Below are 70,779 nucleotides of genomic sequence, written 5' to 3' on the forward strand. Positions count from 1 at the left end.
AATGCTAAATGCAATAAGCCAAATGTAAGAGGATAAATCCTTTATTGTCTCACACCTGAATATGGAGGAATGAAGGACCCATGCCAGCCAAATTCAGGCAGACTGAAAGGGACATGGAGGAAGAGGTCATGAGATGTTAGTGCATTAGTGTTTAATGCCTACACAAGTTCCATTTAGAAATGAGAGACGCACAGCTGGGAGAGTGTTAGCCTGAAGAAATGAACCCACCACTCTGGAGATAAGTGGTAATGCTGGCTACACAGGAAGGTGAATGTATTTAGCAATATTCAGGTATATGCCTGAAATGATTAGCACATATATGTGTGTATATATATATATATATATATATATATATATATATATATATGTATGCATATATATATATATATGCCATATATATTTATATATTTCATGACAAAGAACAATGCCTATTTCTCACACTCAAACAAATAAATAAGAATAAATATTTTTAAAGAGTAAGTCCTTCCTTGCTTGCTTCCATCATGCATTCTGTTTAATGCAGCCGCCTTCTTTGAACACTTCTGTGGCATCCAGGCAGTCCTCTCTTTGTGCCTCCTTCTGTGTTCTGGATTATTCCTCAGCTTCTTGCGTGGGTTCTACCAACTGTCCTTTCAGGCTATCAATTGTAGTGCTCCACTTTTTGTTGCCTTGCTTTTTTTTTTTTTTTTTTTTTTTTGTCATCTATCCATTCCCCAGTGAAATCGTCTTACCCTGTGACTCGAAATTTGAAATGCTACTTTTAGGAGCTGGGGAGATGGCTCAGCAGTTAAAGGTCCTTGCTTGCAAACTTCCCTTATATCCACGTAAAGCCAGATGTACAAAATGGCACATGTGAGGCTGGAGAGATGACTTAGTGGTTAAAGCATTCGCCTGCAAAGCCAAAGGACCTTGGTTCAATTCCCCAGAACCCCACGTAAGCCAGATGCACAAGGTGGCACATGCGTCTGGAATTCGTTTGCAGTGGCTGGAAGCCCTGGTGTGTGGCGTGCCCATTCTCTCAATCTCTCTCTCTCTCTCTTTATCTCTAGCTCTCTCAAATAAACAAGTAAATAATTTTTTTAAATGGCACATGTATCTGGAGTTCATTTGCAGTAGAATGAGGCCCTGGTGTATGCATTCTCATTCTCTCTCATGTGCTGTCTCTCGTAAGTAAATGAAAGTATTAAAAAAGAGAAATACTATTTATAGATAAACAGCCAAGAGTTCCAGCCCCCAGACCTCTCCTGAGCTCCAACTGCCTATTTAGCTCCTGTATCTGTTTGTTTTTAGACCACTTAACCATGTCCAGACTGAACTCCAGATCACCTCAACCCCAGCCCAAATAGACTTCACCCTCAGGCTTCCCAGCCCTGGAGAACAGCCGCTCAACAATGACTGTAGTTCCTCTGTCTCCAAGGGCTCCCACTGTCCTGCAGAGCAAGCCGATTCTTCACAAGCCTGACTTCTCTTGGACGGCTTTGTAGGACTTGCACTTGGGCCCAGCATCCCTTCTGCAATGGCCTGTCCCTAAAGCCACACTGACCCCTCTGTTGTCCCTTAAGCGCGGCAGGAAGAAAGCTTTTCTCTCTTCCCACAGCAAAATCCTCCTTCAAATCGGATCACATCTCACTTGGTTACTGAGGCCCAAGATATCAACGTGGTGTGTGTGGCCGTTTATTTCATTAAAGACTTTTGATCAGGTTTTCAGTGTCAGACGTGAATTCCTCCAGAGGAGCAGGTCTCACATCCAATCTGAGAGCCGCTGGTTACCCCGTGCACTTTGCTGGACAGCTATGTACTCTGCCGGGTCCCCTGCTGGTTAAGACTGCCCATGGCTTTTCTCCTCCGGCAGGCTTCATGCCACTTTGCAGCGCTATGACTGCCAGCCACCAGGGAGAAGACTTCCAACTCAGCTTTAACTGGATTTGTCCCTGTCCTGCAATTGAAACATAGGGTGTCTTCAGCAATAGTGTTTTGACATCTAGTTCTTCTGGGAAACCAAGAGTATTGCAACAGCCTGCATTGTTTCGGAGGTCCCATTGGCCTTCCTGACCAGCACCTCACTGGCTAATTTTAAGTACTTTGAAGGCTGCATATCAAACATACAAGAATGTTACCATATTAATTTTCCTGCTTAAAATGTTCTGCTTTTAGCCAGGTGTGGTGGTGCACGCCTTTAATCCCAGCACTCGGGAGGCAGAGGTAGGAGGATCGCCGTGAGTTTGAGGCCACCCTGAGACTACATAGTGAATTCCAGGTCAGCCTGAGCTAGAGCGAGACCCTACCTTGAAAAACAAAACAAAACAAAACAAATCCTGCTTTGAAATCTTTATACTTTCCATTTACATGTCTTAATGTCTCAATTATTTGAGCCCATTTAGGAAACCTTAGGAAACATTAGATTTTACCTTACAACATGTCTTCAAACATTTTTTAAACTAATGAATGAACGAATGAAATTTGTGTATATTAATAACATTGTTCACTGTGATCTTTGAAGTTACCTTTTCATATTTTGGAGCCAAAATGTCTTTTCTTATAATATATTTTTGTTTTTATTTTAATTTATTTATTTGAGCATGACAGACAGACAGACAGACAGAGAAAGAGGCAGATAGATGGAGAGAGAATGGGTGCAGCAGGGCTTCCAGCCACTGCAAATGAGCTCCAGATGCATGCACCCCCTTGTGCATCTGATTTACATGGGTCCTGGGGAATCGAGCCTCCAACCGGAGTCCTTAGGCTAATTATTATAGAAAAGATGGTCTGATGCTTCTGCTGCTGCTGTCGTGGAAGAGTGAACCAGCCCACCTGCGAAGGGAACAGCCATATGACCCTGGCTCCGGGGAAGCTCTCAATCCTGAACGTCCTTGATTGGATCTCTGACTTTTCCAACCTCCGGTCTCTATGAGGTGTGGCTGGGCAGTCTTCCTCAGAAGTCAGCCTTGGGATCAAGGCTCTTGTGTTCATCTTCAGATACTGTGAACCCTGTTTTCATTTTTAAAAAATATTTTCTTTTGGGCTGGAGAGATGGCTTAGCAGTTAAGTGCTTGATTGTGAAGCCTAAGGACCCCGGTTCGAGGCTCGATTCCCCAGGACCCACGTTAGCCAGATGCACAAGGGGGTGCACACATCTGGAGTTTGTTTCAGTGGCTGGAAGCCCTCTCTCTCTCTCTCTCTCTCTCTCTCTCATTCTCTCTCTCTTTCTCCTCCTCTCTGTCTGTCACTCTCAAATAAATAAATAAAAATAAACAAAACATTTAAAAATATATTTTATTTTTATTTATTTGAGAGAAAGAGAGAGAGAAGGAGGGAGAATGGGCATGCCAAGGCCTCCAGCTACTGCAAACGAACTCCAAATGCATGCACCCTCTTGTGCATCTGGCTAACATGGGTCCTGGGGAATTGAACCTGGGTCCTTTGGCTTTGCGGACAAGTGCCTTTACCACTAAGCCACCTCCCCAGCCCAAGCCCTATTTTCTGAGGGAAGCATATGGTTCTACTCCAAGAAGTTGAAAGAAAGACTCCAGCCTCCTCCTTCCTACACCCACGGTCCTGTTTTCTCTATCATTTCACAGATGGGATTTTAGGATTCCTCATTACTTTCTGACCTGAGATGCCTAAGGGCATGAGATATATTCACAGTGGGATACATATACACACACAAAGATAGAGAGAGACCTCCTACAGTTGGTATAAGGTTCTGTCGACTCATTTGAAGGATGTTTGCGTCTCCTGGCTGTGGATAGCTTAGTATACTAACAGAGTTAAGAAATAAGGAAGATGGTTCCCCCTACCCTTGCCATGTATTCTTATACATGTCTATGATGCATGTACCCACTGAGCTCCAGAAACGCTGGCTGCCCACCAATCCCTCCACCTGCCTTTGGATTTAGGCCCTGACCTACTTCAATTTCAGAAGAGCCCAAATCATCCTGCAGCTGTTTCCTTTTTATTAGAGAGAGAGATAGAGAATGGGCACATCAGGGCCTCCAGCCACTGCAAACAAACTCCACACTCATGCACCGCCTTGTGCATCTGGCTTACGTAGGTACTGGGGAATCGAACCTAGGTCCTTAGGCTTCGCAGGCAAGTGCCTTAACCACTAAGCCATCTCTCCAGCCTAGCTGGTTCTTGAGAGTCCTCCTGGCTGAGGGAGTTCCTGTCTAAAAGATGCCACTTGTTCTGCACTTCCAGACCAGATTCGACCTGCTGTGGTCCAGCCATTTCTCAGTACCGTCCCTACCCTATGATTGATCTGTCCTTCCTCTGGCCTCCAGAAAGCCCCCATCCTATTCCCTGCCTGCCTTATTTATTTATTTTGCACCACTCTGGCCCTTAACGTTAAGGCTACACGAAACATATGGGTAAAGAGGAACACAGGCCTTGGAGATGTAGAAATCCAGGCTCCACGTGTGCCACGGGGTGTCATTTGGCATGCTGGTGTGCTCATGAGTCAAGCGAGTTCAATAGTTTTTGTTTTTGTTTTTGATTTCGAGGTAGGGTCTCACACTAGTCCAGGCTGACCTGGCATTCACTCTGTTGTCTCAGGGTGGCCTTGAACTCACGGTGATCCTCCTACCTCTGCCTCCCGAGTACTGGGGTTAAAGGCGTGCCCCACCACGCCCAGCAAGTTCAGTATCAGAGTCTGTTGGAGATAATTCACGCTGGTACCATGGACAGCGCTGGACTCACAGCAAGTGGTGCGTCTTCCCCTGCCTTGCCAGTGAGCCTTGCTGATTCTACTGTCTGTCAGCTCTGTTGTTCAGATAAATGGTCCAGGCTTCAGACTGAACTCAGGCCACCATCCGCTGCAAGGTGATTTACGTCAACTGCAGCCAGCACATCGGTTTCCTGCATCTTCTATCTTTCGCCAATGCTTCTTCGAGCTCCACCTGCTTCCTCAATGGGACAGTGTTCAAGGCCTAGGACTCACTGTACTCTGTCTGGGCCTGCTTCAAGAATATTTAAAAGAAAATTTGGGGCTGGAGAGATGGCTTAGCAGTTAAGCGCTTGCCTGTGAAGCCTAAGGACCCTGGTTTAAAGCTCAGTTCCCCAGGACCCACATTAGCCAGATGCACAAGGGGGCGCATGCGTCTGGAGCTTGTTTGCAGTGGCTGGAAGCCCTGGCGTGCCCATTCTCTCTATCTTCCCCACCCCCCACGCCTCTGTCACTCTCAAATAAATAAAGATGAAAAAAAAATTTTTAAAGAAAAATTTATCAGAGACATAGACTGAGAGACAGAGAGAGAGATAATTGGCATGCCAAGTCCTCCGGCCACTGCAATGGAACTCCAAACACATGCACCACCTAGTGGGTACGTGTGACCCTGCACACTTGTGTCTCCTTGTGTGTATGGCTCATGTGGGATCTGGAGAGTCAAACATGGGTCCTTAGGCTTTGCAGGCAAGCGCCTCAGCCGTTAAGCCACCTATCCAGCCCAAGAATCTTACTTTTAAAATTTCCTTTCTCGTGCTGGAGGGATGGCTTAGTAGTTAAGGCACTTGCCTGCAAAGCCAAAGGACTCAGGTTCGATGCCCCGGCACCCACGTAAGCCGGATGCACAAGGTGGCACATGCATCTGGAGTTCGTTTGCAGTGGCTGAAGGTCCGGGCATGCCCATTCTCTTTCTCTCTCTCTCTCTCTCTCTGCCTCTCCCTCTTTCTCTCTGTCAAATAAATAAATAAAAATAAATATTTTAAACTCCCTTTCTCCCTTCACCTTACTAGCTCTACCTTGTACTAGGGTCAGGAAAGGAAGCCGTGGAACGCTGGGTCTTCCCAAGCTGTTTGATGTGACTCCTGAGTTTTCCAGAAGCAGTGAGGTCAGAGTGCACTTACCTTCCACAATACATCTTCCTAAGGACTTAGTGGGTCTGCGTTTTAACCTCACTCAGTGAGACCCACATTCCGCCCAGGTCAGGCGCTTTGCCGCCTCCCCACCAGCCTCACCCGGGCACACATGACTGCAAAGAGCGTTCATCTCGACTCCAGGAGAGACACAATGGCTTCGACCTCCTGCTTGTTGGGTGTGAGGCTTCTTTTCCGAGAGCCAGGCGTGGTGGCGCACGCCTTTAATCCCAGCACTTGGGAGGCAGAGGCAGGAGGATCTCCGTGAGTTCGAGGCCAGCCTGGGACTACAGAGTGAATTCCAGGTCAGCCAGCCTGGACTAGAGTGAGACCCTACCTCGAAAAACAAACAAACAAACAAAAAAAGATTTCTTTCCTGAGATGACTATTTGTGGTACCACTTAGCATTTGAATATTTGGTTTCAACATCACTAAACACCTTCTCTCCTCTGTCTCTGGTCCTAACTATAAAGGCTGATGGAGGGAAGGAGTTAATCTCCAAAGACTCTGGAAGATGTTTCTCCTCCCACCATTTTGGAATGTGGGTGGCCTTGCCTGCAAGTTGGGGGAGGGATCAAAAGACATCAGTGGATTCAGCTGCTGGCTTTACAAACTTCATTAGACACAAGCTGCTCCTTTCTGTTACTGATTTTCTCCCTCTCCCTCTCTCTTTTTGTTTTATGAGGTAGGATCTCAGTCTAGTCAGGGCTGACCTGGAATTCACTATGTAGTCGCAGGGTGGCCTCGAACTCACAGCGATCCACCTACCTCAGTCTCCTCAGTGCTGGGATTAAAGGCGTGCGCCACCACATCCAGCCACTCTGGTACCGATTCTTTACAAGTCACACTAGGCTGAGGCCTCACCATGATGGGAAAAATTCCTTCCGCAGACGGTAAGGTTCCGCCAGCCTGGCAGGCTGCGTGAGGAATATCTTGACTTATTCTTCAGTTCCTGCTGGAACCAACTGAAGTCTACACCCCCAAACCCCAAGACTTGAGAGTGATCCACAGTGCCCTGTTCGGCAGGATGGGTCCAGGCCTGCAGGCTCCGGACCACTGTGCATGTCCTTTCCCTGTCCATGAAGCAAATGAAACTGAGTGGCTTCAGAAGAAAGAGATGAAGCCAAGCATGGTGGCGCACGCCTTTAATCCCAGCACTTGGGAGGCAAAGGTAGAAGGGCTGCCAAGAGTTTGAGGCCACTCTGAGACTACATAGTGAATTCCAGGTGCTCTAGAGTGAGATCTTGCCTCGAAAAACCAAAAAGAAAAAAAAAAAAAAGAGGCTGGAGAAAAGGCTTAGCAGATAAGGAATTTGCTTATGAAGCCAAAGGACTCAGGTTTGATTCCCCAGGACCCACGTAAGCCAGATGCACAAGGTGGTGCATGTGTCTGGAGCTTGTTTACAATGTCTGAAGGTCCTGGAGCACCCATCCTCTCTCTCTCTCTCTCTCTTTAATAAATAAAATTATCTTAAAAAAGATTAAGGAGTGTTGGGATTAAAGGCATGTGTCACTACTCCAGCCCAGACCTTTGAAAAACAAAAAAGGAAGAGAGGAAAACAATGCTCTAGATAAATGAAAACAAAACAGTTTCCCCTTCTGCATTAGGGACAGGGGACAAAAGGGGGGAGAGCTGTTTGGTTCCTGTGACCTAGACCCATTTGGGTCCCAGCTGGTGGAGACCCTCTGTGGGCTTTCTCAGGGACATTTTGCTTTTCATACTCCTTGGAGACAATGGTAGTGCTCCCAAGGGTTCTTTCCACCCATAAGCTCCTTTCTCTTCCAGAGGAAATAGATGTATAGTGCAAATATTTTATTTGCTTCTGGTGTTCATGGAGAAATTTTACTCCTGGAGTTGGTCTCTGTCCTTTTTTTTATTGGGGGGGGGCAGGTGTTGGCCATTGAACCGGAGGGACTTGCATAAACTCCACGCACTCTCTCTTACCACCGATCTATAGCCTTGGCCCTTTTTAAATTTTTGAGATAGGATGGCACTAAGTTGAATCTGTTTGGCGTTGAATTCACTGTGTGCTGCAGTCCAGGCAGGCCTGGAGCTCCCCACGCTATCCCCTCGGCTTTGTGAGAACCCCAGGATCACAGGCCTGCGCTACCAGGCCTGGCTTCTGCCCATTCCTTTTCCTACCTGTTTATCTTGGATGTTCCTGCCAGGAAGTCACACTGTAATCTGCAGGCACAGAGCAAGCCTGGTACAAGGGGTGGGGATGGTGTCCCACAGCAGCCAAGGAGAAAGGTCACCAACTGGACCCTACTTTTCTCTGGCAAAGGCATATGTTAACAAGAGGGGTTGCATCACTTGCAGGTTCTTTTTCTTTTTTCTTAAGGCAGGAATGGTGGCTCATGCCTTTATTTAGTTATGAGAAATGGGTGTGTGGGGGGGGGGGGTAGAGGCAGAGAGAAGGGGCACACCAGGGCCTCCAACCACTGCAAATGGACTCCAGACGCGTACACCCCCTTGTGCATCTGACTTACGTGGGTCCTGGGGAATCAAACCAGGCTCCTTAGGCTTCGCAGACAGTCGCCTCAACCACTAAGCCATCTCCCCAGCCGTCACTTGCAGATTCTTTGAGGCGCTGCCAATCCCCTGTCTTCCGAACAAGTCCACCGCCTGCTCCACGTGGAAAGTCCTTAGACTTAGTTGCCCACGAGGTGTGAAGGCTGAGCGAGGAGAGACTTGAAGGAGAAAGCGAGGCAGACCAGTGGGTGTCGCTTGCCTGGGAGGCAGCTGGGGAGGAGATATTATTCCATTTCCCGGGCTGTGCCTGTCCCATTTCAGTTCTGAACAGATGGAAATGTAGTTCAATGTTTCAACATCATTTGCCTTTCTCATGCTAAAATATTGATAAGTGCTTGCCCGGGCTGATGCCCCCACGGTTCCGAGCAGTAACTAGAGCATGATGTGTACTGAAGTGAGACACGGCGAAGCCTTTAACGAGTGTTTAAAATTCCTGGAATCATGCTCCGCACTGGCTCATTGGGCTCCACAAAAACCCCTGGGCCGCCTCCTAATCGACAGGCAGGAGGATGAGCAAGGCCCGGACCCCTGCTGGTTGCGATTAGCATGGCAGCTGCTCGTCTGCCCGACTGAACGAAGCAGTGGCTGTGTGCGTGTGGCAGGTGGGGACTGCCAGGCGGGGAGCGCGGACTGCTGGGGACCGGCGGGACACCCGGTCCCGGATCTCTGTGCTCCGGTCCCATCAAAGAGGAGCACTGCACAGAGGACACTTTAGAATGGCCACAGTTGGGCTGGAGAGATGGCTTAGCAGTTAAAGTGCTTGCTTGTGAAGCCTAAGGACCCAGGTTCGAGTCCCCAGGACCCACCTAAGCCAGATGCACAAGGTGGCGCATGCATCCGGAGTTTGTTTGCAGTGGCTGGAGGCCCTGGTGCGCCCATTCTCTCTCTCTGTCTGTCTCAAGAAATAAAATAAAATTAAAAGAAAGAGAGAGAGGTGATAGTCAATGGTTGGGGAGTGGTGGCGCACACCTTTAATCCCAGCAAACAGAAGGCAGAGGTAGGAGGATCCCGGAGAGTTCGAAGCCAACTTGAGACTGCATAGTTGTGGCAGTCAGGTTCACATTGCTGGCAGAAAACACCTGACCAAGAGCAGCTTGTGGGAGGGACGGGTTTATTTTGGCTTACAGACTGGAGGGGAAGCTCCACCATGGCAGGGGAAAACGATGGCACGAGCAGAGGGTGGACATCACCTCCTGGCCAACATCAGGTAGACAACAGCAACAGGAGAGGGTGCCAAACACTGGCAAGGGGACACTGGCTGTAAACACCCATAAGCCCGCCCACGCCCCTGCCCTCAGAAATATACTGCCTGGGCTGGAGAGATGGCTTAGCGGTTAAGCGCTTGCCTGTGAAGCCTAAGGACCCCGGTTCGAGGCTCGGTTCCCCAGGTCCCACGTTAGCCAGATGCACAAGGGGGCGCACGCGTCTGGAGTTCGTTTGCAGAGGCTGGAAGCCCTGGCGCACCCATTCTCTCTCTCTCCCTCTATCTATCTTTCTCTCTATCTCTGTCGCTCTCAAATAAAAAAAAAAAAAGAAAAAGAACAACAACAACAAAAAATACTGCCTCCGGGAGGCTTTAATTCAACAAATTGCCATCAGCTGGGAACCTAGCATTCGGAACACCAAAGTTTATGGGGGACACCTGAATCAAACCACCACCGTTGTGAGTTCCAGGTCAACCTGGGCTAGAACAAGACCCTACCTCAAAAAATTAAATAAATGAAACAAACAAATAAATAAATGCAATCATTGGACCCAAAGAGAAGAAGAATGAAGAAGAGAGACAAGGCAGGAGGGAAGAGAAGGACCCAGGACGTCTTCAGGAATAACACCTCCCCTGGGAATATTGATCGCCCCTTCTGTCTTTAGGCTCTTGGAATCTAGTTTTCTTTTGAAAACTCTAGTTTCTAGAGCTATGTAAGATTGTCCGCAGTGTTATCTAGAAGACCTGTTTGCATTGGGTCACAAAAAGATGATGCCTGTCTTCTGCAGGGGTAGCCCCGTTAAATCACCTGTATGGAAGACAGCCTAGCCGGCTCCTAAGAAACCATGGGGTTGCCCTTAGAGGGCATCTTGGACTGGGTTGTGTGGGGCTCACACATGTAGTGATTTAAGAAACAGGATACTGGGGGCTGGAGAGATGGCTTAGCAGTTAAGGCAATTGCCTACGAAGCCTAAGGAACCAGGTTCAATCCCCCAGTACCCAGGTAAGCCAGATGTGCAAGGGGGTGCATGCATCTAGAGTTTGCTTGCAGTGGCTAGAGGCCCTGGAATGCCCATTCTCTCTCTCTCTTCAAATTATATATGTGTGTGTATATATATATATATATATATATATATATATATATATATATATATATATTGTTTGTTTGTTTGTTTTGTTTTGTTTTGTTTTTCGAGGTAGGGTCTCACTCTGGTCCAGGCTGACCTGGAATTCACTATGCAGTCTCAGGGTGGCCTCGAACTCACGGTGATCCTCCTACCTCTGCCTCCCAAGTGCTGGGATTAAAGGCGTGTGCCACCACGCCTGGCAAAATAAAATATATATTTTTAAAAGTAAAACTCAGAATCACTGACCACACACGTATGCACTATGTAGATTAGATAACATTTGCTTTTTTCGAGGTGGGGTTTCACTCTAGCCCAAGTTGACCTGGATGTCATTCTTTAGCCAAGGCTGGACTCAAACTTGAGTGATCCTTCTTCCTACCTGAGCCTCCTGCCTGCTGGGATTAAAGGCGAGAGCCACCGCACCCAACTTAATATTAGCTAGAACGTGCGACCTCCAGGGAGTCGGAAAGCAAGACCTGACCAATTACGCTCTATCTGCGCCTTGCGCCAAGAAACACTCCACAGTTTCGCAAATAAAATATCTGGTTTTCTGAGACCGAGCGACCCCCTGTGACATAGGAGGGGGTACTTTGGGGAATAAACTGTGTGTACTATAAAACTGATGGGACAGGCCAGGAAGAGCTATGACATGAAGCTGTTATGTATGAATACACAGAGACAGGGACCAAAGGGCTCCTGAGAGCCTCCGGAGGCAGCTCTGCCGGGCACTCTTTTATTTGAGGAGTAACTGCATGCGACCAAGAAATGTGGGTTCGGGGCTGGAGAGATGGCTTAACAGTTAAGCGCTTGCCTGTGAAGCCTGAGGATCCCGGTTCGAGGCTCGACTCCCCAGGACCCACGTTAGCCAGATGCACAAGGGGGCGCACGCGTCTGGAGTTCGTTTGCAGTGGCTGGAAGCCCTGGCGCGCCCATTCTTTCTCTCTCTGTCTCCCTCTTTCTCTGTCTGTCGCTCTCAAATAAATAAATAAAAATAATTTTAAAAAAATATTTAAAAAAAAAAGAAAAGAAAAGAAATGTGGGTTGTGAGCAGGGCTGGCCAAAGCCCCGTGTTATTCACTGTCCACGGTCAGGCCAGTGGACCACTGAGGAAACAATACCTCCCTTCACACCCATCTGCTCCAGGTGCCTGTCTTTATCCCTGCGATGTCCCCAGCCATTTGCTCCAGTCCCATCACCCTCCATATGTGGGCCATATGTGGGCTGGTTGTAGGAAGAACTCAGTCTCCCAGGGCTGAGGTCCCGGTTGTGGGTCTGTCCGTCTGTCCTGTGATTATTCTTGCCATTGTTTGTTTTTTTTTTTTTTTCCTGCAGCAACCGTTCTCTGAGGGATGGTGTCATGTGGTTCCCACGGGTCAGAAGTAGTGGTGAGTAAGAAGGAGCTGTGGGCATTGCCAAAGCGAGAGGACCCACCAGAACATTGGTAACCACAGGCAGGAAACCAGGAGTCTTGCCTTCAGGCAGTCAGCTTGGACACTGAGGCAGAGCAGAAAGGCCAGCGCCTGTGAGAAGGCAGATGGACAGCTCTGGAGAGGTCAAAGTGAAAGATCAACGGCCGGGGGCAAAGTCCTGGTAGAAGGGCTTGCCGTCCTTCCCCAGCTTGAGAAACGGCTTCAAGTCCACCTGCACTGTGGTCCCTGCAGCCAGTGGCAGACAGTATCACACACACCTGCACATGTGGAATTTGGGCTGCGGAGATGGCTTAGCGGTTAAGGCCCTTGCCTGTGAAGCCTAAGGACCCATGTTCCAGCCCCCAGATCCCACGTAAGCCGTCTGGCACAAAGTGACCCATGTGCAAGGTTGCACATGCGCACAAGATGGTGTATGCATCTGGAGCTTGATTACGGTGGCTGGAGGCCTTGGCACACCAATTCTCCCTCTCTCTCTCTTATGCACTCTCTGGCATTAAAAAAAAAAAAAGCCAGTCTGTGGGGCTTGCTTTTAAAAAAAGCAAGAGCTGGGCGCGGTGGTGCATGCCTTTAATCCCAGCACTCGGGAGGCAGAGGTAGGAGGATCACTGTGAGTTCAAGGCCACCCTGAGACTACATAGTGAATTCTAGATCAGCCTGGGCTAGAGTGAGACCCTACATTGAAAAAAAAAATGCGAAATTCTCTAAGGTTAGAAAGCCTGAGTTCCCCTGTACCACCTTGAAGAACTGTGAACCCAGAGGCATCCATGCCCCACTCTGCTCTGGCAATCCTCACCTTCCCTGCTTTTAGTGGCTCTCTGTGGCTGCCTGGTTCTGCGTGTCAGGCGCTGCATCTGCTCATTCGCCAACTCAGCAACATGGGCCCGTCTCTGAGGCAGGTGCAGGGGGAGCATGGAAGGGCACTCGGCACAGCCCAGCTTCCCATTTAGTAGAAGACAGAAGTCACACATCCAAATCACTGTCAGGCCAAGCAGAAAGTGGTCTGGGGGCTCTGTGGGGTCCTGAGAAGCTGGGTGAGAGATCCGTCCCGTCCCATCAAGTCCCTGCAGTTGAATACTTCCTCCTTCTCCTGGAAAATCCCCGAACACAAATGTGAACAAGATACGTGATATTCACCGACATGAAAATGTCATGATGTGCTGAGCCTGACCATCCGCGCCAGGGTGAAGGAGACAGACCCTGAAGACACTCAACACCTACCAAAGCAGAGATCCAGAGGCTCCTAAGAGCTCATCACTGAAGGAGACTTAAAACTCACCCACCACGGCTCAGGGAAATTTGCAGAAGAGGGGACGGAAAGATCGGAAGAGCCACAGGTTGAGACATTATACCCAGAGGTATTCTCCCCCCCCCCACACACCAAAATAACTGCTTGTTGCTCCCACAGTGCATAAACCACAACCCCATGGGGAATACCTGTAACCCCATTGAGGAGAGGCCCCAGAGTAATGGGGGCAGGGATGAGGGAAAAGAGGGTCCCGACACATGATGTATCCATATAAAATATGTTGTCAATAATAATAATAAAAGTAAAACATAAAGTGGGGGGGGGGCTATTGAAGAAGGGAAAAAAAGATCATCTAAAAATTTTAAAAGTGTCACAATGAAACCCATTGTTATGTATAATCAATATCTGATAACACAAAAATTTAAGGGGCAAAAAGAAAAAAGGGACAGAAAATCTCTTGTGTTCCCTGATGGCCCACCTGCAGGTTTCCTGTTCCGCTTGCTCTGGACAGTCAGAACGACTCACGAACTCTCCGTCACCCTTCCCAGCTTAGATCACCACATCCCCGCCCTGTGTCAGGCGCCCAGATGTTCCAGCGCAGGGCATTTTGGTACTTCCGTCACCACAAGCTTCCAGGGTCACAATACTTTAAACAGACATCACCGACGGCATGGCTAACGTTCTCACGGAGGAATGAGCGGAGAAGTTCTGACTCAGAAAGACCACAGGAGGACGTGGGCGGCCTGGGAAGGAAACGGCCACATTGGAAGCCCCGGAGGATATATCATCATTCCAGCCTGCGATGGAGGCCCTGGAAAAGGACATTCACGGAGTGGTCATCCAGCCAATTCTTCCTAGATCGACCTCCAGGGTCGAGAGTCCCCAGCTGCTCCCTTAAAAGGGACCCTCAATGTGCCTCCCACATACATACATATACATATACCCATACTATCTATCTATCTATCTATCTATCTATCTATCTATCTATCTATCTATCTATCTAATGTGTATATATACACACACACACACTATCAGGGCTCTAGCTCACCACCTGTTTGTTTGTTTATTTGTTTGTTTTGTTTTATTCGACATAGGGTCTCACTCTAGCCCAGGCTGACCTGGAATTCACTATGTCGTCTCAAGGTGGCCTTGAACTCACAGCGATCCTCCTTCCTCTGCCTCCCGAGTGCTGGGATTAAAGGCGTGTGCCACCTCGCCCAGCATCGCCACCTTTCTGGAAGAAGATGGAGAAGGCAGGGCTGGAGAGATGGCTTAGTGGTTAAGTGCTTGCCTGTGAAGCCGAAGGACCCCGGTTCGAGGCTTGGTTCCCCAGTACCCACGTTAGCCAGATGCACAAGGGGGCGCACGCGTCTGGAGTTCGTTTGCAGAGGCTGGAAGCCCTGGCGCGCCCATTCTCTCTCTCTCCCTCTATCTGTCTTTCTCTCTGTGTCTGTCGCTCTCAAATAAATAAATAAATAATAGGAAAAAAAAAAGATGGAGAAGGCAGCCTGCAGTTGACTCCAGGATGAGAGACAGAACTAGCAAACAACTTGCAATCTTTTCAAGCACTCACTTTCCTCAATTTGAAAATGTGGTTTCAAAAACACCACTTTCCCATGGGAAAGATAAGAAGAACCTTTCACTTTCTTCCTGTCAAGCTGTCTTTCATGTAAAGGTTTAAAGTTTTAGGCACTTACCTTAAGGCTTTATTGTACAGGATTTATTTTTCTTTTTGCCCCAAGACATCCATGTTATGGTGAAGGGACTCTTTAGCGTCCCCACCTCATTACCCAGGAGCTGGTACGGAGTCAGGGGCTTCCCAAGGTTTGGAGGAGGGATAAATTTTGCCACCTACGAGCAGGCCCTACTCGGGAGAAGAACAGCATGGCCAGAGAGAACTGGCCCCGGGCAGGATGTTGAGGTTTAATCAGAGATCTGCTTCCTGCCAAATTACAGACTTCTTGAAAGGGGCCCCTTTTCACCTTGTCAACTTTGAAGCTTTAAAAAAAAAAAAAGATATATTTTTTAAACTTATTTATTTGAGAGAGAAAGAGGTAGAGAGTGAGAGAGAGAAAGAGAGAGAGGGTGTGCCAGGGCCTCCAGCCACTGCAAACGAACTCCAGATGCATGCATCTCCTTGTGCATCTAGCTTATGTGGGTCCTGGGGAACCGAGCCGGGGTCCTTTGGCTTTGCAGGCAAGCGCCTTATCCGCTAAGCCATCTTCTCTAGCCCAATTATGAAGCTTTTGCATGGAGCCCCTTCCTTCCACTGATGGCCAAGGCTGCCTCCTCCCCTGGGCTCAAGAGTCAAGGGCGGTGACTTGAGCTGAGAGCTGGGGTGAGGGTACCCACAGAGAGGGACTGGCACCCTGGGCATCTCAGCTTCATGAAGTTCTCCTGCCAGGCAGCCCTGAGAGTCTTCCCACGTCTCCCGGCCAGATCCTGCCATTGTCATTCCTGGCTTCAAATGCCCAAGTGAAGTGGCTGCCAAATCCGGAAATAACAGCATGTGTCGGCAAAACCACCTGAAAATCAACAGCCAGGGGTCCGCATCTCAGAAGACTTCTCCTGTAGCCAAAATGCAGCCACTGGCAGGCTTGGAAGCCTGGTGCCTGTGGTGAAACACGTCTTCTCCTCAACCACAAGCTATTCCTGAAAGGGAGGAAGAAAAACGCCGGCCTTCTATTGAGAGACAAATGCAAGCCGGGCGTGGTGGCGCACGCCTTTAATCCCAGCACTCGGGAGGCAGAGATAGGAGGATCGCCATGAGTTCGAGGCCACCCTGAGACTCCATAGTGAATTCCAGGTCAGCCTGGGCCAGACAGAGTGAGACCCTACCTTGAAAAAACAAATAAAAATAATAATAATAATAAACGAGAGAAAAAGAGAGAGATAAATGGATAAGCGAAATGTGGAATAGCCATTGCTATGGTTTCAAAGCACACGCCCGGAGGTCTGTGTGTTGAGGGGTCAGGAGGGGCTGTGATCATTTGGAGGTAGGGCCCATTTGGGAGGTCTTTAGGATTCGAGGTATGTTCTTGAAGGGGACTATGTGGCCCTGCAAACCTGCTCCCTCCCTCTCTTCCTCTCTTTCTTGGTTTGTTGTACGTAGGCTTGCTCTGACTCGCACCCCTGCCATGACACCCCTCCCACCAGAAGCCCGCAGCAATGGGGTTGCCAAATCTTCGATTTAAACCTCCAGAATCACAAGGCAAAATAAACTCTCCGCTTCAGAAGTAGCCCGTGCCGGGTATTGACGCTGTGGAGATCTGTCGCTGGCTAAATCCATCCACGGATGGGATACTATTGAGCCATAAGGTGATGTGTGATACACTCTGCAAATGGATGCACCTTGGAAGGCCAGACACAAAAGGCCACATACAGCATGATGCCACTAACTGAAGTGTCCACCATAGAGGCAGAAAAGCAGATTCATGGTCACCGGTTGGGCGAGCAAAGAGGGACCATGGGAGGCGACAGTGGTCATATGCATGAGGCTCCCTTTGGGGCAATGAAAATGTTTCCTAAGCAGACAGTGCTGATGGTGGCCTAACACTGTAACTATACAAAACACAGCTAAATCGTATGGCTTGAGATGGCTGAAATGGGGCTGGAGAGATGGCTGAGAGGTTACATGAGCTTTCTGCACAAGCACGAGGGCCTGAGAGGCCCTGTGACTTACCCAAGTTCAAACCCCTGGATCCCAAGTAAAATAACTAGACATGGCCATGCCGGCCTGTAACCCCAGCTCCCCTGCCCTCCCTGAGGAGAGCAGACACTAGAGAACCTTCTGAATCTCAGAAACAGTTAAAGGAGACTCTGGCTTGAAACAAGGTCAGGGGGCGGGCGTGGTGGTGCATGCCTTTAATGTCAGCTCTCAGGAAGCAGAGGTAGGAGGATTGTTGTGAGTTCGAGGCCACCCTGAGACTCCATACTGAATTCCAGGTCAGCCTGGGCTAGAGTGAGACCCTACCTCAAAAGCAAACAGACAGACAGGCAGGCAGGCAGGCAGACAAAAAAAGACCAGGTAGGAGAGTGATGGAGCTGTTCACACCACTTCAGACTCCACAGGCTAGTGACCCCCACCACAGGTAAGTGTGTGGAAAGCTACAAGAGCACATAATTATTATTAAAACAGGTTACCCCTAAGGCTCGTGACCTCCCCTGCCATAGGCTTTTGATTAAGTTTTCAGTACCAGTATTCCCTCCCATAGAGCAGGCTTTCAGTCCAATTAGAGAGCAGTTGGTTTCCCCCAGAGCAGACATGCCACTATTGCACTCGTTCTGTCATTTGGCCCTGTCTGGCCAAACTTGAGGCTTCCAGTGTCTGCTGCTTTCACCACTGATAACTTCACACCCTCCAAGGCTCAGGATCCATTGTGGAAGAGGTGACGGAAAGAATGTAAGAGCCAAAGGAAGGGTACCACTCCTTACAATGCAACTGTCTAGACAGAAATGGGCCTCGATATCCAAGACCCCACAGGGCCTAGCAATACCTACACAAGACCCTCATAATAGGAGAAAAAGATGATGACATCAAATTAAAAGAGAGACTCATGGAGAGAGGGAGGGGATGAGACGGAGAGCAGAGTTGTAAGGGGAAAAGTGGGGAAGGGGAGGGAAATATCATGGTTTATTGTCTGTAAGTATAGAAGTTGTCAGTAAAACAATTATATATATGATATATAATATATAATTATACACACACACACACACACACACACACACATATATACAAAACCTGAAGGAAATGTTGAGTGCTTTTCCCTTGACTTCCATCCTTCCAATGTTTGTCCTATATAGAAGGAAGCATTCTAGAACTCACTCTAGTATAAAAGGAAATTTTCCCGTTCTATTGAGGAGGTAGTGCCTAAGGAGCAAAGCTCAATAGGACAGCCCCTTAAAGTCTTGGCTACAACAGGACCTATCACCTTCAAACTTAAAGCCTATGAACAAAGACTGGGAGGAAAGACCGGACTCATTCCAGCCCTTCTTCCCTGTGCGTTCCCCAGCCCTGAGCTTTACAAGTTGACCTCCAGCAGAGGGTGTGTTTCTTCCCTATCTTGAAGGTGAGCAGGCGGGATATAGCCTCTGCTCCCAAGGTCTGTTTAGGTCATAGGACCCTAACAGCTCACCATGGCTCAACATAGCCAACGCAGAGAGCCTGAGCTATCTCCCTAGTCTCTGGTATAAGGAGTGAAAGAAGGAAGGATTACTTGCTAGCAAAAGTTATGGCCTTCCTCCTTAGAAGTGAGCTGGAGTGTCACCCGAGTGATGTCATTCCATTGATAGGGGCTACACTTAGCCTAGGAGTCAGCCAGGGAAACTCACTGTAAAATGTCCAGTAGACACCTGGAGAGATGACTCAGCAGTTAAGGCACTTGCCAGCAAAGCCTAACAATCCAAGTTCAATTCCCCAGGACCCATGTAAAGCCAGGTGCACAAAACGGCACATGCATCTGCAGTTTGTTCGCAGGGGCTAGAAGCCTTGGCAAGCCCATTCTCCACCCACCCCCACTCTCTCCCTGCCTGCCACGGTGATGCACACCTTTAATCTCAGCCCTTTAATCCTAGAGGTAGGAGGATCACCTTGAACTCAAGGCCAGCCTGAGACTACATAAAACTAAATACTACATAGTAAATTCCAGGTCAGGCTGAGCTAGAGCGAGACTCTATCTTGAAAAAGCAACCAAACAAACAAAAATGTCCAATAGAAAGTGGCCCCCAGGCTGGCTTAGTGGTTAAGGCTTTCAGGCTTTTGCTGACAAAAGCCAAAGGATCCCAGTTCGACTCTCCAGGACCCACGTAAGCCAGATGCACAAGGGCATGCATGCATCTGTAGTTCGTTCGCAGTGGCTGGAGGCCCTGGCATGTCCATTCTCTCTCTCTCTCTCTCAAATAAATAAAAAATATATATATATTTTAAAAAGTAACCCTGGGCTTGGATGTGTCAGTCAGGAGAAAGGGTGTTTCGAGACAGGTATCTGAGAGCAGTACCATTGGGATGAAGATGTGGGTTAGAATGTAGAGTGCTTCCCTAGCATCTGTGAGGCCCTGGATGAGAGAGGAGACAGAGGGAGATTATATATATATGTATATATAATTTATATTACCTAATACCACCCTTGTGGGACTAGAGCAGTACCTGTAATCAAATGCATGGATATTTCTGCAGTCAAACATCTAATATCCATGCCAAGTGGATAAATGGATTTTAAATAGCTTCATACTCCATTCAGGTTTAGGCTGCCAAGTCATTTTGGCAGCAAACACACCCAACAAACAAATAAAGACCCAAGCCTTTTTAAATTTTGGATATGTAGAGAAGAGATTGGAGATCTCTGTATGTAGACTGCATAAAAGAATCAAAAAAACAAACCAGTCAAAAAGAAAGGCATGTCCCACCCCCATGCCCCTGGCCTCAGGCCCCCTGGCATAGGAGACCTGCCTTTGGGCATCATTCTGGGCTCTGAAGAATTGAGAGGCATGTACTTAGCCACTGACAGTTCATTGCCTAATCTATTTACATGGGTGGGGGGAGGAAGATTCCACAGGTTTCTTTATCTTTAATATTTGATGAGTCTCCTCAGTACATTAGCTAAAACCAGCTCCATTGTCAGAAGGGCCTCACCCACCAAACCATGGAGTACCCCAAGAAAACAGTGGTTTCATTCGGCACCCAATACCCTGTCTGAACATGCTGTTTGCAGACACTGGACTGTCTTTCTTCCCTAGCCCCAAACCTACAGAAGCAGATCTACTGCAAACACCATTCTCTGGGGTCCCTATGTGTTCATACTTTATATGGTCTTTTAAAAAAAAAAAAATGGTACCTTCTTTTTTATTTTATTTTATCTATTTATTTGACAGAGAGAAAGAGGGAGGGGGAGAGACAGTGGGTGCGCCAGGGCCTCCAGCCACGAACTTCAGACGCGTGCGCCCCCTTGTGCATCTGGCTAACGTAGGTACTGGGGAATCGAACCTGGGTCCTTTGGCTTTGCAGGCAAATGCCTTAACTGCTAAGCCATCCCTCCAGGCCTATGTGGTCTTTTAAATGATCATTTGCGGTGCATTTCTCTGTTTCTATTAAACTATGATCGCAGGGCTGGGGTCTGATTTGTCATTAGCTGTCTCCTCGTGTAGCACAGCTCCTGGCATGTGGCAGCAAGCAGAGGTGGCTTCCTGCCACCTTCTAGAAGAGCCCCGCGCTCCATCAGTAGGAATCCCTGGGGTTGCGGAGAGGAACCTCGGAGTGAGACACCTAGAAAAGACCTAGAAGGGTGAATCAAAATTGCACAAAATAGGGTGCAGAGCTTGGCTCACTTTTCTTTTTTCTTTTTTTTAAATTTTTTATTTATTTTATTTGAGAGCAAGAGACACAGAGAGAAAGACAGATAGAGGGAGAGAGAGAGAATGGGCGCGCCAGGGCCTCCAGCCTCTGCAAACGAACTCCAGACGCGTGCGCCCCCTTGTGCATCTGGCTAACGTGGGACCTGGGGAGCCGAGCCTCGAACCGGGGTCCTTAGGCTTCACAGGCAAGCGCTTAACTGCTAAGCCATCTCTCCAGCCCTCACTTTTCCTTTTTTCAAGGTAGGGTCTCACTCTAGCTCAGGCTGACCTGGAATTCACTATGTCGTCTCAGGGTGGCCTTGAACTCACGGTGACCCTCCTACCTCTGCCTCCCGAGTGCTGGGATTAAAGGTGTGTGCCACCACGCACAGCTGATCAGTTTAAAAAAAAAAATAGGGCTGGAGAGATGGCTTAGCGGTTAAGCGCTTGCCTGTGAAACCTAAGGACCCCGGTTCGAGGCTCGGTTCCCCAGGACCCACGTTAGCCAGATGCACAAGAGGGTGCACGCGTCTGGAGTTCGTTTACAGTGGCTGGAGGCCCTGGCGTGCCCATTCTCTCTCTCTACCTGCCTCTTTCTCTATCTGTTGCTCTCCAATAAATAAATAAAAATAAAATGAAAAAATTAAAAAAAAAATTATTGGTTTGCAAGCAGAAAGTGAGATGGAGATAAAAGAAGCAGACAAGGGAGAAGGGCCATGCCAGGGCTTCCAGCCACTGCAAATGAACTCCAGAAGCAGGCACCACCTTGTGCAGCTGGCTTAGGTGGGTCCTGGGGAATTGAGCCAGGGTCCTTAGACTTGGCAGGCAAGAGCCTTAGCCACTAAGCCATCTCTCCAGCCCAACTGACGGCCTCTTGAAGCTTAGGAAGCTATGTCGGTGAAAGATAATGCTTGGAAAAGCAGAAAGGAGAAAGATGGGACCTCAGAGAGGCCAGCAAGCACAGCCCAAGGTTGCGGTTTGCCGCCGACGGCTAGGGTAGTGCGCGCCACTGCCGCCAGGTGGCAGCAGAACTCCGCTAATGTTATCCGAGTGCGCTGGGCTTCCTGACCAGACCCTCCAATGGCTCTGCCTGTGGCCACAAGCAAAGGGACGTGGGGCTGCGGATAAAGACTGAGCGCCTTGGTGGGCTTTTAAGTGTCCCCTGAGACTCGGGGAGAAAAGAGTAGCTTTCCCTCGGTCCTCAGCTCATAAAAACTCAACTGGTATCTGGAAACGTCTTGAGGGCGTCCTAGAATCTAGGTGCTCTGACCTGTGTCCCCCCCACACTTCCCCTCCCCCCCCCCCAGGAAACAAGTCCATTCTCTGGCTTCTCCAGTCTTTCGGTTTACTGTGCCTGGACTCAGGTAAAGTAGTGTTGGCCTGCCTCCAAACTTTTTTCTTTTTTCTTTTTTGGGTTTTGTTTTGTTTTTCAAGGTAGGGTCTTGCTCTAGCCCAGGCTGACCTGGAATTCATTATGTAGTCTCAGGGTGGTCTTGAACTCACGGTGATTCTCCTACCTCTGCCTCCCAAATGTTGGGATTAAAGGTGTACACCTCCAATCCTATCCTAACACCATATGCCTTCTTCATTTCCCACTACACTCAAAACTAGGGTCTGAGAACAGCTCCCAAGATAATCTCTCTCTCTTTCCTATCCCCCCCCCCCGTGTGCTACACAGAAACACGAAATTCACACGTAGACCCCCACTTACAGACAATGCGCCTGGAGGAGCCCAATGATGCAATGGAAGCCAAAAACCTTGACCTGGATTCAGTCGGTTTGCCTGGATCTCCAAACCATCCTTCACCTAATACGGGCTTAGTAGCTCCAAACCCAGAGATTCCTGTGCTGTCCCACGTCTCTATACCCAGGAGGCTGGGTGCACAGAAGTTGTCCGGAGCCTTGGGAGATCCCACTGAAACCCGAAGGGAGGCCAGCGCGTTCTGGGGTCCCAGCTCCACCTCTGACCCTTCAGGTCCCTTCCGGGTGGGGACTTACTCCTCATTCAATCAGATATCGGTCTGCTTCGGGCCACCCCAGCAGATCCCACCTCACGGGGGGGGGGCCTGGGACTCAAACTTTTGAGGTCCTCACCCCAGCCCACCCGCACCCACTGGAAATGTTACTTCGAAGAGGAATTTGAGCAGAATGAGTGAACACGGGAGACCCGGTTGAAGGGACTTTCACCATGAATGGCTTTGCAGCATAGAGACAGTTTACTCGCTGGTGGGATCCATCTAATGACCAGGCTTCCCTAAGAAGCACGTGATCCCGAGCACGTGAGACTTGTCATTGCTCCCGGAGGAATTGAGGGCACCAGGAGTGGCGATCTAGGGCCACGCAAAGTCACAGATTCACACGAAGGGAACAAACAGAAGTCGGGTCATCAGGGCCGCATGGCTCCTTGGAAACGTCTTTAGTCAGTTCCTTGATGGGAAGCAGAGCTGTCCGAGGGGGTGACATGGCGCCCCAGTGCCGTGAGGATCGAGGCTACGTGACTCACCCATCTTGTAAGTAACTCCATGAAGCTCCACCATCAGTTTCTTCCCAACACGCCCCCAGAGGCTGCAGCCCACGCTCTCCCAGGGGCCAGTCCCACCGCACACGGCTCCTGGCTGGACCCAGCATGGCTTGGTCAGGTCCTGCTTCTGTGGAATCCCCTCCGCTGGATCCAGTCCACGTGTGCGTCAAGCTTTTCTCTACTCCTTCCCAACATTATAATTAATCACAAAGTTTCCACCAACCCCCCCCCAAAAAAAAGCATTCTCTGCATACCTCCTGGGGGGGTCTCTACGTCTTCAACTGTGCCTGATCCTCTCCTCTCAGCTCCTAGAGTGTGATAGCTGTTGTTGTTTTGGGCGTTTTCTCGAGGTGGATTGCCTGTAGCCCAGGCTGACCCGGAATTCACTATGTAGCCTCAGGCTGGCCTCGAACTCACAGCGATCCTCCTACCTCTGCCTCCCAAGAGCTGGCATTAAAGACATGCGCCACCACGCCCGGCGTATGCGACGGCTTTGACTAAACCCAGCAGCCCTACCTCCCTGCAGTGAGGTGGCTCTCAGTAAGCACACACCCCCACCCCAATGCACACCTGTTGGAGGATGTGTCTCCTCCATGAATACACTTCGCCCACGCTATCCAGTCCAGCACCCTGGGAAACCCTGGTGCCTCAAGGGATCCCTCTGAAATCTTCCCCCCCCCCCCCACGCCCTGGCCCAGGTCCTTCAGCCTTGGTAGGATCTGCCTCCACTTAGCACCCGCTAGGTCCCAGCAGGTTTCAATGACAGGTGACGCCTGGTGTTCTTGAACTTGGCTCGCCCTGCGCGAAACACATCGACCCAGCCACCTGGAACAACACTCCGGGTGACGAAGACCAGTGGGGTAGGGAAGAGGGTGGCCTTCTGACCGTGGCCAAGCCACCGTTCTTTCTGAGCCTTTCCTTCTAAATCGCAGGCGCCCCCCACCCACAACCCCGACCTCCCCCTAGCTCAGATAGATATATGGGGAGGGAGGTGATGGTGGCTGTGGCCTGAATCCCAGATGCCCACGTTAAGTGTCAGTGGGTCCTCAATCCTTCCTCCGGATGGGATGTCTTGGATATGGGGTGGGGACAGACCCTGGCGGGGCACGCCTCCAGGGCTGCGGGATGGGGACAGGGGCGGGCGCCGTCCCCGTTCAATAGCATTAGTCACTAATGGGGACTTGTTAGAATTTCTGTTGAATAATAGTGGCAAATTAATTATGATGGCAAATACTCGTCCCCAAATCCAACAAACTAAATAAAAGCCAGAGCCTTGGGCCTGGAAGGGCTCCAGGCCGGGCCATCTCCCCAGGAGGCCTCGGCTCGCTGTGGGAGGCCTGGGCTGGAACGTAGCACTTCCCAGCCGACCGAGGGAAGCACAGAGGACTTTGCACAGAAGGTGCTGGCAAGAAAGGAGAGCCTGTAACTCCTCCGGCGTCCGAGTATGTCTGTCTAGCTACTCACAGGACCCCTCTCTCTCCCCCTTGAGTCCGCTGGCCACTGCCTTGTAGGACCTGTGTGGGACTTGCCTGTGGCCTCCCATTCTGTAAAGTCCTGAGGATCTGGGTTTAAGCCTCTCCTCTCTTCCCCTCGCCCCCTAAAATTGATATGGGTGAAAGCAAGGGAGTTGTGAGCTTATTTGCAAATATAAGGGGGACGCATCGCTAAAAGTGCAATTGTGCGCACACCTATGCAGAACAGAATGACGGCCCAGTGCCCACTGTAAGACACACGGAATGTGTGTGTGTGCGTGTGTGTGTGTGTCCACACACATGAGAGTGGATTCTGTGAGTGGAGACTGTTGTCCAGTTCAGGAAGAGGGTAGGGGTACCTTCCTGGACTTCCTAACCAAGAAGTGGCGTAATACTCACATGTGCAGAATTCAGGTGAAGCCTCAAGGCAAGCTGACCATACCCTCGGTGCTGTTAGAAAACTAAATTGCGCCCCTGCATGGTTTCCTCCAACAAGGCGTGCAAGCCTCAGTCTTCTTGCTTATCTTCCTCTTTTCTCTATTCACTTTTTTTTTTTTTAAATTTTGAGACAAGAGTCTCAATCTGTACCCTAGGCTGGACTCGAATTTACAGCGATCCTTGGGCCCTGAAAGGCGGGGGGCGGGGGCGGAATTACATACAGGCCAGCATGAGCGACCACTTTTTGTTTCAATTCGTCACTTCTCTCTCCCTGTCTCTCTCCCTCCCTCCCTCCCTCTCTCTCTCTTTCTCTCTCTCTTGCCTTTCTCCTCACTCTATAACGTCATGCCCTCTTTACTCTCCCTGCTTCCTCTGCAAAAAATAGCATGCGTGGACATTTGAGGGTGAATTATGAAACAAAGGCCTCTGTTGGTCTGTCCACTCCCAAGAGTGAACATGTATGATTCTCGGATAAGGCTTATCTAGTTTTCTACTTGTTTTCTTTGGAGCCCTAGCACTACGTGTGTGCGTGTGTGCGTGCGTGCGTGCGTGTGTGTGTGTGCACACTCGCGTGCTCTAGGACTGGGAGAGGTTGGGTAAATGAACAATGGTCTCTTAGGCTATGTGGTGTTTTTTGGGGGGGGTGTCTCTGTGTGGTGTTGCTACTGCTGTGGGGCTGGGTCCTAGGTCAGCATGCATCTGAAGATTCCTTCTGTGTATCCTCATGTCCCTGTCTCTCAAGGGAGTTCATCCTAGCTGGGCCCTCTCACTGGACTTACTTCTCATCCACTGTGTTTCTCGTGCATGTGTGCGTGTGTGCGTGTGAACTTCTGTGAGCCCCCAGCCCTCGGGGCACAGAACAGACTGCTGCCCCCCACCGGCGTGTGATTCCGGATGCTTCTGTGGGAGGGTGCGATGGCGACATTGGGCAGGCTTGGGTATGTACCTGGAGAGTACACTTGCCGGGAAGAAGGCAGTTCGAGGATTCCTGCATTCATGTCTGGGGAACAGGGAAAAGCAGAAAGGGAGACCTGGTGTTGTGTCTGCAATGGGTGTTGGAAAATTGCTTGTGGGGGAAGGGCGGTCAGGTAGATGCTTGGGAGAGTGTGATGCTGAGATGGTTTAAGGGGTGAGGTATGCATGGAGCATGTGACTGGGGATATATCTGTGTAAATGTGTGTGTGTGTGTGTGTGTGTGTGTGTGTGTGTGGTGTAGTCTGTCAGCCTGGCTGGACCCCTCCCGCAGAACCCTGCCGGCCAGACACTGCAGAACTCAATCAGCCCCTGCATGAATACACTCGAATGGAACGTTGTGCTCAGCTGACCGGAGAAATCGGAGCCTGGCTAGTACCGTTCCCCTCCTCCCCGAATCTTTCCTTCCTTCCTCCCACCCCCTCCCCACCTCCTCTTCCTTCTCCTGCTGCCCTCCCTCCAGCCAGCCAGCCACACCAGCCACCACTCTGGGACCTGGGGGGGGGGGGCTCAGCTCACTCAGCTGGGTCCGGAAAGAACCAAGTAGGAGGGAGAAGGTCTGAGAGAGACGACCTGAGGCCCAGCATCCTGGGGTCAGCCTCGGGGTCTGGGAAGGGCTTTGAAAGCTTGGGGAGGCCACAGCCAATGTGCCAGGTGACAGCCACACAATAGCCTAGGCTGAACCAGGAGGTCACGGAGGCAGAGGAAGATGGAGAGAGAGAGAGAGAGAGAGAGGCGAGTCTGAGATGGCTGGGGTGGGGGGTTGGGGGGCGTACTCTGGGGAGCCCCAGCACTGTCCGGTGCACCACAGGATGGGCATTAGGTTGTAGGTCCAGTGATCTGGTGGAGTCGCTGGGTTCAGAGTGTGCCAGGCTGTTCCATTCTCCTTTGCAAAGAAGTACACACGTGTCCATGGCAAGCTGTGGTGGAGCTTTCTTTGGAAATCAAATCCACAGCCTCCCTCACTGAGCCTCTCCGAACACCAAACTCCAGGATGACGAAATACCAGAAGCTGGAGCAGGCACAGTGCCCCTCTACAACCCATGCTAGGATTCATGACCCATGCCACTTGATGTGCCCAGGCCCTGGCTAGGCCTTCAGTAGCTGCACTGGAGCCTGCCCCACGCCAAAGTCAGGCCAACCTAGGCCAGTCCCTTCACCTCCAATCCCAGGCTCCAGTCCCACTATTGATCCGCATTCCCACCCCTCGCCATGGCAGCTTCCGGGTCACTTCATTTTAATCAGTTGTGTGTCTCCGCCAGGAATAATCAACTGTGCTTGGTACTGGGGCAGTCGATTCAACAGGATTCTGAGGGCAGGAAGAAGAGCTGGGTGGGGATCCTGAGCTGGGCCTGGGCCTGGGGGTGGGGAGGGAAAAGAGTAAAGAGGTTCTTCAGACAGGCTGCTTCTAGGGGGGGTCATGTCAGATTTTTTATTTTTATTTTTTAATGGCTTCACACTTTACTCTGCCCTTTGGATTCCATGCAAATCCTGGATGGCCATTGTCTGTCTTTAAGGGATTCCAGGAAGAAGAAAACTGGTTGTTGTATCTCAAGCCTCTTACAACAACACGGGAGCAGCTGCCCAGGTATACAGAGGCTGGAAAGGCTCCCAGCCCTGATCTGGCGGGTTAGATTGTCAGGCAGAAGAGCACACTACACCGGGAGGTGCCATCAGCCTTCTCGGGCCAGAAGAGCTATCAACCCATTACAAGCCCCGTGTCTCAGACAGAGAGGACCAATGGTTAACACGTAGGCCAGAATATCTGCCCTGACCCAGGCCCACAGGAACCATACTTCTCCGGGGCTCAGACAACCTGCAACGTTCCCAGGAGGTTGAGACTGAAATGACTTTTGCACAAGCTGGGCTGCCGCCCAGCCTTGCCCGGCAGCTCTACCCCAGCAGTCATGTGGGACGTTTGCTGCTTCAACCATATCTTTAAGGACCACAAAGAGACCGGACAGGCAGCAGGTAAAAGACAAGATCTGGTTGGGGAAAAGAAAAAGAGAAAGAGGGAAAAAAAAAAAAAAAAGGACCCCTTTCCCTCTGGTCTTTAGTTTAAAGAGCCAGGAGCCAAATCCACTGTAATAACCCAGGTGTCTCAAGGTAAATGGTGAGTTGGGAAAGCCCAAACGGCTTTGCCCTCCAGTCAATAAATACCCACTGTAACGCTCCATTTCTTAAAGGTGCAGGAAGGCCCTGAGGAGTAGGCAGTGTGGCAATCACGTCCGTGGGCATGAAAGCCACAAGAAAACTGAAACTCCCAAGACACATACCCCACTGTACAGAAGGGCCATGTAGAAGCAGCAAGCATCCTGTGGGTGTATTGGAGTCACCCTCTTACTACTCCATGCAGAACTTGCAATCTGTAAACTTCTCAGGCTACACACGGGCGCTGTACCAAAGTTATGCATCACACACGCAAACACAGATTACATACCAAAGCACTGCCCGTGCGTTTACACCGCTCCCCGCACACACACCCTTCTGCGTGCAGAACTCGATCAAGTGGCCAGAGCCGGGCATTCAGAACCGCGCACATACACACCACTCACAACAAGCAACGCATTGCCTGTGTCCCAGAGGCCTGCTGGTAAAGTCAGAAAGTGCAGAGAATTCGGTGTTAGCATTTATGCAGATCTAGCTGGAAATACAGGCTATGGGACTGTGACCCAGTGATGGCTAGCTAGGCAGCCATGCAGCAGGCTGTTAACACCAAGTAGGACCCAGACAGACCCTCTAGGTGAAGGCTGGCATGGTGTGTGGTGGCCTGTGTCCTCTAGCAGTGCTATGGGTACTGGTTTGCCTCAAACATATATTTTCTGCCAGGTGTGTAAAGAGAGAGAGAGAAGAGCAACGTGACTCTCAAGTTTGTCCCCCGCTCCCCTGACAAAAAGGGACCTTGATGTCACTGCTGTAGGCTTTTCTAGAAGTCACACTTCCGTAGTGCCAGCTCTTTCCTTCCTTCCACCCACCAGGTGCCACTCATTCTCTGCTCTAGATCTATCCACACTGTCCAAGGCTCCTAATTTCTTTGGGTTTCAGGTCCACATTCCAGGTAAGGTATGTCGGGGAGCAGGTGACAAGAGTCCTTCATCCCTGAACAGACGCTCGGGACAAATGGGGTGGAGAGAGTCCCTTTCCCCAAACTCCTACCTCCTGGGTCAATATTAATTAAAAAAATATATGTCTGGCTACAGTAGCACATTTCCATGGGCAGGGAATGCACAATGATCCCGACACAGCAGGCCAAGCTAACCCTGGTTCTATATGCAGGGACTGGGTGGCAATGCCCCCTGACCACATAAATGGTTCCTGGTCCTGCGAAACCAGGGCACCTCCAGGCCATCCAGCCCAGGCTGGCGTTTGCAAACCCTCCTGGTGCTGATGGCGCTGTGGACTAAAGCAAACTGGAAGTCAAAATTACTTTGGAAACGGGCACGCAAAATTCCGCAGCCTTCTCCCTCAGAAATCGAACTTTCAAGTGAAGGCAATTTTTCTTTTTTAAATTACCTCTTTGACTCCTTCCTGGGCACATATCCTGGCCAAGAGCAGCAGAACCTTGGACAGCCAGTCATTCTGGGGAGATGTGCAGCCCAGCAGGAAGCCAGCAGAATTACAGCGAGGAAGAGGCAGTGGTATGTGTGTATATATATAGATAGATAAATAGATATATATATATATATATATATATATACACACACATATATGATATATATATATATACACACACACATATATATATGATATTTTTTCTTTTGGTTTTCTTTTTTACCATGTAAGCCAACTCTGAAATCTCTTAGGGGCTGGAGGGACGCCAGGTGATCCCAAAACCAGGGGAGAGATTTTATGCAGATTCAGAGCTCTAAGGCAAATCCTAAGGTCACACCAGAGCAGTGATTGGGGAGGGGGGTTGGGCATCCAGGTTTTAGGCCCCAGCAGTACAAAAACTGCTTCTTCTCTGGACTATCTTCAGCACCTTGCCGCAACACACCCCTCCCTCCCCTCTCCCAAAGCAACAAGACAAAAACGTCAGCTCAGAACGGATGCTTGGGTCTTGACACCTTGTGTATATTTCCCAAAGCAACAATTGTCCCGTGTACCAAAACATCCCAAGGGCCGGGAAGCTACGATTCCCCGGGTGAAGGTGTCTCGGAGGATGGGCCTGTCATCTCCCAGGAAGAAACTAGTTGTGATAGCTCCCTTTCCGCCTTCTCCCCTACCCACCTCCCCCTTAGGGTTTGTTTTAGGGTCCCCTTCCAAGCAAGGGCCTTCCAGAGAAAGCTGAGGCCCAGCTTGGAAATCTGGCCCCAGCTCTGGGGGCCTGTGGCAGAGCCCAAGAGAACATTGGTGGTGGGGGGGGGGAGTCAGGCTGCAACTCCTACAGGCCAGGGGCAGACAAAAACACCAGTCGCTGGGAGTGATAAGAAAATGGAGAATATTGTATTTGCTTTAGAAAGTTTTTACATATAGATAAACACGCAGTTAAGATAACAGTAAAAGCGCCCTACAGGGAGTGAGTGATACCTCCAATGCGGCTAAGAAATACTTGAATAGCTTTTGCATAAGAATACTACGGTCTCACTCTCTGCTTTCGCTAGCCACGGGGGTCCCCGGGTCCGAACCCTGGCCGCTTCTCCAGGCCTGGACTGCCAGTCGTCAAGGCCAGGAACACCGGGTGGAAGGAGGAACCCCAGAAAGGAAAAAGCGGAACGGGAAGGGAGGGTAGGAGGGAGGAAGGAGAGAGAAGAGAAAGAATGGGGGAAGAGGAGAAAAAGCAATATCATATACAGGCAATTTCTACACATATATTACAAACTGGGAAAATGACCGATCATTAAGATATACATAATTCATATAAAATTTTGAAATAAAAATAAAAATCTGTTACAGTCATAACTATTCTTTTTCCACATTTATAACCAGTACCCACACAGGTAGTGACAGAGTGAAGAGAAAAAGGTGCTTTCGAAGAACATGATTGTCTGCTGAACAAAAAACAGAAAATTGCATCTTGCTTGACCAATACTTGGACTTAAAAACAGAGAGAGCGAGAGAGGAAAAAGAGAGAGAGAGAGAGAGAGAGCGCAACAAAAGGTGAGGAACGTTTGCCATTTCTCTCTCGAGTTCTTTTTCTTTCTTTCTTTTTCTTTTCTTTTTTTTTTTAAAACAAATTCGGAATGGAGATGGCGGGTTTTTTTTTTTTTCTTTTTGTCTGTTTTGCTTTTGTCCTCTTGTCGTGACGGTGGTGGTGGAGGCTGTTCTGTTTTATTTGTTTTGTTTTTATTTTTTTAACGTAGTCGATTCTTTAAATCATTTTAAACTAGAGAGAATATTTTCCCAGATACAAATAAATCGTCATGCAGTTGGGGTGCCGGGTCCGTGGGGACCAAACGGAAGAGCCGTGCTTGTCCTAGAAAGTATACAATTGTCACCTCTTTTATGTTTTGCTGCCCCGCAGTATCAGCGTTTGAGACTGTCTGTTGGCTTGGCGGTCCTTTGGGGGTGGCCTTGGTGGTAGATGGTGGTGGGAAAGGGGCGGGGGGAGTTGTTGATGATTTGCGGTTAATTTATTTTTCTTGGTTTTAAATTATTTAAATGTTGTTTGTTTGTTTTTTTTCTTTCTTTCTTTTGGCTGGGGTGGGGAAGTGTGTATGGACTGTGTGTGTGTGTGTGTGTGTGTGTGTGTGTGTGTGTGTGTGTATGGTTGTGTATCCTGATTTCGGTTTGTTCTAGGGATGGAGAAGAAGAGGAGGAAGAGGAGGAGGAGGAGGAGGGCTTGGGAGAAGTGGGGGGGGGGGGAGAGAGAAGAGAAAAAGAGGGAGGGGGATGGAGAGGGGAGGAGGAGAGGACGGCCTTGGCTATCATACATCACATTCCGAGTCGCTGGAGGTTACCGAGAGGATGGAGGTGCCGGTGTCCGCGCGCTCCGTCAGGCTGGACACACTGGTGGTGGGGCTGGCCGCCGTGGACGGCGATTCTGCCGAGCCGTGCGTGGGGCAGCCGGGCTCGGCCAGCGAGCGCATGCCGCTCGGTCCGATGGCCTGATGTTGGAGCCTGCGGGAAGAGAGAGAAGCCGTGCCCGCCCTGACCCAGCGGTTCCCCCCACCACCACCCAGCTGCCCAGCACCACAGGGTGGGTCGGTGGGGGGAACCTGGCCTGCGCGCCTCCAGGGCTCCCCAATCGCGTGCCCCTAGCTGATGATTCCCCGACTGCGCTCTCTGCGCCCCATCTCTTCCTCCGGGCACCCCTGGCCAAGGCCTCTCCAGCCGGGGTAATGGCTCAGCGCTCCCCTTTCCAGGGAAGCTTCCCAGATTGGAACCGACCAAGGCAGAAAGAGAGAGACAGAGAGAGAGAGAACCAGAGTCTTGCTTTCTGGGAAGCCCTGTGCAGGCAGTTTAAGGGGTGCAGAGCAGCAGGCGGGAGGGTGTGGGGGGGTAACAGAGAGCTCTTTTATTTTCCTCCCCAGTTTCAGGGGCTGAGCCTGCAGCTCGAGGAGAGCTGGGGGGGGGGCTCCCCGCGGTGCCTCCCTGGCCCTGTTTTCGCAGACACACACCCGGAGCTGAGGATTGTCACTCTCGCTGCCTCTCTCCGGGGAAAGACCGGCCGCTTTATTTTCTAGATCAGTACGCCCGGACCGCGTAAGATCGGGGCAAGAGAAAAATGAGGGAAGCTGGAAGCTGGGAAAGTGGGGAAAAGAGGAGGGAGAAGGCCATCGAGAAACCCAGAGCTGGGTGTCTGGGCTTGTCTCTTTCCCTGCAGAGCTTGGAAACGGCAAATTGCACCCAGAGACTGAGAGTTCGCCCCACAAGGAAGCCTTTGGCTGGCTCAAGGCGCTCCCCCTATCTGGCGAAAAACTAGGCTCCCCAAGCAGTAATGAGAGGGTTAGGAGGCTCGGGCCTGGGCGATCTAAATCCAAACACATTCCAAGGTCTCATACTCTCAGCATCCAGACAAGCTGGGGGCTCCTTTCCTCTCAGTGTGCCCGGCAGGCCTAGCCTAGGGCCTGGCACGCCTAACCCGAAGCCAGGGGTTTTCACCCAACTTCCCCACTTCCTTCTCTCTTCCCTCCACACTCCTTTCTTTCTCTCCAGCGCTTTGCCTCTCAGTCTGCGTTGCTTCCTCCCAACCCAGTCCCGATGGCCTTCCAGCCAGGGGCAACTCGGTGACTTTACAGTCAACTTGCCAGCGACCAGGGCTTGCTTCCCAATGTGGCGAACCAAAGGGATGCTCCTGGGCTGGGGACAGACAGGAATGTCGCTGTGGGCACCATGGAGTGAACACACATTCAGGGACGCGTTAGGCCTCTCACTTCCCAGCCTGTCTCTCGGGCTCAGGGACCAGGCGACAAGCAGTGTTAGGAGAAGGAGACGGGTTACAGGCCTCTTTCCTTTGTAGCAAAGACCCTGGCTCATTTTCCTTTCCTTGACATTTGTGAAATCCTGTGGGTTTTTTTTTTTTTGCCCCCTCCATTCTTTTATTTTTTTTCTTTCTTTTTCTTTCTTTCTTTCTTTTCTCTTTCTTTCTTTCTTTCTTTTTTTTTCTTCAATGCATTGAAATAAGAACCAGACCTCAAGGAATGCATTTTCTTCCCTTCTGTCTCTAGGCTCAGAGGCGCACCTAGCCGGGATCAGGGGTAAGGAGATGTGCAAGAGTTCAGCTCAGACTGTGGATGCCAGCAACCAGGGGCACCACCACGGCTGGAAAAAAAAAACAACAAAAAAAAAAACACCTCCAAGCCGCAGGCACACCCTGTCTCAAGCCCTCCACGAAAGCCTCCCCATCCCTCGGTGGGTGGATAAGGGATTCCACAAAAAAAAAAAAAAAAAAAAAAAACACAGTCCGGAGCCCTGGTCCCTTTGCCCTGGGTCAGCAGAAACTTTCTCCAAGCGGGCCAGAGTTGGGGGGGGGCATCTCCAGGATGGAAGAGCAGCCTGCCCTACCATGCACACCTTTCTCCCCTTCGTTTTAACCCGCTATCCCCTGATCCCGAGCCGGAGTCTGGGTGTGCTGGGTCATAGTCCTCTCCAAACCCCTCACCCCTCACCCCATACACACCCCACCACTGACCTGTTCTTGGCCGCCGCGGCGCGATCGCGCTGCCTCCGGTTCTTAAACCAGTTGCCTACTTGTGTGGGGGTGAGGCCGGTGGCCTGCGCCAGTTCGCGTTTCTTGCTGGGGTTGGGGTAGGGGTCCTGCAGGTACCACTCCCGCAGCAGGCTCCGAGTCCGCTCCTTGAAGCAATGCGTCTTCTGCTCGCCGTCCCAGATGGTGCGCGGCAGCGGGAACTTCTTGCGCACGCGGTACTTGTCCACGGGGCCGAGCGGGCGGCCGCGCAGCTTCTCCGCCTCCTGGTAGTGCGCCTCGAGCCACATGGCCTGCAGCTTGCCGTGGGACTCCTTGGTGAACTTGTGGTTCTCCAGGATGTGGTACAGGTCGCGGAAGTTGCCCGTGTGGAAGGCGACCACGGCGCGCGCGCGCAGGATGGACTCGTGCTTGTTGATGGCCTCGCAGGCGCCGGGGGCCACGGGCAGTGACCAGAGGAAGCGGCCCAGCCGCTCGATGTCGCCCGTCTCCTCCAGCGTCTCGCAGACGCTGGCCACCTGCTCCGGCGAGAAGTTGAGGGTGGGCAGCTGGAACATGGACAACTCTTCCGGGGGGGCCCTGGAGCCACCGCCGCCGCCGCCGCCGCCACCACCACCACCGCCGCCGCCGCCGCCGCCGCCGCCTCCGCCGCCTGCGCCTCCGCCAGCACCGCCGCTGCCCGCACGGTTCCCGCCGCCGCCGCCGCCGCCTGCGCCTCCTGCGCCTCCGCCCGCAGCGCTCCCGCGGCCGCTACTCGCCAGAAGTAGGGCGCACTGGTGAGAATCGGCGGCGAAGTTTGGCAACAAGAAGTGGGAGGAATAGAGGTCTAGGGGGGAGCGGAATACCATGGACTGACCTGAGAGGAGAGGAGAAAATTCAGGGAGAGGAAGAGAGAGGGGAGGAAGAGGAGGAGAGGGGCGAGGAGGACCAGGAGGAGGGAGAGGAGAGGGGGGAGGAGGAGAAGAGGGGAAGGAGGGGGGTGCTGGAGGAGGAGGAGGAGGAGGGGGAGGAGGAAGGACGTAGGGGACACCCACACCCCGCACACATCCACACACACACACACCCGCGCAGCCACATAGAGAGGGAAGGAGAGCGGGTCCCCGGTGCGCGCGCGCGCAGAGAGAACCCGACACCGAGAGAGAGAGAGAGAGAGAGAGAGAGAGAGAGAGAGAGAGAGAGAGAGAGAGGAGCGAGAGCCAACCACCGCCGAGTCAAGATTTCAGCGATTCCACAGCAATCGCCCTAATGACAACAGCCTCATAATATCTCCCCTAAATCCACAGTGAGTGCAGCATTGAAACATTTTGTTTCGCTTTTCTATTGGTCTGCGGCGTGTCGTTGTGGCGTCGCCAAGGCAACCGCTGCCAATCACTGTCAGCCCTGCCAATCAATACCGAGAACGTAAGGACGGTTTTTACCACTTAGCCAGAGTGGGGGGTGGGGGTGGGGAGCAGAGAGGGAAACGGGGGTGAAACAGATTTGAAAAAAAAAAATCTTTGCAACTCTTAATCAATCTCTTCCCCCTCCCCCCCTCTCTCCCTCTCTCTCTCTTTCTCCCTCCCTCTCTTCCCCTTCCTGCTCAAAGAAGTTGATCCAGAAATTCAAAATGCTATGGGCACAGAGTAGTTGAATGGGATGGCCAATAAAGGGGGGGAATATTTTGAGAGGGGGAGACTGCGCCCCAGACATCCCCAGCACCAGGAAGTCTGTCGGATAGCGAAGGGAGCCAGCAAAGCCACTGAGGTTTGCGCGTGGCGTGCACCTCGTTGAAGCACTAAATAGTGTTAAGGAAGAAAGGAGAGAAGAGATCATAGGGCCCACCACGTACAGAACCTGGCTCCCGTGGCTACTGCGGGGATCCCAGCTTTGAGGAAGGGGAGTGGGCACCTGGGGCCTTGAACTCAGGACCTGGAGAGCAGGCGGCTGTACTGGCCTCCCTAGCCAGTGACCACTGGCTACCATCACCCAACTCAGTCCAATTAAGCTACCCTGCTCTATGCCATGCTCCCGGCCAAGAAGATTTGAATTCTCCCATTTCCTTGTATTGTACAATTGTAGAAACATTACACTTCTCTGCATCTTCCAAAGCCACCTCAATCCTTGTCATTGCTCCCCACTCCTCCCCCAGACTTCAGCTGCCTTTGAAAATTGTGAATAAGCACATTAAACTCTCAGAAACCTAGGGGATTCTGGAAGATGCCGACTTTATTTTTCTCAGACACACTCAAAACATCCCAAGACAAGCATCAAAACTCAGGGGACCACCCTGAAGAAGCTAAGGCCTGAAAATCGCTTTTTGTTGTTGTTGTTGTTGTTGTTTGTCTTTGTAAATATTAAAAATAATAATAAAACTTAATTTCGCCAGGAGCAAAGTCAAAGCACAAGCCTAAACTAGACTCTACAATGTCCATAGGCCTTCCCTCCTTGTGTCCACAGGAGCTCCCAGACCCAGGCATGGCCATTTATTATTCTTAGGTATGTTGCTTTTAAGAAGACCAAATGGACATCTTGAGCCCAGCCTCCCTTTGTGAGGCTCCTGTAACTATGGAAGTGTGATTTACGCAGATTTGTCGGGGTCAGAGACGTCTTTCCCCACGCACTGTGTATATTTAGACAGGATTCGGTTTGGTGTTAAAAAGTGTATATGTTGAATGGATTCACACACAGTAGCCAACAATGCCGACATTGTCGGCCCATGTACAACGCGTATTGAAACGCAGCGCCCAGACTTCAACTAATCTGCCCTCAATAAAGCTGAAATAATTATCCTAAGCTGCCTTTCCAGAAGAAAAATCATTGAGGAATTCAAAACTTTAAGAGGGGGAAAAAAAAAGATCTTTTCTACATTCCGATGCAGATCTGGGGGCGCGGCGCGCCCGGTCCACACCACTTTGGAGATCTCAATGAGGGAGGAGGGAAGAGAAAGAGAGAGAGAGAGAGAGAGGGAGATTGAGAAAGAATTTAAATGGGACTGTGGCTGTGAGGGTCCCCCAGTCGCTAAACCTCAAACTTAGGCCCTGTTTAGGCCTTGACTCCTGCAGAGCCAGGCTTCGGAGGCAGTTTGAAATTGAGGGTGACGTGGAGGGCCTGGCTTGGGTTAGGGGGTCCTTAGTGGCTCCCTCAGCCGCAGGCAGGTGCCCGGTGCGGTTCTAAGCTCTTTGACTGGGACAGACACATTCGTTCCACGTCGACAAGTCTCTCTTTGACTGGGACAGACACATTCGTTCCACGTCGACAAGTCTCTCCTCTCCCTGTATCTTCTTCCTCGGGCCATGAGATATTTTCCCGCAGGACTGCGAAGCTCTGGACGGTCGTCCACTGAGCACCCCCCCAAAAAGAGCCCAAAGGCTGAGACACACATACACACACACATACAAAAAAAAAAAAAAATCAGACACTTCATCTTTTCTTCCAGACCCTTTTCTCTTGTAGGGGGGAAGGATTATAAGTTGAAAGGTGGGAGGGGGAAGGGGCAGCAGGAGGAAGCTGGGGAGGAAGGAATGAGGGGGGAAAATAAAGGGAGGGGAGTGGGTATTGTGCCGCGTGTGCGCGGAGAATTCCTACGGGTGGGTTTCCGAATATTGTGTTCAACTTTTTGAAAGCAACTCGTGACCCCGAAACTGCATCCCCCCCCTCCCGGAACCGGGGGGGAACCCAGGCGCCAGGCGGTCGGGTGAACCCAGCCCAGTCCCTCCCTAACCCCCCCAAACTCCCGCCCCCGGGGGGTGGTTGTAGGGGGGGGACCTGATCTCTCCCCCGAAGCTGCAGTGCCAGCCCAGGAGGAGGAGGAGGAGGAGGGAGGCTGGGCAGGTGTTTGCGGGCTGTGCGGAAAAGCGCAGAAATCGCACTTGGGGAGAATTGTTGAGGGGTGCTACGGGTGGGGGGGCTGTGGAATAGAATCTGAGACTCTCCTCCGGAGCCCCCCAGCCCTCTTTCCTCCAGGGCGCCCGCAAGCACCCCGCCGGTACGGGATGGAGGCCAGGACTCCCGAGCGCAAAGCCCGGAGGAGGGCGGAGGAGAGGCCGGGCGCACAGCTTTGTGCGCGCGCGGACGTGGCCCGGGCGCAGCGGAGCCTCCAAGCCGAGCCGAGCCGAGCGTCGCGCGAGCGCCTCCGAGCCCACCTCGCGGCCCCACGTCGCCTCCAGCTCCTCCCGGCTCCCGGCCCGAAGCACTACGCGGCCGGTCGGCCGCCCGCCCGCCAGAAGCCCCGTAAGTTGAGAGCTGGGCAGGGAGGCGGGGCCCGCCGGTTCAGCCCGAGGACTGCCGGGCTGGATCGCGGCGGAGGAACTGGCGGAGCCGGCTCCGCGGGGGTCTCGGTAGAAGGGGGGGGATGCTGAGGGCTTACGTCTGGGCAGGGGTAGCCATGGAACTCCTTCCACACTCTCGAGAACTGGGCCGGGAGGGACAGGTGCAATGGGACCCTCAAGTTCCAGGGACTCCGGTTAGCCTAGCGGGCTAGGGTGTGCGTCGGGCAGCCCTGGGAAGTGAGCCTGGGGGATTCCTAGAGCAGATGGAGAGCTGAGGATATGCTTTTACCCCAAATGTCTAGTTCAGAGAGGCCCCGCCAGGATAGGTCAACTTGGAGGGATGGGGGGGAGGCCCTTTCCCCAGCCCTCTGGCTGCTCAGAAATCTGGAACGCAGGGGAAGCGCGGGGTTTGGTACAGGCCCAGTTCACCTGCTCAGAAACAAAATTGCTGCTACATTACGCTTGGCACCCAGGATCGGAAGGAGAGGGGGAGGTTCAGGTGATGCAGGAAGAGAAGAAGACTTTGGAACTGGAGAGGGCTCTCCCTCGGGTCACGACCTACGGTGCACCTATTCACAGATGCTAACCCCAACCCCAAACCTGGGGACTTGCCCTCCTGAACCGACTCTCTCCTCTGGTTTCAAGTTAAGGGGAGACCAAGCGGTCCACAGGCCACTGGGAGAGGGGCAGCTACACCGGGACGGCCCAGCTCAACCCCAAACAGCCGACACACAGTTCAGAAAGGTTGATCCTGGGGAGGGGGGGGGACAACGCCCCTTCCGGCCCCCAGGACGTCCGGAGGTGGAGACTGCCGGGTGGCCTGTGGCCTGGGCCTCCCCAGCAAGTTGCAAACTGAGGAACTAGGAGCAGACCGCCAGGGAGGGCGCAGGGGAGCGCAGCTAGGAGGCCGGGAAGCCCTTCAAGGACCCCATTACTTTCCTTTGAAAAACAACAACAACAACAATTGCTCCCTCCCTGCTCGTCATCCCCCCCCCCCCTCCAGCCTCTGGGGACCCGCTCTCCAAGCAATTGTCGCTGGGGGACGGTAAACACAACTTAGTTGCCTCAACTTTCTCCGGTGCATAAAAAGTTCCCGGCGTGAAGGGAAATTTGAATATTTGATCAGCCCCTTTGAGTGACCCTCATTAGCCTGGCGCCCTGCTAAGGCTCCGGCATTGCAAGAAAGCTGCTGGGTTCCCGCATTTGTACGCCTAGTTAGCGCCACTTAATGAAGCCGCCCCGACGGCTCAAAGGCGGCCTCGGGGGCCGACCGCGCGCACCTCTCGGCACCCGGCTAGGCCTAATGAGCCCCGCCGCCCACGAAAGGCGCTTCCACCCCCCCCCCCACACACATCCTCAAACAAGAGAAGTTTGGCTCTGTCTTGGGCCAGGACACCTCCCACTGCCAGGCCCAGGAGGGTGGGCGCAAACCCAGCTTTAGCCACGCAGTGATCTAGCCCCAAGAGACAGGAGCTAGGCGTTTTGGGGTCTGTGAGCCACACTGGAGGAGGAGCAGAGCCGGTGGATTTTTTTTTTTTTCTCCCAGCCTTTAGATCTAGCTTGCGGGTGTGTTCGGTGACCTCTCCCTGGAGGACCAGCTGCAAATTAATTAGCCACCCCAGTTCCTTAAAAGTGCAACTGGGCTAATGCTGGAGAGGCAGAGAGACCCAAGAGGAAGGCGAGCATTGCATCGCGTCGGCCTTCCTCTTCAAGTACCGTTGGTATCAGTTCATGGGGGGGGGGGGAGATCTCCACTTGTCCCCACTCAGTCCTCTTCTGACCGCCAGAATCACCTTCAGAAAATGTAGACACAACACCCCAAACTACCAACTACCCCCACCATTGGGATCTTCGACAGCGAGACGGTGTGATCCTAGGCACTGAAGACAGAGTACTATATACACCCCCCCCCCAGGGTGCCACTCTCTCTCTCCTCAGGCCTCTCTTTAATCAGGTTTCCAGTCCTGGGGAGGCCTGAAGAAAGTGTCCTAGGTAGGGCCAGGCTTCGTGGATGAGACTGGGGTCGATAAAAGAAGCCTAGGGTCCGGAAGAGAGGAAAAAGCTCAGGAAGGAAGGGGTACCAAGACCATCATTTAGTTCTCTTCCCCTGTGTTCTTTTGACCTTCTTGACTAGTTCACATAAGAAACTCTATTAGAAATCGTGCCTCAATCTTGCAGAAAGAATAGATTCCCTTGCTATCTGCTCTCTCCAACGCTGTCCTTGCTTGCCTCCGGACTTTTGGGACTCAAGACCTCTTCCCACTCCTTTCTTGTACGCAAAGCTTTTGGGCCCTTCCTTTCTAGTTACTTTTGAAGGGATCGATGTACTGGGTTTGGGGAGCAGGGTGCTTTCAGATGCCCACTGGGGGCATTCTGAAGGCTTTCTCTGATACGCCGTTCTCTCCCTCCAACAGGACGTTGTTAATGTTAATCTTAGCACTCCATGTGGGCCAGCCTTCACCTTCTGCCAAAGGATAATGTAGGCCCCGAGCTAGCAGAACCTCGGGGTCCGTTTGGTTTGCCTCTCCCTCCCCTTTCCTCCTCCCCTTCCAGTTCTCCTGACAAACCTAGCCCCCTTTCCTTATCCCACGACCTCCTAAATCAAGCCCAAACAGACTGTCTAAGGAGCCTATTTGAGCTGGGCCAAGGAAGTGCTCAGGCCATTTTCCATCCAAAGAGCCCAAGCAAACGTGGGTGCTGTGGGTGAGAAGGGGGACTTGGTAGAATTCAGCTCTGGGGCCTGAAGGCCAGGCCCACCAGCTGCTCAAGGGAGGAGGGGAAGGGAGGGGGCTGGGAGTCCACGGGCAATGGTCGGGGCAGTAGGGACCTCAGGCGTCGGCGGCGTGGGGGGCTAGATCCGGAGGAGAGGGGAGGGGGGTGGCGGGGGTCGGAGGAGCGCGCGGGGCGGAGGGGGTGCGCGGCTCTTTAAGAGCCACAGGGCTTGCAGGAGAGGCGCACGGGCCCGGTGCTGGTAACGCACTGACCCCGAAGGGGATTTAGCGGGAAGGGAGAGGCCGGGCTCCGGGGGCTTTGTCCAAGGACGCCCAGAGAGGCCCGGGCACAAGAATGAGGAGCGGCTGCGGTATGAAAGGCCGCGAGGAGCGGAGGCGCTGCTGCTCTTGACTTCTGAGCAGGGTTTAGAGAGGCTGCCCCGGCTTAAGCCGAACTGCGGGTGCAGGGCCCTGAGCGTCTGGGGAGCGCCCGGGCTCAGAGCCCTTGGCCTTTGAGCTGAAGACGCACGGGCCAAGTTGGGGTGGGGGGGGGGGGAGACGCTGGAGTGAGTGGCTTGGCCACCTAGCAAAGTCTTGCTCTTGGCTCTTACAGCCTGGCGACTCTAGAACCGAGAGATGCGAGCCTGACGGGCCGCGTCTGGCACAGAGAGAAAGAATTTCCTTTTGCCAAATTGGCTTTTGCTTTTTTGTATGTCCACTTCGCGCAGATCCCGAGCTGGCCGAACCCCAAACGCATTCTCAACAGGTGGCCGGGTAAGTCGGTTTTAAAGAATTCTGGTTATATCCTCAGCTCCTCCCCAACCCTTCATTTTCCCCTCCCTCTCTCCCCCCCACCCCAAGGCGGGCCCGAGTTCGCCGGGCTCCTCCCGCCAGCGACGGCGCGAATTGGGGTGGTGGGGGGGAGGGTATCGATAGTGGCGCCCTGCCCCTGGGGATGCTCGGGCTCGGGGTTCCAGCCTAGGAAGGCTAAGCAGGAGGCTCCGTGCGGAAGTTCCACCCTTGTCTCCCCGAGTCCCCAGTCGCCATCAACCATCACTCCCGGAGCCTATCTCCACTGGGCCTGGGCGCCCCAAGAGGGGGAAAGTGGGAAAGCGCACGGCAGACCCTCCAGAGTTAAGCCTGCAGGAACGGGGGGGGGGGGGGACAGGGAACCCCTGGGCCAGCGGTCTTTGTGTGAAGGTTTACAGTGGAAAGCAAGCTCTCCATCCTCTTTTGTGAGAGCCGCGGGATCGCGCCAGCGGTACAGAGACCCGCACGGGAACATCTTTGCAACCCAGGGGTAGCGGTGGGATGGGGGTGGTGGTGGAGGTGGTGGTGGTGGTGGGGAGGAGGTGAAAAGGGCCGAAAGGCGGGGAAAGAGACAACCAAAGAAAGACCTAGGCAAGGAATCCGGGGCGTCCGAGTGAAAAAGTCAACAAAAATGTCCTCAGAGCGCGTCACAAACAGGCGCGCGCTCGGGGGCGCACAACCTCTCTGTTTTCTCTCTATCCTCCTGTTTGTTCGTTCCTTCCTCCCCCCCCTCTCTCTTTCTCTCTCTCTCCTCTTTTCCGCTCTCTCTCGCACTCACACCCGTTCCACAAAGGTAGCCCACGCATGCAGTTCTTGGTGATGCTGGGCGCATCGCCCGACTGGGCGAGCCCAGCACAGAGCGGAACCACCTTTACCCCAGCCCACCCTGCCAGCCAGAGGCCCTCTGGCTCCCCCACCCGCGGCCCTGGTGGCGGTGGCGGGAGACCCCCACTCCCACCCCAGACTTCGGGGGCACGGGGAAGATCTTACCTGATGAAAGGTAAGGGAAGCTGGGAGCAGGTAGCAGCGGCGGATAAATATTCATTAGGAAGTGTAAGTCCTTTTAAAACGGCGCAGCGCTCCCTCTCGCTCGCTCGCTCGCTCCTATCTCTCTTTCCCTCCCTCCTTCTGTCCTCTAGTAAGGCTCTACCCCCTCTGGCAGTCTTCCTCCTCCCTCCTCCCCCTTCCTGCGAAATTCCGGGTGGATCCTAGACTAGCTAGCAGCTAACCTGTTGGGAAGCTTGAATTGCGGGCGGCGCCTCCAGAGCTAGCTGTTTGCTTTCACTCTTGGGGCGCGCGTTTCCCCCATCCTTTCTCCTCCCTCCTCTCACCCCCCTTCACCCCTCCTAAATTACTACATCATTAGCTTTATTGCGGGGGGGGGGAGGCGCGGTGGCAACCGAGCAGCCAGACGCACCTCTCCATCACAGGGTGAATAGCTGGAGCTCTGCGATGCGCTCCCAACTCCATCTCCACCTCATTCTCACCCATCTCCACGTCCCTTCCCAGTCTTGTTCTTTTCCTTCCCTTTTTCCATCTCCGCCTCCAACCCAGCTCTCTCCGCAGCCCTCCAGCCCCTCCCTCCAATCCGGATGGTGGACTGAGTGGGTGGATGAGTGGAAGGTCAGTAGGTTCGCTGGTCAGGCAGAAGGGTTGGAACTTAGTCCAACAGTTCTCCGGGTCTCCCTTTCCCACATAGGAGGTTTCTCTCTTGTCTTTGAATGGGGCAGGCGCGTTGCAGCTTGGGCTTTGAGATAAGAATATGATGGGCAGTACTGGGTCCTATGGGCCCTAGGTCCTAGACCCTTTCACCTGCATGGGGGACGGACAGAAGCGGCTTCGTTGTGCAAGTGTGCAGGAGAAACTCACTGAACGGCCGTTGGGTTGATATTGGTCCATTAGGAACGAACTACTGGCTCTTTATCACCAAGAACACTTCTGGAAGATTCCACGAAGTCGCTTCCAGACGCGTGAGAACATGTGTCCATATCATGCTCACCTCACAGGCGCCTCTGCCTGGGCCAGCGCAGAAGGTGATCGGGCAGGCAGAGGATTCAAGTAGAGGACTACCTGGGTGCCTTAAGGGAACCTTGGACACTATTTTTGATACTCTGCTTCCTTGCCCCAAGTCCCTAGGCCCCTCTAGAGGTCTTGAAAAGCGGCGTGTCCTTAGGATGCTAGGGGGGTTGCCACTGGCCTGAGCTTTGGCCTACTGATGGGCGCTGCGCTGGCGGGCGAGGGCTGGAGGAGGAGCCCAGGGGGCAGGGGCGGTCCCAGCATAACTCCAGTTGCTTCTGGGATGCCAAGGAAGATGATAGTTTTGCCCACAAACGCTCAGTGGCTGACCTGAAGCCTCTATTCACCACCACCCCCAGAGCCCTAGGGCATACTGGACCAAAAGGTGGTGAGGAAGTGGGTCTCATTCAGTACCAAGCCTGAAGGTAGCTTCCTTCTTTCCCACTTGGCCAAACCCAGCTATAGTCCATCCAGAGAAGTTCTGGAGGCTTGACAATTCCTTCTTGGGATCCGCACAGGGTCCTTCCTCTTGCAAGGTTCACAGGGCAGATAAAGATGTAAAAAGAAACCTAGGGGCCTTGGGGTTGGGCGAGTAATCAATCATGCAGCCCACCCTGAATTTGCCCTGGCACACTTTCCCACTCCATGCAGTCTTCTAGGTTCTCACCCTCCGAGCCTCTGACTCAAGGCAAAGTCTTGTGGCGGCATAGAAAATATATACATACATACACATTACTTACATACATACATATATACACACACACATACATGCAATTGTACTGGCACACACCCATAAGAGAATTAAAGGAATCCTTACATCAGAATTGGAGAAATAAAGAAGTGTCCACAGGCATAATTACTCGAATTCCATGGATGCACGCCCAGCTGTGCAGATGCAGACAAACTCTGTGGTGCCCACATGATGTGACCCCAGATGTGCAGGCAGACTTACAGGAAGCTGCTGTGCCCATGAAAAGTTGGCTCAACTAGGACGCAGGTGCTTCCTGCTAAAGGGACCTTTGTGGAACCTGGTGGAAGCCACTGGGTGAAAGGTTTCAGGTCAAGTTCTGAAGAACCTAGGACTCATCATTCACCCCAAGGTCCAAAGGACCAAAGGACCCAAAGGTCCACCTTTGGACCTTTTCCCTGTTCTATTGGAGACACCCAGAAGAGGGCAACACAGGGAAGATTCATTTATTTACGGTGTATTTCTGTTGGTGTTTACTTATTTATTTATAGCCTAGGCTATTGTGTTCTGGAAGAGGGTTTGAGTAGAAAGCACAGCCTCACTGATTGACTCACTGAGCAGAGATTCTGACTTCCCAAATGAGAGGGAACATTGAGTTCTAACCAGGCTTCCAGAAATGGAAGGGCTTTTGTCTAGCCCCTTTCACGCTCTTATTTTTTTGTAATTAAAAAAGAACTGCTTAGCCAAGATTCCACCTTCCCCAGTACCTTGCATATCAAATACATCTGCAAAAAGAATACGTCTGTATAGTTATCTGGATTACTTGTTAAACTAATTTTCTTTGTGAGGTACCGAGAACTTCTCACCTGCTGCTCAAACATTCCAGGTCGAGGGTTGAGGTTCTGGTCTACAAATCGGGATCCCCAGAGTGTGGCTTGATAAAAGTACACAGGCTTGTGTTTGGTGTTCAATCTTTTGCTTGCCGCGTCGGCATTATCAGTCCAGGACAGCAGCTACCCTGGGCTCCAGTAGAAGAGGCGGACATGTTGGGAACAGTGGTGCCCTTCCCCCATGGCTCCTTCTCTCTCAGTTTGCTCTCCGTGGAGCGTGTTTTCCTCAGCCCTCCCCTCTCTGAAAGTAGGGGGTAAGTCTGGAAAGATTTATTGAGGGGGAAGAGGAGGAGGAGGGGGAAAAAAAGGAGCAAGTCTGATGACCACCCTCCAAGGAGCAAAGGCGAGCCCATTTCATGAAGAAGAAATGAACTACAGCCAAACACTTCAGTGGGCCATAGTGCAATTGTTGTAGGAACGGAGGAGGGAAGAATTTCTTCTCTTTGACAGGCAAACCTTGTCCTTACACTTTTCTAACATAAGCTCCATTCCTGGACACTTTAGTGAGTTTGTTCTTTTGAACAATAAATAGTGAGAATCAGTAATGTTTTTTTTTCTTTTTTTCTTTTTTTTTTTTGTTGGAAGGGTCATTTTCTTCGGGTTGGTTTTCCCTCCCAAATGAGAGTCCGCCTGCTGACTCATCTCAGAAACAGACTGCAACAGAAAATGAATGAGGAAAAGTGAGTGAGGACTTGTCAGTCTCAGACCCACGGTATAACTTTCCTTCTTTGCGCCTCCTTCTCCAGAGCACAAAGAAACAAACCCTGTCTGCCTTCTAGTATCCTCCCCATCTCCCAGCAGCTTATCTAGAGACTTACTCATAATAAACAAGAGGATTTTAGAATTGGAAGTGTCTACTGTGAACCAAACTTCCGAGGTTCTGCACACACCGATTTTTAGTAAAAACCGTTTACGTGGGCAGAGCGGCAGTGGGCGCAACATTCCTGACTCAAGCAGAAAAGCAACTGTATGTTTCATAGGCCCAAATGCTCCGCTTGCAGTCACTCGGCCGCATTTTCCTCTTACCTACATGCCCATATCATCCCTGCTAGGGACACAGGACTCAGGACAAAATTGTGGAGGTTTGAGAACTCTTTCAGTGGGACCCAGAATTGTTAAGTGTTTTTTCTTGTGAAAAATCCCCATCATTCATTCATTCATTCATTCTCTCTCTCTCTCTCTTTCTCTCCCACACTTCCCCAACAAATTGGCCACTTAGCTGAAGCCAACCTTTTCCACTGCTGGGGCAAAGGGCTGACCGTCACTGGATTAAAGGGGGGTGATGAGAAAGGACTGACGTTGGGGAGGGAGGTGACAGTCCCAAACTCCCACAATAACTTAACATAACCAGATACCCTTTAATCCCTTCCACAGACAGCGTCAAGTGAGTGCTAGTGAGGTGTTCTCACTCCAAAGGTGACTTCACTGCCAAAGTGCCAGGCTTCCCGCCGCAGCCCTACACATTGGGCCTCTGCACAGAAAGGAGGTACTGCGACGGCACACGCACACACACACACACACACACACACACGCATGCACACACACACACAAATCCCATACATTTTTTAACTACAGTGATTACTAAATTAATAGCAGGCACTAAGACAGATGTCAAAACGTCTTGAAAATGTTTATCTGTGAATAATTGAGAAGGTGGTGGGACGCATTATCTGATTGTATAATGAAATATGTATGAGAACAGCTGTTTGCAAGAGTCCCCTCCCGACGCTGCCTCAGCCAGGGTCCTTTCCCTCGCAGGCAGGAGTCAGGGCGAAGTTAGTCGCCTACTTTGGTTCACCTGGGAGTTCACTCGCCTCCGCTCTGGCTGTGGCGTTGCTGTGACTCCAGTGCGCCCAAACTCACCCTGTTTGCCCGCAAAAGAACACCAGCACGGTTTTCCCCTGAACCTTGTTCTTCTGTTGGTTTTGGTGGCGGGGGGTGAGGTCTCACTGTCGGTCGCGCCGGGCTCCGGTGCAGGCTTCGGGGACAGAGGACAGCCGGTGCTTGAGAAGCGACAGACAGCAGAGGCGGCCCGGAGCCCTGGGCGCGCCCGGCGTGCGCCCACCGACCAGGGCGGCCTGCGCCGGGCAGAGGCCCCGTAGCCCCGCGACACAGCGGGACGGGTCTAGGGGTCACTGCAGGGGTGACCGGACTCCAGAGCCGGCTTTGTTCGGCGCTCCGGCCACACTGCGCACTTCCTTCCAGTGCCAACCCTAGCCAGCCTCCTAGCCAAGCCTCGCCAGCCCTGTTTGGGTTTCCAGCCCGGAGCTCTGCACCGCGACGTGCAAGTTCCCTCGAGGGCTGGAGGTCCAGGCCCAGCGCAGGCCACAGTCCTTCCCCACCAGCCTGCGGCCTACGGAGCGAACCCCGGGCTCCGCAGCCAACGGAGGGACACGCTCGGAGCCAGAGGGGACCAGGGACGTCGTGCAGCGGCGGCCGCCTAGTGTGGCGCACGGCCTGGAGGCTCCGGGGCGGGGACCGGCGGTGGGGACGGCTAGGTCTCTGGAGTCCAAGTGGGACCTCCGTTCGGGCCTGGACCTGGGACGTGGAAACCCTGGTGGGGACGCGCGCGGTCACCCCGCCGCGGGCAGGGCGCTGCGCTGGGGGCGATGGAACCGCGCGCGTCCCCGGCGCCGCGCTTCCCGCAGCCCCTTTGGCGACCCCCAGGCCAGCCTGAGCAGGATCCCTCCCCCCAACCCTAGCGCATAGCCCCAGGCCTCTGCCCTGGGACCCAAGTTGCTAGTCTCTGGAGCTCCCCCCCCCCCAAAAAAAAGCCTCTGGTGGCACTGACCGATCCAGAGCCACCGCCCCCCGGGCCTAAGCACCAGAGCTCGGGAAGCCTGGTCTCCCGGCCCCTCGCCCCCGCCGCGCACCATCACCCCGCAGAGGGATGAGCTCGGGCCTTGTTTCAGGAGCCTTGCCCATTTTACCTAATCCCTTATGTTTTTATTCTAATCCTACACATTACAGTTAATCTGCAATGATACCGCTCCCGAGGAACCTGTTGCACCAGGAGCCACGGCAATTTGTAACCTTGGCGACTGTTTTAAATAAAGATTCTGAGAGTGCTGTCAACTGTGTTTATTCTCTGCGCAGGGCTGGGGTGGGTGGGGAGGCGGGGGTGGGGGAGGGTGGAGGGACGCCGCTGCCCCTCGACCACCCGATCACCAGAGCGGAGGCCCCGAAGCATCCGCCCTCCTTCCCCCTCCCGGTCCCCCGAGCGCGCAGGGCAGTGCAGAGCCGCCCGAGGCCCAGGGACTGTCCCGGCCGAATTTTCGTCCTACCAACATCCCACCAGGACGCCCGGGGTTTGAATGTTTCCTTTTGGAGAAATCGCAAGGTCTTAAACCGACAGTTCTGAGGAGGGGGAAATAATAATAATAGTAACAATAATAATAATAACAACCTGCTGGAAACGAGGTAAACTCGAGACGTGGTATGTCCCAATTTCGTAATCAGCCGAGTCCTGCGCGCCTGGCTTGCTGCGGAGGACGGAGGAGCAAAAGGCTGGCCAGAGGGGCTGAGCCGCCTCGGTGGGTAACACGGAGCACCCCTCCATCTGCCCTTACGGCAAACACTCAGGAGCAGTATCACTACCACCGCCACCACCAAAGCACAACAACAAAACCCATGGGCCCGAGAAAGTAAAATATTCAACATAGTTGCTTTTCTTTATCTATCACTCTTATAAGCATTCAAATATTTTTAGTTACCTTGTATAAAACAGCTCCCACTCGGATTATTACCTGCCAGATCTCGTGATCTGCATCTTGCGTGTTCAGCACAGCAATATTAACAATTAAGAAAAAAAAAAAAGCACATCTAGTATATTGTATCTGTCAAGATAGGTTACCGTTCCCATTAACAACGGAAAGAAGAAAACATTATTCTCGTTGAAGACGCTATGAAGGGTATCCTTCACAAGAACCTTATCAATAATCATGGTTGTCAAAAAATTAGATATGCATAGATTTTAGATGCAAAGGAAGTATTAGACGCACAGAATAAAATAAAATATAGTGGGGTTGAGGCATAACTTTTTTTTTCTTTTTTAAAATAATATTTTTGCCAAGATGAAAAAAAAAAAAGCTGAGCTCTTAAGCTTACTTAAAAGATGGCTTTGTGGGTTTAATTATACTGTAGTTATTTTATAAATATGTTTCAAAGGAAGCTTGCCATATTGCATGTCAATGAGGACTGTAAAGAAAAGCTCACAAAACCCAATGCATACCAAATACCAAATTTTAGTCATTAGCATTCCTATTTATTACAAACTAAAGGAACCTATTAGCAGACAAGAATTTCTATTTAGCTAGCATTACAATGTTTGGCCACTAAAATAAAAGTACGAGGTATATACATATTTTCCCCCCTTGGAACTATACACTCTATTTGCCTAGCAGCTTGTGGGGAGACTGGGCGATGTTTCTGATTGGGGAAACAGGATTCTGCAGTGGGAATAGGCCAGAGGGCCCACAACCCCTATTTTTTGGTTATGGAGCTTAATGCTATTCATTTTGAAGCTAGAACAGTGCAGGGCTAAACCCTGCATCCTGCTGAGGGCTGTGTGGTAACCACAGCCCGTGAGGGGTCCTTTGTCTTTAATTTGTGTCATGAGCATATGCAAATGATTAATTGTTTTTCCTCTGGGTGAGAGAATGGATATTGATGGTAATACTGCTTTTGTTTGGGTATTAAAATTTCCTTAAAAGCTCCCTAGACTTTGGTACTTCTCCCAATGCGGATCCCCCTGGTAGGAAATCCCACTGCTGCCGTGAACACGTGTATTAATTCTAGGAACACGCACACATAGATTTGTGTCATCTCAAAAAAAAAAAAAACAAAACAAAACAAAAAACCCTTTTCCTTTGAACACAAATGGTGATTCTATTCTCACACCAAAAGTAAAAGGCCGTGTAAGTAATTCAGAATGGATAGTAGAGAGAGGGAAATCTTTCTAATCATTCTTACTTTTAAAACTTTAAAGTTAACTTTCTTAAAATGAAAGCAGTTCTTTTTTTATTATTTTAAATTCCCTAATTGGAAAAAGAAATAAGTAACATTTTACAATAATCAAAATGAAACATTTGAGATAATAAGATAGGCCCATTTTGAATTGTGTTAGGTGAGGCTTTCTTTTAGCAAACAAAATAATAGTTATGAGAGCTTGTAAAAACTGTGTTTATTGAGTGATTCAGAGAACAACTTCTTTGGCTCTGACATGGTGTATTATTCTGCTTGTTTAGAGGATTTGCTGCATTAGAAAAGATTGAATTTTTCTGAGACATATGTCCCCGAATCACACATATGAAAATAACAGGTAGCAGAAGGAAGGAAGAGACAATTTGTGAATCCCTGATTTAAAGAGGAGGAGGAGGAGTGACTCTCTTTACCAAAAACAGTACATATTTTCAAACCGCCTACAAAATCAGAAGCAAAATTAGCAGTATAGGGCTAACATTCTTCCCCCTGTGATGCCCCTGAGATTTGAGAAGGTGAACTGTGATGATGATTCCATCCCTAACTTTTCCTACAGAAAACAGCAAGTCACCAGTTAGGTGCCTTGATGGTAGCAGACCCAGAACAAGTCTGCGGGAGTGCTCATCCCTACCCCATCTGTTTGGCTGAGGTTGGGAGGGCTGGGGGGGGGGGAGCAGGCTTTAAAGTGTACTTGATACAGAAGTTGGGGGGGAGGTGGAAATGGCTTTAAATGCCCAAGTGTATCATCACGGGTGACACTTGCCAACAAAAGCCAGATCCCACACAATTGTTTGGCTAATTCGGAAGCTCACCACGGTGAATTCTCCTTCACCATGGGGAGCCCCGCAAGTAATTCAGAAGGACCACCCGTGCGTGCCTCTCTCCCTCACCTGCATTTCCCCCTACTGTATTGCCAAATCTAGAGTGGCCAAGGAGAAGGCGTTTCCTATAGATTTCCCAAATGATTGAAATCTCTGTGTGGGTGACAGAGAACTCGGTTTACAGTAGCCTCAAATCCCATTTCAAAGAGCTGATTAAGAAAGACGATCTCAATAATGCAAGATGTAGATCCTTATTTATTTATTTATTTATTTATTTTTCCCCCCAGGGCACCGATACTTGTTGGGGAGAAGATATATATGCAGTTGAGGACAGCCTTTCCATGGGAGGAATCTCCGAAGGCTTCCTGGAGGAGGTGGGGTTTTGAGCTGGGCAGTATCTAGGTTGAGTATAAGTCTAAAGGAGTATAAGCAAATTATCCCAGTTAAGATGTAATGTCACGCCCCACATAAGGCTGACAAATAAAGGTGCTTGTTCAAACACATGGACTAATGGCAAGTTTTTTTTTTTTTTTTTTTTTTTTTGTTTTTTCTTTGTCTGTTTTGTTTTGTTTTAGGAACCTAATAATAAACTCTTCTGAACCTTTATCCTTGGGTTGGCCTGCCTTGCTTCTATGTTAGCCACTTGTTTCTTTTTCACTTTAATATTCCCTTACTCCCTCCCTGGAGGCCAATGGTGGGGCGGATGGGTGGAGGGAGTCAGTTTGAGCTATGTTGTCTAGGGAAGAAAAATGATGTGCATGGTATCTCACGGGGGCAGGTGTGTGTGTGTGTATGTGTATGTGTAGGTCTTTGCTCAGGAAGTTTTCTGTGGACGAATGTTCCCGATATTCCTGCTGCCTGTGTGTTTCCATTCTTACAAGGCTCGGGAGAGCCCTCCTCTTAGAAGTTGTGCCTTATTTTCAGCAACCTTCCTCTTTTGGTACCAATTTAGCATTTCGTTTGAAACATCTCAGGATGCAAAATGATTAATGGTGATAGGTTAGCCTTCTGTGTACAGGACAAAAAAATCTGTCGAAAACTGTCTCTGGATTGGAAGAAAGAAATCTAGCCCTGTGAAATCTGTATATAGGTAGAGGTTAACCCAAGCTAGCTTTTTTTTTTTTTTTTTTTTTCTTTCCTCGTCTGAAAGACAGAGATGATATTGGCTGTCCTGGTCCATTTGTGTTCCTGAAAGACAAAATCAACCATGAAGGGTTTTTACCTAGTTCAAACCTCCAGCAATTCAGTAGGATTAAGGTGATATTAATTAATTATGAGCTTTTATTTTCCCTCCCCTGGAATAGATATTAATTAGTTTGAACTTTAAGGTACAAATTGAAACTGGGGGTGGGAGATGGTGCATGTCTGCTACCCTTGCACTTGGGAGGTAGAGGAAAGAGGATCAAGGAGTTCGAGATCAGCCCGGGGCTACATGAGACCCTGCATCCAAAGAAGAAATTTAGGGCTGGAGAGATGGCTTAGTGGTTAAGCACTTGCCTGTGAAGCCTAAGGACCCCAGTTCGAGGCTCCATTCCCCAGGACCCACGTTAGCCAGATGCACAAGGGGGCGCACGCGTCTGGAGTTCGTTTGCAGTGGCTGGAGGCCCTGGCGCGCCCATTCTCTCAGTCTCTACGTGCCTCTTTATCTCTCTGTCACTGTCAAATAAATAAATAAAAATAATTTTTAAAAAAAGAAGAAATTTAAAAATTGCAACGAGGAAAATAAACAATACTTGCAGGATGAAAAATCTACACCTCCCCTGCTCTTCCTTCAGAATGAGATTTTTGTTTGTTTGTTTCGTTGTTCGAGGTGTAGGGTCTCACTCTAACTCAGGCTGACCTGATTCCAATTCACTATGTAGTCTCAGGGTAGCCTCGAACTCTCGGTGGCGACGGTCCTCCTACCTCTGCCTCCTGAGTGCTGGGATTAAAGTCATGCGTCATCATGCCCAGAATGAGTTTTTATGCAAGCCATACTGGTACATGGCAAAAAAAAGGACTCTACCAAAGGTGCCTCAGCCGAGGCACTTAGATTTTACTCTGGAGATCCCGTTCCAAGCAGGACACCTAATGTGTCAGTCCTCTTTGGGGGCTTTTCTTAACCTCCACTTTGCCCTCACCACCCCCTTTATCTTCACTTCTCAGCCAGAGAGCCTCTTACTCTCCACCCCCCCCCACCCTCCTCTTCTTTTCCTAAACAAAACCACTGTTTTCTTCCTAAACTAAGCATGAAAGCCAACAGTTAAAGGCAATTCCATTTCAATAATAAACAGATGTCTTTGGAGTTTCCAGGACCCAAGCAAAGGCCCTTCCATGGGAAGTACCTAATTCAAAAGGAGGAAACAGCAAGGACTATGAAGGGCGTGAAAGAGGAGGCAGCCCAGCCACTCCTCCATGGACCAAGCCTCAGGAGTTCATCTGAGGGAAGCTCAGTTTCCCAAGAGCCCATCTTTTCCTGGTTGTAAAGTGTGTTCAGTTGCAGTGTACATGGGCTGGACACGCAGAGGGACAGTGTGAAGAGGGCAGCCTGGCCATTAGCACATCCAGATGTGCAGTCAAGAAGGGGGCCTCATAGGGCTGGAGAGGTGGCTTAGCGGTTAAGCGCTCGCCTGTGAAGCCTAAGGACCCCGGTTCGAGGCTCGGTTCCCCAGGTCCCACGTTAGCCAGATGCACGTGCATCTGGAGTTCGTTTGCAGAGGCTGGAAGCCCTGGCGCGCCCATTCTCTCTCTCTCTCTCTATCTGTCTTTCTCTCTGTGTCTGTTGCTCTCAAAATAAATAAATAAAAAAAAATTTTTTTTAAAAAGTTATAAAAAAAAGAAGGGGCCTCATAGATGGCATGGTATAGCAACAGCATTGCTCTGAGCATGTGGCATTGACCTCAGTGTGTGTGTGTATGTGTGTGTGTGTGTGTGTGTGTGTGTGTGTGTGTGTACAAGGAGAAATTCAGGCTACTTTGAGTGTCTCAGTAGAAAGGAGGAAATAGGTATTGTATAACCTTGTGTGTATGTGTGGAGGGGAAGGAGGAGCCTCTAGAGCTTAGGAAATGAAGAGGGGCTGGAATTTTATTTTTAATGAGCCTCACATTGCCCTGGAGAGCTTTCTTTTCTGAGAAGGAACGAACGTGATCTTCTCTCTCACTTGTTTCCTCGCAGCAAAGTGTGGAGAATCAGCAAGCTGAGGAGGAAGAAAGAAATGTTCTGCCCGAGCGAAATTCTGAAGAAAGAAAGAAAGAAAGAAAGAAAGAAAGAAAGAAAGAAAGAAAGAAAGAGAGAGAGAGAGAGAGAGAGAGAGAGAGAGAGAGGGAGGGAGGGAGAGAGAGAGGGAGGAAGGAAGGAAGGAAGGAAGAAAGAAAGAAAGAAAGAAAGAAAGAAAGAAAGAAAGAAAGAAAGAAAGAAAGAACTAACTTGGCCTGAGCTCTCAGAAACCCCAACTCCCACAGAGGCAAAGTTTTGTCTGGGTCACCAAGAACGGAACAGAACCAGCAGTAGTTTTGCTGGGTCTTCCCTTGACAGCTACATTCCTAAGTCCTTCCAGGTCCCACCTTCAGCCACTCCTAGATCACACTGCAAAAGGGGGGTGGGCAGGGGTGGAGAGAGTGGAGTTCACAGAACCAGGGGGGAAAGCAGCAAGCCGTGCAGGAAGACCCCAGAAAACATTCCTTGGAGATAGCTAGTCTGCCCACATACGAAAGGAAGGCAGGACCCAAGGGGCTATTAAGTCCTGCTTGGAGTCCTAGACTCACTGTCCAAAAGAAATGGTCTCCTCTGTAACAATCTATAACGTGCACCAGAATGGTTGAAAAAGCTTCTTCTATCAAGTTGAACAACTTTCCGGTGTAACTTCGGAGAGGGCCCTATTGCTTATTCATGCAGAAGCAAGACGCCTGGTTCATTTTGCCTGTTTTCGCTACTCTTTGTTGGGTTTGGGGGTGTTATGGTAGTTGCAAATGGCTTCTCAAGTGACATTTGCTGACATTCAGTGAAGTACATTTATCAGTATTCTCCAGCTCACCTCTATACATGCAATCCATTTTGTTTTGTTTTTCATAACAACCTCCTTCCCAACACCCATGCCCTGAAAATGATAAATGGCAAGGTGGCATATTTCTCGAGCTGCACTCAAATGTCACTGTGAAAAATCTTTAATGGACTAAGTGTAGCTTTTCACGTTACAACTTGTCAGGTACTGAGAAATTCTAGAGTTTCTCCTTAATCCACAAGTCTTTGGAACCACACATCTGCAAGCAGAGACTAATTATAAGCTATACCAGTCAGACCTGGGCAAGCAGAGACCATGGAGAAAACATCTGATATCGGCTAATTCTTTATTACTATTATTATTAGTGTTCCCATTTTTTTTTTTTGCTACTTCTTTTTCTACTCAAAGAATATCCCAGGTATGAGCAATCTGCTACTCTAATTAAGTTCATGACAGCCCCCACCAGCCCTCCATGCAGGCTTTATAAACCTACTCATACACTCAGCTTTGTAATAGCTTTAATCTTTTCTGTAAATTGCCCAGACTTCCGCCCTCCATAGTACCTGGTTCTGAGTGGTGGATCCTGGTCCCTAAAGGTCGGCCATGATGGGGGTAGTTGCCAGGTACCAGAAATGTCTGAAGGCAAGAGTCTTTTCTCCTGTCTGCCCAGTTACCCTTCTTCACATTGCATGGTCATCTTAAAGAGCAGACTATCTTAACATCACTACCTAAAATGTCTGATATTTCTAATTCCTTGGCGTGGTGAACTCCACAAGCAAATCTCCCCCCGCCCCCGCCATCTCCCAGGGCTCACACAGTGCAACCCTACCTCTGATGGGACAGTCTCAGGAGCTGAGGTGTTGACATGTTATTAGGTCATATCGGTGGGGCCCCTTGAAAAAGGCCCCAGAGAACTCTCTTGCCCCTTCTACCATGGGAACTAGGGAGCAAACCTTCACCAACACTGAATCTACTTGTTCCTTGGAGAACTGTGAGAAATAAACGTCTATTGCCATGAGCCATACAGTGTATGGTAGTTTTGTTATAGCAGCCCAAATGGACTAAGACATCACCGTAGATGGGGCGATTCACTGATTTGTACGTGTCTGCATTGTGTCCTAACGAAAGCACCATAATCAATTAATATTGATTCTGCAATCAATGTTTGAAGGTCAAAGAGTGGGGGAGGGGGGATTCTGAAGCCAAGGAAAAGAAGGAGACAACTAACAACTGTACCAGCCAGGTTCATCCTGGGCCAGGGGTTAAAGATCGGGATATTTTGGTTTTATTTCTGGTCCTTTAAATCCCACTTAATCTCCGATATGAATGGGTGTTTCTGGACTCCCAGGCTTAGCACCTCCTAGGCAAGGGAACTTGGTCTTGTTTTTAAAAATTATTGTTGTTTATTTTGTTGTGTAATGCTGGGAGAGGGAACCAGTCTCACATACGCCTCTCATGTTGCTCTGCCATTGAACTACACCCTCCCTCTCCCCGTTTTTATCTTCTCCCCATCATTTTCTCCTTTAAATTTGGCCTCCTGCCTCTTATTCTCTTCTGCCTCCAGCTCACTGGTCTTTCTTTAACAAGCACGGGGCTTTGGTCATCTAGAAGCTCAGCAATATAACAGTTTTTAAAAAACCTGGCATCTGTAAACACCGGCACTCAACCAAAAAGTTTTGTTTACTAAGTCTCAGTTTTGAGTCATTTTTGAAATCTATTTCCACCCAGCTGTTTTCTCTCCTCGTATTCTATTTAGGATACAGAAAGGAAGCCAGTTGAATCCGAAGTGTCCAGGCATGGCAAGACTGAGCAAATGTCCACACTTGCTAAGTGCCTGTCTGGCAAGAGTAGGTAGCCTCTGAGGGTGAGTTGTACACTAGACTGCCTCAGATCCTGGTACGTCTGAACCATCACTCTTGGCCTGGAGAGATGGCTTAGTGGTTAAGGTGCTTGCCTGCAAAGCCAAAGGACCTCAGTTCGATTCCCCAGGACCCACATAAGCCAGATGCACAAGGTGGCACAAGCATCTGGAGTTCGTTTGCAGTGGCTGGAGGCCCTGGCGCACCCATTCTCTCTCTCTCAAATAAATAAATAAATAAATAAATAAAATATTTTTTTTAAAAAAAGCATCACTCTTAGCAGACTAGGACATCACAGAAGAAAAGATATCAGTTGTCTATTTAATTTTGGCAAGGTAGATGATCAAAGTAGTTTGCTGAAGGTGAGGGTCAGTTTATGTCAGTTTAGAACCCACTAAAGTACAGATTAAGGGTTACTTTATTTATTTATTTTAATATTTTACTTTTATTTTTTTGTTCATTTATTTGAGAGAGAGAATATGGGCATGCCAGGGCCTCCAGCCACTGCAAACAAACTCCAGACACATTTGCCACCTTGTACATCTGGCTTTACATGGGTCCTGGGGAATCGAACCTAGATCCTCTGGCATTGCAGGCAAGCACCTTTGCCACTAAGCCATCTCTCCAGCCATATATATTTTTTTAAATTTATTTATGTATTTGAGAGAGAGAAAGAGGGGGAGAGAGAGAGAGTGAGATAGATACACCAGGGTCTCTGGCCACTGCAAATGAACTCTAGACACATGCACCACCTTGTGCATCCGGCTTTACCTGGGTACTAGGCTATTGAACCTAGGTCCTTTGGCTTTGCCAGCAAATGCCTTAGCCACTGAGCTATCTCTCCACCCCCCTGCTTATTTTTTTACTTGTTTAAGTTTTTGCAGTGCTGGAGATTAAACCCAAGGCCTCACCCATGCTGGGTGAGCATTGTGCCATTTGGCAGCCCAGGAGTGACTATTTTTTAAAACAAAAGTGTATTCCGCATGTGCACATACCATGGCACACCTATGAAGATAAGAGAACAACTTTCCAGTTGATTTTCACCTTCCCATCTTATTTGAGGCCGAGTTTCTCTCTCTGGATCTTGACTTGACGTTGAGATTTCCGCTCCGCTGTGGTTGCTTGATGCTCTCGCCTCCCCGAGCTCCCTGGAAGTTCTCCTGCTTTCACTTCCCAGCCAGCGGGCTTCTGGCTTTTGGCTTTTTATGTAGAGTCTCAGGTTTGAGAGCCAGCACTTTCTTTATCTATGGAGCCATCTCCCCAGCCCCTCAGGAGTGACTTTTGAAGGAAATGGCTGCATCTTTGCCTGGCTGTTCTATTCATGCCTATAAGCTGTTTAAGATCTAAAAGTCAAAAGATAGGAGATGGATACAAGTGATTTTCATTAATGGCTACTCACTTTTAAAAATTTATTTAATTTATTTGAAAGAGAGAGAGAGAGGCCAATAGGGAGAGAGGGAATGGGCACACCAGGGCCTTCAGCCACTGTAAATGAACACCAGACACATGCATCTGGCTTATGTGGGTCCTGGGGAATCAAACTTGGGTCCTTTGGTTTTGCAGGAAAGCATCTGAACCTCCAGCCCAGCTTTGTTTTCTGAGGTAGGGTCTCACTCTAGCTCAGGCTGACCTGGAATTCACTACATAGTCTCAGGGTGGCCTCGAACTCATGGTGATCCTCCCACCTCTGCCTTCCAGGTGTTGGGATTAAAGGCGTGCGTCACCACGCCGGGTTCATTTTTTTTTTTAACTATATCTTTGGGTGTGTATGGTATGTGGTGTGTGTGTACACATGTGGCGTGTGCACATGTGTGTGAAGATTTGTGTGGAGACCAGAGGAAAGACATCAGATGTTTTCCTCAATTCCTCTTTTGCATTATTTCCCTAAGACAGAACCCAGAGTTCTTCCTTTTTTTTAAAATTTATTTATTTATTTATTTTTTATTTTTTTAGGTTAAGCTTTCAACCAGAAAGCCCTGACAATCCTCCTGTCTTAGCCCCTCAGTGCCAGCGTCACAGGGGTGCACTCTACCAAGCTCAGCTTTTCCCGCAGACACTGGGGACTGAACGCAGGCTCTGATGCTTTAAATGACAAGTGCTAAGCCACCTCCCAGCCCCTTTTCCATGATTTATGAAAGGGGGCAAAAAAAAAAATAAATAAAGAATCCATGCAAAAATCCTTGAGTATGTCTTTCTGAGATCAATGGGGAATCAATTGTGCCAGTGAGCACAATGCCCGGGCTCCATGAAAGGTAGGTACCCAGATGAGATCTCGGAGATACGATACGGTCTCCTGGGTGTGGGTGATCTGTGGTGTACGTGTGAGCTGCGTGAGCAAATGTGAGTGCAGACGAGGAATGCTCCAGAGGCAGGGCAAGGAGCAGAGGAGAGGGAAGTGTTTTTTAGAAACCAGGAAGCTCTAAGGATGCCAGGCATGCAGTTTTCTTACCTGACAAATGAAACAGCCTTCCTCTTCACCTGTAATTACAGCGTGCATGTAATTAATGCAAGGTTGTTTTTTTAGACATTCCTTACACTCTAGATGTTCTGCCTTTGAATTAACCATTTCAGAGCACACATCCTGACTTGTGTATGTGCTAATCTCTGGGTAGAGCCTTCCCAGACCTTTCGAGCAAACACACCTTTCATGGCTGACCCATCTTTCCAGCACATTCCCAGACCTTTCAACTCTGACCTGTGCATTGGCCTTGGGCACCTTGGTTTTTCCAGGATCATTTGATCAGTGTCCTGTAACCATTTTGCCACCAGGTGGCAAGTTCCTATGGCCAAGATCATGTGAGCCGTGGTTATACAGAAAGATCTGTGGCGTAGGGCTGGGACTTCAGGGCCAAAAGCAATGAGAAAAAACAAGAGGTTCCAAAGCTCAAGTGAAGAAATATTTTGCTTTTGCTTTTTTTTTTTTTTTTTTCAGTGCTAGGGATAAAGTCCAAATGTGCACGTGCCACACATCCTCAGGGAAAAGACAGATATGAACAGAGAGCAATTGCTTGGGAATGATGAGCAAAGTGAACAGATAGATCCCAAATAAGTTCTGTACAGAGACAGGTAGGATAGCCTGGGTCCATTTACTCTAATTTTGGGCCTTTCCTGGCAAACCAGCTGTCTTCTGAGCTCTCTAGAAAATTTATTTTTCTGTATTTTTTTCCCCTCCCATACCATACTTCTACCATTGAACATCCAGGTCCCACATCTGATTTTGTCATAACACCATTGCCAGAGTGGATCATTGCTTAACACAGTAAGAAGCTACACACATCTTTTTTTCTTTTAAGGATTTTTTTTTGTTTTGTTTTGTTTTGTTTTTGGTTTTCAGAGGTAGGGTCTCAACTCTAGCTCAGACTGACGTGGAATTCACTATGGAGTCTCAGGGTGGCCTCGAACTCTTGGCGATCCTCCCACCTCTGCCTCCTGAGTGCTGGAGTTAAAGGCGTGCACCACCATACCTGGCTCTTTTCAGATTTTGAGAAGGTACATTTTTTAAAAAATTATTCTGGGAGGAAGCTTTTATGACATTGAATCCCAGTTCCGGACCCCCTGAATTAGGTTTTTATAAGTTCCGAAAAGCCTAATAGTGGGTCTGGATTTTATTGTGTGGATTACTGAGTCAGTACTGAATAATAATTAAGGGTAGGCATAACTCTACTTTTTTTTTTCAAGGTAGGGTCTCATTCTGGCCCAGGCTGACCTGGAATTCACTACGGAGTCTCAGGGTGGCCTTGAACTCACAGCGATCCTCCTACTTCTGCCTCCGAGTGCTGGGATTAAAGGCGTGCACCACCACGCCCGGCTTATGCTTTTTCACTATTTGTTTCTTCAAGGTAGAGAGGGTCTCACTCTATCCCAGGTTGATCTAGAACTCTGTAGTCCTAGGCTGATCTTGTCAATCAAATACCACCCAAAATATTTTCTATTAGTTCTTTCACATTGTAATTGTGACTTGACTTTCTTGCTTACCACTTAGTTTAAATTAGAATTACACTAGAATTTTATTGGCTATGGTTGAAATTTTATTTTCAGAGGGAATGTTGTGGCATTGGACCCCAGTTCTTGACCCCTTGAATTAGGTCTTGTAATCTGAAATCTGTGGTGAAGTACATAAGCAAACTACTTAACTCAACAACCTTCAGACTCTGCTTACACAGAATCAGGGAGTTATTACTACGGGTGAGTATGATGATGATACCAGATGATACAACCATGGGAGTAATGTGCCTGATACAAGGCCATTGTGCCAAAACTTAGTGACCAATCATATAGTATTCCCTTTCTTTCTTGCCTTCTTTCTTTCCTTCCTTCCTTCCTTCCTTCCTTCCTTCCTTCCTTCCTTCCTTCCTTCCTTCTTTCTTTTCCTTTTCATTTCTTTTCTTTTTGAATCAGTCTCATTATATAGGTCAGGCGGGCTGGAATTCACAATGTACAATCCTTAAATTTATAATCCTCCTGCCTCAGCCCCTTCAGTGTTAAAATCACAGGTGTGTCCCACCATGCCCGGCATATAACCAATCTCTTCTGATACTTCCTATTATCTTTATTTCCTTCTTTAAATTCCCTATGTAGTTGAGGATGACCTTGAACTTCTGATCCCCTAGCCTCCACCTCCTGAGTGTTAGGATGAACAGGCATGTGTGGCGACACACTCAGTTTATAATGTGCTAGAGACCAAACCGAGGGCTTCATGTTCGCTAGGTAGCCCGTTTTATTTATTTATTTTTTGATATGTGTGTGTGTGTATATGTCGGGGGGGGGGTGTTTCATGAACGCTAGGCAAGCTCTCTACATCCCTATCTCTAAATCTTCCACTCCAAAATGCTGCTCATTCTTATTTTTAATTTTTTTTTGTCATTTTTATTTCTTTATTTGAGAGTGACAGAGAGAGAGGGAGAGAAAGAGACAGATAGAGAGGGAATGGGTGCGCCAGGGCTTCCAGCCACTGCAAACGAACTCCAGACGCGTGCGCCCCCTTGTGCATCTGGCTAAAGTGGGACCTGGGGAACCGAGCCTCGAACCGGGGTCCTTAGGCTTCACAGGCAGGCGCTTAACCGCTAAGCCATCTCTCCAGCCCTCATTCTTATTTTTAACTTATTTAGATCTGGGAAATGAGCGCTCTTGTCTCAGTGTAAAACATTGACACACTGTGGGGTGACTGGATTTGGAAGGTACAGATTGTTAATAGGATGACTCCTCCCTTTTCTTCTCTCTCTCTCTCTCTCTCTCTCGATAGGCTCTCACCAATCCCAAGCTGGCCTGGTACTTGCTATATAGGTGAGGCTGGCCTTGAACTTATGCTTCTCCTGCCTCAGCCTCCTGAGTGCTGGGATTATAAATTTGTAACATCCAATATTTATTGAATTGTGTACACACGTCATGTTTGGCTAGGCAGATTGTGGCTCGTGGGCTAACTGGAGGCCACCTGGAGTTGTAAGCATTCTTTCTGGGGCCTAGCCATGCCATGCATGTTCAGACATCTGTAGCCTGCTTCCCTGCCATCATGGCAGGTAAATCTGCTTACGAAAGGAGTCTGTGGATTCTTGTTTCAGATTACAGTGTGTTGTGTATGTGTGTGTGTGTGTGTGTGTGTGTGTGTGTGTGTGTGTGTGTGTGTATGTGCATGCGCACACCCATGTGCTGATGGAATAATTCAATATAATGAGGAACTAACTGATGGTACTAGAGTCAAGCAGGGCAGGGATAACAAGAGCAAACACTACGAGAAGGAAACAGGTAAAAGGGGCTCTAGGGGCTACAGAGATGGCTTAGCGGTTAAGACGTTTGCTCGATTCTCCAGGACCCACGTTAGCCAGATGCACAAGGGGGCGCACGCGTCTGGAGTTCATTTGCAGTGGCTACTGTGTAAGCTCATAGGAACCGGGCTATCATCATAACTTACCTTCTTCACTGTTAGGTCCTTATTATAGCATCTAGAACACTGCCTTGCTTCTTCTTTTTTTTTTTTAATTTTTATTTATTTATTTGAGAGCGACAGACACAGAGAGAAAGACAGGTAGAGGGAGAGAGAGAGAATGGGCGCGCCAGGGCTTCCAGCCTCTGCAAACGAACTCCGGATGCGTGCACCCCCTTGTGCATCTGGCTAACGTGGGACCTGGGGAACCGGGCCTTGAACCGGGGTCCTTAGGCTTCACAGGCAAGCGCTTAACTGCTATGCCATCTCTCCAGCCCCTGCCTTGCTTCTTGTAGGTGCCTGACAATCACTTGTTAGTAAAATTAGCTTTCACCAGAGAACTCTTTTAATTTAAAAAATATAGTTTTATTTATTTGAGAGAGTGGCAGGGGGAGAGGCAGAGAGAGAGAGAGAGAGAGAGAGAGAGAGAGAGAGGGAGAGAGAAGGAGAAAATGGGTGTGCCAGAGCCTTCAGCAGCTGCAAACAAACTTCAGACACATGCACCCCCTTGTGCGTCTGGCTTATGTGGGTCCTGGGGAATTGAACTTGGATCCTTTGGCTTCATAGGCAAGTGGCTTAACCACTTAAGCCATCTCTCCAGCCGCACCAGAGAACTCAACTCATGAACGCATGAGGTGATACGTTGTTGGCATAACTAGAAACTTCTTCAGCTCTCCATGGCAAGGCCCTAGGGAGCATCCGATAAACTCTAGTGCACAATCTCAACCCCTTTAAATATGAATCTCTAATCTCCAGGGGCACATGGACATGGACTTGGTGTGCTGAGCAGTGCCAAGGTAGTCCACTGCAGACAGCAAGTAAGGAGGACCAGCACGTAGGGACTGCAGGACTGGTCATCAATTGTTTCATGAAAGGAACTGGACATCTCTGTGGTACCGAGTTCTGGAAGGGACTCAGTACATGAAAGAGATGCCCAACCAACTGACATCATTGGAAAGGATGCTCTGGGCTGGGCATGATGCCACACACGTGCAGGACGTAGGAGTATTTTGAGTTCAAGGCCAGACTGGGTTACATGTGAGGCCCTGTTTCAAAAGACTGATGGCTGGGGAGAGATGTGGTTTAGGACTACATTACTAGCCTTGCATGCTGAAGTCCCTGAGTTCAACTGCCTGTTATCTCAAAAAGAAAATAAAATGGGGCTGGAGAGATGGCTTAGCAGTTAAGCACTTGCCTGTGAAGCCCAAAGACCCCGGTTAGAGGCTCGATTCCCCAGGACCCACGTTAGCCAGATGCACAAGGGGGCGCACGCGTCTGGAGTTCGTTTGCAGTGGCTGGAGGCCCTGGCATGCCCATTCTCTCTGACTCTCTCTCTCTGTCACTCTCAAATAAATAAGTAAAAATTTAAAAAGTTTTTAAAAATAAACACTATTTTTAAAAGAAAATGAAATGAATAGAACTACAGGTGGGAAGTCTGTAAGTTAAATGTGTAAGATAATCTCAGGAAAGCAAATGACAGACTCTTGTGGTTCAAACATGAAATGTTTTCCAGAAGCTTGTGTGTTTGAACACTTGGTTCCCCAAATGGTAACCCTGTTTGGGAAGGTTGTGGGATCATGAGGACGTGGAGACTGGCTGACGAAAGTTAGTCACTGGGGGCAGGTCTTGAGGCTTCATAGTTCGCTCCTACTTCCTGTTAGCCTTCTGCTTCCAGCTTGCGGATGCAATGTGACCAGGCAACCTCCCCCTCCAGCCACGATGGGCTGTCTTACCTTGAACCATGAGCCATGATAAGCCCTTCTTCCCTTAATCTACTTCCTGTCAGCTCGTTAGTCACAGCTACAAGCACAGTGACTGAGACACAGAAAGATCAGCTGCCTGAGACATGACTGGGGCCAGGAGCAGAAGCGGCTCTTCGCTTCCTTGCTTGCTCATAGTTCTACTTCATCCAGGCATCTCTGTTGACTTTTCCTGCTTCTCTGTGTACATGGATAAAACTGTACCAAAAATAATTTTTTTTTAAATTTTTTGCCCTTTCAGGAAACTAGTGGACATATATTGACCTTCCTGTAAATTCTTCCTGGGCCTCAGTTTCCCCATGTGTAAAATGAGAAGTCTGCTCTGATCTCCTGGAGGAGAATCAGTTTGCTCTGTTGACTCCGAAGTTGATCTGACAGGACCGATGCCTTCCTGAGGTGGAAGAACCCCCCTCAGCCCTCACCACTCTCAGACAAGAAGGTTATGGGTTAGTGGGTCCTAAATTAGAAATTAATAGTTAAATGTAAGGTATGAAATCTTTATCATAAGTCCTCTACAGGTGGCCTTTTTTAAAAAAAATTATTTGTTTATTTATTTGTTTATTTGAGAGAGGGAAAGAGGGAGGGAGAAGGAGAGAGAGACAATGGGCACACCAGGGCCGCCAGCCACTGCAAACGAATTCCAGATGCGTCTGGCTTACATGGGTTCTGGAGAACTGAACCGGGATCCTTTGGCTTTGCAGGCAAACACCTTAACCACTAAGCCATCTCTCCAGCCCAAGTGACAGCTCTTCATTGCTACCACGATTCTTTCATGCTCGTTCCCTAGGAAAGGTCTCCTGGAAGCGAGGGGATAAGTAGGAAGTCAAGGTGGCGCCAAGGGAGGCGTGGGAGGGTGTGCCGGGCATTAGAAAGCTGGCAATACTGCGTGGATGCCACACCAGTAGACGATCAAGGCAAGAAGACTGAGAAAGCACTATGTCGTGAGAATAGTGAACTTCGGATCAGAGGACCTTAAGTTCCTGAGGGACCAAATCCACATAGATCTATACCTTCAGTGGTTTAGCCAGTAGAAGAATTAAACAGAATCTGAGGTCCAGAGACCTCCTCTGGCAAGAGTCTTGTTTGTTTAAAAACTCCTAAGCACTGTCTACTCTTCCTATTTCCTAGAGGGTCAGGCCTGGGGTCAAGGTTGCTCAGGAGACCACATCCAGGTTCAGGGCCAGGCATTAGAGCTCCCTAGGGTTGCGATGGGAAGTATGAGGGCCAGAAAACAAACACATGTGCACACATGCACACTCATTCCTTCTCTCTCTCTTCCCCTCTCTTTTACTCCTGAAAACAAAAAAAGAACAGTGATTTAACTGTTCAAACTTCTAGCATTTTTTTTGCCCCAGCACTCTCTTTTTTTAAAAAAAAAATTTGTTTAATTTTTATTTATCTATTTGAGAGAGACAGACACAGAGAGAACGAGAGAGAGAATGGGCGCGCCAGGGCCTCCAGCCACTGCAAACGAACTCCAGATGCGTGTGCCCTCTTGTGCATCTGGCTAACGTGGGTCCTGGGGAATTGAGCTTTGAACTGGGGTCCTTAGGCTTTAACAGGCAAGCGCTTAACCGCTAAGCCATCTCTCCAGCCCTCCCCCCATTTTTTTACATCATTTTTAAGAGCAAGAGAAAATTAGCATGGAGTGAAATAGAATCACTTACTCAGCAGAGACTTACTGAGTGCCTAGCTCACCGTGTTAAACTTGGGGAACACACGTCGAGGGCAGCAAGCTCAGCGTCTGCCTGACTAGAAATGTAAGCTTCTTCCAGGCTTCTGTTTCCTTATCTGCAAAACGAGACGATTGGATTATATCAATGGTTTTTAAAGTTTAGCATGCATCAGAATCCACTGGAAGGCTTGTTCAAAAGAATTTGCTGATATCCAGGTGTGGTGGCACACACCTTTAATCCCAGCACTAGGGAGGCAGAGGTAGGAGGATCACTGTGAGTTCGAGGCCACCCTGAGACTCCATAGTGAATTCCAGGTCAGCCTGAGCTAGAGCGAGACCCTACCTTGAAACCCACCCACCCCCCAAATAAAATAAAAAAGAGAATCTGCTGAGTCCTAGCTCAGAGTTTCTGATTCAGCAGGCTTTGTCTTTTCAGAAAGTTCTCAGGTGTGTCTGATGCTGGCAGACCAGAGATATATACCATGACAGCTTCTGGACCAGAGGGTCTGCTAGGGTTCTGGCTAGCTGACAATCTGTGATGCAGAATGCCTGCTGGAGGCTGGAGGAGCCGAAGCAGAAAGCGATGGTGGGGAACTGGCCTGGAAATGGAAGAGTTCTGTGAGCTTGCAGAGCTCAGGGTAAATGCATCAGAGGTTAGCCCCAGCAGAGGCACGAGGACATTTGCCTCATCTTTTTTTAAAAAGAAATGATTAAAAAATAATTCTCTGACATGAAAGTTCAATCAGATGTTGAAGAAATTATTCAACTTTCTGTAGTGGGGAAAAAAAAAAGCCTCCACTAAAAAGCTACAAGGGTATTGATGTCTATTAAATATTTGCTTTTCTCTCTAGCCCACACTAGACTGAGTAATTTGTATTTGGCAGAAACCAGCTGCAATTACATTAGTCAATCCAAAAGCCCAACTTGCTCATACAAAATGCAAACAAATTAGTTAAAATGGCCTAATTAGTGGACTGTAAAAATACCAACTGAGGCTGGCAGCCTGACGTATGTTAGTCAAGAACACGGTCTCCACGTAGAGGAGGACTAGAGCTTACCACATATCAGACTCAGCTCGCGCTGAATGCAGGGTCTTCTTGGAGGAGCTCCCCAAACCTACGACCCAGTAGAACTCATGTAGTTTTGCCTTAGGTAACTCCATTTTCTCCTGCTCTGAGGGATGACCCTTGCTTTGGCCAAGTGAGTTCGTTGAAAAAGAGGTAGTGTCCAGAACTTGAACTTGACACCAAACCCTCCAACTCACCAGCTACTGCTTTAGCCAAGTTGTTTAACTTTCATGACCTTCTTGTTGTTGTTTTTTTTTGTATTGTTTGTCATTTTCCTTTAATTTCTTTTTTTGAAAAAATATTTTCATTCATTTATTCATTTGCAAGCAGAGAGAGACAGAGGAAACACACACACACACACACACACAGAGAGAGAGAGAGAGAGAGAGAGAGAGAGAAGTAAAGAGAATGAACACACAAGGTCCTCCAGCCACTGTAAGCAAACACCAGGTGCATGCACCACTTTCTGCGTCTGGCTTTATGTAGGTACTGGGGAATTGAACCCAGGTTGTTAGGCTTTGCAGGTAAGAGCCTTAATGGTTGAACCAACTCTCCAGTCTCCCTTTTCTCTTTCTTTTTTCCTTTTTTAGAAAATATATTTTCATTGATGAGAGAGAGGTAGAAAGAGAGAAAGAGAGAGAATGGGTACACCAGGGCCTCAGGCCACTGTAAAGGAACTCGAGATGCATGAACCACTTTGTGAATCTGCCTTACATGGGTCCTAGGAAATTGAACCTGGGTCCTTTGGCTTCATAGGCAGACGCCTTAACCACTAAGCCATCTCTCCAGTCACCCCTTTTCTTTTTTGGTGCTGGAGATTGAACCCAGGGCCTCGTGCATGCTAGACAAGTGTCTTGCTACTGCATGACATCTCCAGACCCATGCAGTTTCTTTTTAAAAATGAGAACAATACATCCTGCCTTAAAGGGTCATTGTGAGGATTATTATGAACATCTGTGCCTGGTACAAATGTAGTAATTTTCTGGTTATTAATCTTGGTCTAACATAGCACAGCGGCCCCATGGGCAGGGATTCTACCTCAGATTCTGATTCGGGACCCCAGAGGGTGAGTGGGTGGGGGTAAGTCTGGGGTCATAAGGCTCACTGAACTTTGGCCAAGGTATGATCAATGTGTTCTGGGTACTTATTATTATTCTTGTTGTTGTTGTTGTTATTATTTTGTTTTTTGTTTTTTTGAGGTAGGGTCTCATTCTAGTCCAGGCTGACCTGGAATTCACTCTGTAGTCTCAGGGTGGCCTCGAATTCACGGTGATCCTCCTACCTCTGCCTCCCGAGTGCTGGGATTAAAGGTGTGCGCCACCACCGCCTGGCTCTGTTCTGGGTATTTATGATGAGCTTCACATAACACACATGTATGTATTGCATCCCAAGGCCATAGCTTTAACCTTTCAGACTGGTGGGATATAGACCCTGGCAAAAGGCTTGGGGTTCAAGTCTTCACTGTGCCACAGGCTATCCTGGGAAGCTTTAAAAATGCTGCCAAAGGCTCTTGATTGCCCACCAGAACTAGATGGCAAGACCCTGTTGCTAGACACCACTTGTTTTGGTTTCAGGACGCTGAGTAATAAAGCTGGACTTGAGCTAGAAGCTTTCTTCCTGCTGGTTAGCTGTCACAGTGCTGGAAGGTGCTATGAAGGCCATTGGGAGAGAAAAGTCATCCTCAGTCTTACTTGGAGTGGACCCTGAAAAGGTACACAACTGACCAGCCGGGCAGGCAAGATATGTCCATTGGTGCAATAGACGCAACTGTTAGGAGGTAATCAGAGGCTCTCTGACTAGATCTGAGAACTGTGGGAAGGAATTCATACCTGGTGCTGAAAACCTAGTCAAAACCCTATGAGATCATTGACTTGAAGAAGGAAGTTACTACTGTTTGGCTAAATTGGTATGTTGTGGACCCATGGAACTGTCCTTTAAATATGTATGTCTATGGCCATAAATTGGTAACTATTGTTACCTTTAATCTTTTTTTTTTTTTTTTGTTTTGTTTTGTTTTGAGGCAAGCCCAACAGATTGACCTTTTTTTTTAAGTTGAGAATGAGAGAAAGACAGAGAGGGAATTGGCACACCAGGGCCTCCAGCCACTGCAACGGAACTCCAGATGGGTGTGCCACCTTGTATACATGTACGACCTTGCATCACCTTGTGTGTCTGGCTTACATGGGACCTGCAGAATTGAATGTGGGTCCTTAAGCTTCACAGGCAAGTGCTTTAACTGCGAAGCCATCTCTCCAGCCCCTGTAATCTTTTTTTCTATTTTTATTATGTGTGTGTGTATGGGTGGGTATGAGGTAAGCGGACAATCTTGGGATGTTTCACCTCTCTTTCTGCTTTCTTTTGCAACAGGGTCTCTCTTGCTCCTGTTGCTGCCAAGCTTCTGGATTCTCCTGGCTCTGCCTTCATAGGTGCGTTGGGATTCAGGCTTGTGCCACTTTGTAGCTGGCTTTACATCGTGGTCACTGAAAAGGATAAAACTCAGGCCAGCAGGCTTGCAAGCAAGCGCTGTCTCCCCAGCCGAATGTTTCAATGCTTCTCTGGTTAAAGCAGCTTTTGCATCGCGCATGGCGGTGACTCGTGAGAATATACAAAACTCACCAGAGTGCCAAAAAACAAACCTGTCGGTGCTCAACATCAAATATCACAATCTACACTGCCCCCCCACAAGGATCAGGGAACAATGAGAAAGAGGGAACGGAAAAAATGTAAGAGCCAGGGACCCGAAGAGAAGTGCTGGGAAACACGGTCATTCAGCATGACATGGTCTTTGCATTCCAGACGTCAAGGTGACTGTTGTAATCTGCACGAGACCCACACAATACTGGGCCCATTGACATCCCGTCACAAATGACGAAGGAAGACATGAGGCTCCCATCCCTTCCTAAAGAGTTATATATAGGTGACACTTAATGGTGCCTGGAGAAGTAGGAGATATTGTCTACAATGTTATAGCCGCTAGTAGAACCCATATGTTCTGCTAAACAACCCCTGACTTGTGCCCATGTAGGCAACTGTAATTAAACTCAGCACTGAGACATCTCTATCACACCCTCCAAGGCTCAGGGACCATTGCTGAAGAGGTGGTGGAAAGGATGTAAGAGCCAAAGGAAGGGGAGGACTGAGAGGACCAG

At 49.7% G+C, this 70,779-nt stretch overlaps 1 protein-coding gene and 1 long non-coding RNA gene across 2 annotated transcripts; one reads left to right on the top strand and one right to left on the bottom strand.

Annotated features, from left to right (window-relative positions):
* Positions 1 to 30,542: 30,542 nt before the first annotated feature.
* Six3 (SIX homeobox 3) lies at positions 30,543 to 43,212 on the bottom strand. Its single transcript, XM_045137623.1, has 3 exons — positions 42,966 to 43,212; positions 34,193 to 35,063; positions 30,543 to 32,178 (listed from the first exon to the last, which is right to left on the bottom strand). The coding sequence occupies exons 1-3, from the start codon at positions 43,018 to 43,020 to the stop codon at positions 31,986 to 31,988; spliced, it is 1,119 nt and encodes a 372-aa protein (XP_044993558.1). The 5' UTR covers positions 43,021 to 43,212; the 3' UTR covers positions 30,543 to 31,985.
* LOC123455796 lies at positions 38,289 to 51,786 on the top strand. Its single transcript, XR_006634143.1, has 3 exons — positions 38,289 to 38,416; positions 41,894 to 41,939; positions 51,658 to 51,786. It is a non-coding gene; the product is annotated as an uncharacterized LOC123455796 (long non-coding RNA).
* Positions 51,787 to 70,779: the final 18,993 nt, after the last annotated feature.

The sequence above is a fragment of the Jaculus jaculus genome, chromosome 18 (assembly GCF_020740685.1).
Source record: "Jaculus jaculus isolate mJacJac1 chromosome 18, mJacJac1.mat.Y.cur, whole genome shotgun sequence".
Classification (NCBI taxonomy): Eukaryota; Metazoa; Chordata; class Mammalia; order Rodentia; family Dipodidae; genus Jaculus; species Jaculus jaculus.

Coding starts and splice junctions, on each gene's coding strand:
- Six3 (XM_045137623.1), bottom strand. CDS start 43,020: ATGAATATTTATCCGCCGCTGCTACCTGCTCCCAGCTTCCCTTACCTT. Junction 35,064..42,965: donor CTTCCCTTACCTTTCATCAG/GTAAGATCTTCC, acceptor CTCTCCTCTCAG/GTCAGTCCATGGTATTCCGC. Junction 32,179..34,192: donor GCCGCGGCGGCCAAGAACAG/GTCAGTGGTGGG, acceptor CTCTTCCCGCAG/GCTCCAACATCAGGCCATCG.